The following is a 57,458-nucleotide window of genomic DNA, read 5'->3' as shown; positions in this document are numbered from 1 at the left end:
TTATTCAATTCCAATAAATCAAAAATTACTTCAAATACAAAAAGAATAATTATTAGCTACCCCAAACTATCGGGTTGTTACATTTCTTTACCAAACATACTTTCAATTGCTATACCACCATTCAATGGTCATATATTTAGTTATTATACATGAAATGACTTGGTGAATGTTTTTAACTAAAATCTTCTTATAGCTAATTAATCTGTTTTTCTTTTTGGGTGCTGCGCTCCAACTAGTGTGCAAGGACGATCAATAATATTGTTGGGTGCAAACACAACTTCTTCTTCAATCTTCTTTATTTTCTTTTTATCTACCATTCAGCTAATGAATTCACTAATTGCTAGTGGAAGCAACCTCATTAGCAACCAGCTAGAATTGATCACCAATGATAAGTTTTAGTCGATCAAAAGTTTTTTTTTTTTCTTTTTATGCTTAATTGTGATTAAATTTATATTTAATTTAACTTAATTAATTAAATTTAGTTTAATTAAGGTTTTGAGTGTAATTGTTACAACTAAAGGGGTGTGCATGAATAAAATCAAAAGCATGTGCACTTCTAAGGTAAATTTTAAAATATAAAGATTATCCTTAAAACCAAATCAGATCAAATCAAACTACAAAAAAATGTATACGTTGCTTCTTTTCTTGGTTGCAATAATTTAAATTGTGAAATTTATCTACTTGAAAAAAAGATATATATTATGACCTGATGATAGTTGAGATTGATCATCAAAGTTTATCTCGTTATCAATATTTATTTATGATGGTCTTATTTTATATTTAACTTAGGTGAAATAAGATACTCGATATTAATTTTAAGATTCCTAAACTCGACAGTTACGGATTGATGGAAGATTTTAGTTAGATTGGGATAACGACAAATCTCCCAAATCCATTTTGAATCTTTTATAGTTAAGATTTAAAAGTTAAATCTATTGACATATCTCTTAATGTTGAAAAATGAAAAGATAGATCTCGTTTTTTTATTTTGTTTAACAATAGAGACACATATCAAGTTGGATTTATTATCGACCAAAAATATTTAGTAATTTTAAACTTGAGTGCTCCTATGTTAATGAAAGTTTGTGTCATTTTTTTAAACACAAAGATAGCATGTGTAATTTAAACAAACTTCAAGAAGGATACATGAAATTTATCCTAAATTTAATCAAATTTAGATCAAATAAAAATACTAATAAATTTATATAAAAGATAATTTATCCCACACTCAACCCCCCCAAACCCAATACATTAAAACCCATAATCTTATTAAGAACTGTTCTTCTCTAAATTACAACTTAATAGATGCAATTCCCTTAATTTGATAATTAGGAAGCTAAAATAAATATGAATACTAAAAGGTCTAAAAATATATTGTCAAAATAAAGTTATAGAAATTTTATAAGTTCTAAAATTTAAAAAACTAAAAATAAAGTAATTTTATTAATTATAAATTACAAAAAAGTTTAGTTAAAAGATAACTAAATTGATTAGAAATAAAGTAAAAGAAGTTTTCGAGCTAAAAGCCTAAAATAAAAAGAAAAAAAGCCCACAATTAATTTATCCTGAAAATGAAAACACTAATAGATAAATGATTTGTTAAAAGAAATATTGTAAATTATTATTCAATGCTCATCAAACATTTGTTTTTTAAACTTTAATAATTATTAAAGTTATTAATTATGACCTAATGTAATATAAATTTTACTTAATTATTAAAGATATATATTAATTAACACTAATGATTTGTACTTAAAAAAAACACTAATGATTTGTTAATAGAAAAATATAAAAATATTTTGTGAAATATTAGGTGTCATATGAAAAATTGGATAATGCACTTAAACTAAGATTAATAAGCAAAAGCATTAAAAAGTAAAGGGTTAATTACCCAAACAAAACCCATCTATTAAAATCTTTTCAATTATGCATAATGAGACAGACAATTAAGTAAGGGTGAATAATATTTTAATTAAATTAAAATAATTGAATTGAATTGATCAAAATTATCGATTTAGTTTGGTTCAAGTTATAGGTTGGTTTTGATTTGATTTGATTTTTAAATTTGACAATTTCAATTATTTTAATTTGGTTTGATTTTTGTATTTAAAAAAATCAAAATAATTGAACCAATCAAAATATCAAAATCGACATCAATATTTACCCTTCTCCTTTGATTATTTTTGGTTTTCAGGGTTCATTTATATTTTTTTGGGTTTTTATTTAATTTTTTTAGTCGATTCAATTTTTTTGGATTTTTTTCGTTTGAGCATTTATTTTATTGGTTTAGTTCAATTTTTGATACAAATCCAATTTATTCTATTTGAGAAATTTGGTCAATTCGATAAACACTAAATTGAATCGAAAGAATATTCACATTTATAATTAAGTAGATTACTAAATGTGGATAAGGAGAAAGAAAAAATAAGATATTGGGATCAAAACGAAAAAAGATAGACATTAACCTTTTTAATTGCTAAAATTCAAGAAAAAGGTAGCATAAATAAATTTACAAGATAATTTGTTAGATTTTATTTTTAGAAAATAAAAACAAAAATCAAACGACAAATTGATCACTTTTTTAAAACTAAAAATCGAAAACTTATAAAAAATCTAAAAACTTGGCCTCAACACAAATAAAAACTAACAAAATAAAATTGCAAACAAATCCTAAGTATAGGCCGTCATAAATCAACTACAAATTAATTTTAGTGACGCCACAGATCTTTTAGTTGACTGGATGGAATCGAATTTATAGCTAAAAATAACGACTAATTTAGGATTATCTTCAAACCTATTACATAAACACTAATTTTGGTCAATTATGGAGATTGACCCAAATCCAAAAGTTTCTATTTTTTGAGCATTTTAAGGTCTGACGAAGTCTTATCTCTATCTCTTTTCCTAACAAGTATATATATATATTCTCGAAAACTCTCTAAATTTGGAAACTACTGCTAGATTTAGAAATTACACAGCAGAATTACGAACATTTTCCTGAGAAAATTTCTGGCAGGTCCATATCAAAACACAATCAAAAACAAAGAAATTAACCCGACGTTCCGAGCCTCTCCGCCGGTGGCTGCGCATGCCCTCCACCCCCTTTCCAATTCCAAGGCCATAGTCTCCCGTCATGATCTTCCAAGCCTCTCCGCCGGTGGCTGCGCATGCCCTCCACCACCATTCCAACTCCAAGGCCTCCTTTAATTCTTTCATGAACATTGTCTACTACGTCTCGTCGGCGTTCGTCTGTGTCCTGGTCCTCGGCGGCATCGGCTTCTGCATCTACTGTTGCCTTCTCTACCTGCAAATAGCCAGCCGGCGGTTCGCGGCGTTTCTATGGCGGCTGGGGTTCTTCGACCGGGCGCTGCACGCAATCGAGGAGAGGAAGAAGAAGAAGATCTTGAAGAGCCTTCCTCCCCTCGTGGAGTATTTGCCCCGTGAAGGGGCCATAAATTGCAGCGCCTGCGCCATTTGCTTGGAGGATTTCAGGGACGGCGAGCTCTGTCAGGTCCTTCCTCTCTGCACCCACGCCTACCACTCGGCTTGCATTCGGCCGTGGTTGATCAACAACCAGAGATGTCCGACCTGCCGGACCCCTCTTTCAGGTAAGACAAAGGTGGTGAATGTGTAAACTACATAGAAATTTGTACGTAGACTCACTCGTAAGAGGTTCAGATCTCAATTATGGAGAAGACTAATCGTAGCCTCTTATTGTTAGACGTATAACCCTTAAAGGGTTTGTAAATTATAATTATTAAACTAACAATCAATATATCGTACGTAGTTTTCGTTTCTTCTAAAAAATACTCACTTGCACACACACACACACGTATATACACAAAGTGTTGGTTTTCATGACAAGGAACATGGTATTATGTTGTTGTAACAACCAACAATAATTAATAATAAATTAACTTGATTTAATGGTTAAATAGTTAATGATATGAGAAAACATATACATGCTAACAATAGTAAACCATACAGCTAATGTTTGAGAAAACTTTTTGATGTGAGTTGGGTGAATACGAAGGTAAAGTATAAGAGTGTATGAACAAATAAATTTACCTAGAATAAACATTAGGTGAAAATAAGTAATAAGATATGAATGATATGTGTTACATTCTTTGGGCAAAATTCATTCTCAAAAATTAACTGTTAATGGGAGGGTGTTCAAAATGTTATAAACTCCACGCCAAAAGCTTAAACTTTCGATGTAGGACAAATTTCATATCTTGTACATAGTGTATCATAACATACCATCACGCTCTGTAGTTCTACGCTTACGACGACAGATTGTGCATTAGTCACAACTAATCTCGGACGAATAGTGCAATGCTGGTGTCACCTCTATTATCGTGCGATTGCAACTGGGAGATATGTGACTGACTCTGATGCTATTATTACACTCTTTTAGTAGAATTCATCCTCAAAACCTAATAGTCAAGAGAAGAGTGCTCAATATATTATAAACTTCACACCAAATAAAACAAATCCCACGTCTCTTGCAGTAGACCATGGCAGTACGATGAGAATGCTAATGATTTATGTGATGATACTAATGATTTAGGTGGCAATTTAGTTGGTCCTATGTTTTTATTTTTTTGATGTTTTTGTGCGAGGATATTAATGATTTATAATTTGTAATCATATCACTTTAATAGGAGATTTATAAGGAATATGACGCAGACGCACCTCCCTTCGTCGTTTGCCGTCATCCTGCTAATGATAAGTGTACTTTAATAAAAAAAAAAATAAAAGAAATAAGTTAAAAATAACTAGAGATTTACATGTAACATAAAACTAATTAAATTTTTGATTATCTTAAAAGTAATATATAAAGAAAATGTATATTTACAAATCTTTTATCATTTATACTCAATAAAAAGTGTTATCAGAAAATTGATAACAAAATAAAGAGATATGTTTTTGTAATATAAAATTGATAGCTATAAATAATATAATGGGCTCAAAACTGTACCATTTTCTCAATAGATTTGATAGGCCCAACTACCCAACTGGACTCCGGCCTATGGGCCCATCGCTTTTTTTGTTTTTACATTTGAAACTAAAAATTATAAAAATATATTTTTTTATATAATATTCCATTTTTGTTTGTTAATAATTTCTAAAACGTTTTAAATAAATCATCCATAAATTGTTTTTAAAAGAGTTCCTGAAAGCACCGTCAAAAGAGCTTTTGAACCATTCTTTAATGCGTTTGCTTTGGTAAACGTTTTTTTTTTTTTCCCTTTTCGGCATTAGTAAACTGATTTTGAAAACCGCTTACTTGTAAGCGGGTCGCCCCGAAAGGGATAGCGGTTCTTGGCAGAAAAAATAAATAAAAGATAATTATATCACCAAATACACACATATATATATATATATCCAATTTTCAAATATATCTACCCAATTATGGAACCCTAATAAATAAAGATAGTAATTATTGTCACTATTTGAAAAAATATATTTTATAGATATTTTTTAAATTTATCTAAATTGTATCAATTATTTCTACATTTGAACACATGACACAATATCTTTAAAGTTTTATAAATGAAAATAACTGATTTCTCATTATTAAAAAATATTTATTAATTTTTAAAAATATTCCTATCTTTACTACTATTTAAAAAAATAAAATAAAATAAAAAATTATAAGTGATTGTCAACCATTATTGATCACCTATTTTAATTTGTATCCCATTATCGACCTATATCCTATTGTGATTTTATAAGTTTTAATGTTGAGGTTTCAACTATTAAATATGACAATGACTTTGACGACTATTGAATAAGAATAAAAGAAATAAGATAAAATAAAAAATTATTAAAGAAAGAATGACAATCAACACAAAAAAGTAGGGTTAATCGACAGAATTTAGATAAAGTGAGACTAGTCGACAGAATTTCTCTCTTTTAGTAAAAATAAAAGAGAGAAATACAATAATAAAATGGTTCATTTTGGTGATCGGTTAAATAGTACGAGAGGTTGGTGCTATTTTTAAAAAAGTAGGGCTAGTCGACAAATTTAAATAAATTTTAAAAATAATATATTAAATTTACCCTTACATAAAATATTGGGATGATTAATAGTTTATTTTTACAAATTAAAGATAAAGGTAAGTCTACAAATACTCTTTTGATTTAGAAAACTAATGGTAATAATATATTTATGAACTCATCTTTATCATCGTGACAACAAATTAATTGGTTGGAAAAAATTTTGCTCACTGCATAATAATATCTTAGAGACACAAAATAATTTAGGGACGGAAATAAATATATACTTTAACGCCATTATTATTATCTTTACGTAGGAGTTTATAGAAATAAATACTAATTTAATTTTAATTATATTAAAACTTAATCTATCTATAAATATAATGTCACGCTAGCACGAAGAGGTGGGCTGGCGATCATACTGACATTTTCTCTGTGGGCACATCCTGGTTCGGTTGTGCCGTGAAAATAACTATCTCCACACCACCATTCCCCCCCGGCCCTCTCTCTGCTTCATATCCCCCGCACATCATACAAAAACTACTCTCTCTCTCTCGTATTCCGCCCTCTGCTTTTTCTCTCTGCGAGAAGCCTATTTTAATTATCATATTCTCTCTCTCTCTCTCTCTCTGTGCGATAGAATACCATTGTATGTTACGATACAGATACAGAAGGGAGATACGGACGCATTTGCTCAAACGACTCCTTGTTGTTCATCCTGTAGAAGCAAGCTTTGCTCGTCGCCGACTCGAAGATCTTTGTAAATTTCGGTCCTCTGATTAAACCGTTATTATCTGCCGATTATGTCGTGTGCTTTGCTTTATCTTCAAGTAATGTAATGTATTCTATTTTCTTATCTTTTTTATTTACGAAATTGAGAAATTTTTGTTGCTTCGAAGATGATCTGTTCAGCGGGTGGAATTCATTTTCGAATCTCGAAATCGTTATTCTTTTTTACTCCGTTCGGGAGTATTTTCAGATCTGGTACTTTTTTTTTTAGGTGAATGACCGAGTTGCGTTTTTCCTAGGATTGTGATTCTAGTAAGAGTTTTAGCATGATTTATTGAAGATTAAAAGTCAATTACGAAGATGAAGCGGTCTAGAGACGATGTTTTCATGAGTTCTCAACTGAAACGCCCCATTGTGCCCTCCCACGCAGAACCGTTAGTCCTCTCTCTCTCTCTCGTTTTCTCTTCCATCCGTGATTACGAATTCATTAGTGTTTTATTTTTAGTAACGAAATGTTAAATTTTGTAAGCAATGAAATTAAGGTCCTTAATATGCAATTTCCCAAATGCGCATGATATATGTTCAGAAGCCGTCTTTTTGGGATTGCTCAAGTGTTTGTTTTTCTTAGTTTTTGCTGCTTTGTTATTCTGAACAAACTTTAGTTTTTCTTTTATCTGTCAGAAATTATATCGGTCACTGCAGATGCAGAAATGTTTTTAAAGCTGTTTGTATCATTTTATTACAACTGTACTAAATTATATTTGTTAAGAAAATCTTCTAACCACAAATTTAAGGTTTTATGAAATAAGCCGTTGCCTTTAGATTGATCTGTTCAAGCAGTTCCTAATTTTTAGTTGCTTGTTTTTTTACTTTTTTTTTTGGTTTCTGGTTGGGGTAAAGAAGATCTGGGCAACCTCAAATGGTTGCTGGAGGAAGCACACAGACACTAACAACAAATGATGCATTGGCTTATCTCAAGGCAGTGAAGGACATATTTCAAGACAAAAAGGAGAAATATGATGAATTCCTTGAAATTATGAAAGATTTCAAGGCTCAAAGGTTTGGTCATTTGTTTTTTTAATCTACCTGCAGAATCTGACACTATGTTTTGTACTAGGATTAATGGAGGGATGAGAAAATGAAGGGATTGAAGTTAGTCTTCCTTAGTTCTAGTTAGGTTACAAAATGAGAAGAAAATAAAAATTTATATTGAAAAACTAATTATTTGATTTGATCATTTCATTTCCCATTCCTTTGACAAATCTTAGATTGTTTACATTGTAGCATGTTTGAAGTTCTTGCTATTTGACCCCGATGTTATTTTTTTTTTACTGTTTGTAGAATTGAGACAGCTGGTGTGATAGCAAGAGTGAAGGAACTATTCAAAGGGCATAGAGATCTAATTTTAGGTTTCAATACATTTTTACCAAAGGGTTATGAGATAATCCTTCCACCTGAGGAAGAAACACCTCCAGTTAAGAAGCCTGTTGAATTTGAAGAAGCGATCAAATTTGTCAACAAAATTAAGGTGAAAATTGAATAGTGAAGTCGAGTATCATATATACTATTGCCTTAAAAGAGTTTGCATCTGATGGTGTTTGCTTGCAGGCTAGGTTTCAAGGTGATGATCATGCATATAAATCTTTTCTTGACATCTTGAATATGTATCGAAAGGAAACTAAATCCATAACTGAGGTCTATCAGGAGGTGTGTGCATTTTGTTTCTTTTTTCTTTTTGCTCTTATGTGTTTTTTTTTTTTTTTCACATTAAATTCTATATTTCTACTTGTATGCACTGAAGCTGTGTTCCTTGATCATAAGTATGGATATTTCTTTTCCTATATTTGCAGGTTGCTACTCTTTTCCATGAGCAACCTGACCTGCTTTTGGAGTTCACACGTTTCCTGCCTGATTCATCATCATCAGCATCTGTTCCCTATGCTCTATCTGATAGGTTCTTCTGCAGTGATGATAGGAGCTTTCCTTCACCTGCAATGAGACATGTGATGAAAAGGTAGTTTCTCCTACTATTTTTATTTTATTTTTGTCTTTTCCCCTGACCTATTTATATGATCCACGACATCCTTGTCCTTATAAGATATTGCCAGTAATTATTGTTTCATATGCTGACCATGAACTCAGTGTTGACCAGCCAGCTCTAGACCCTGATAAAGCACTCCTAAGAGAGCAGAGGAGTCATGTTGGAAAGGAGGAGAGAAGGGAAGACACAGACCGAGGAGACAAGGAACCAGATGGTAGAGATTTCGAGCATAATAGAATGCAATGTTTCCCCCTCAAAAGGAAATCTGCTCATAGGATTGAAGACTTTGTTGCTGACCAATTACACCAAAATGGGGAAAGTGCAGAAAACTTTGGAATGAACCCTGGTTCGTCTTCTTATGTTGATAAAACTGATTTGAAAAGTGAGTATATGTTGTCAATCTCATCACCATGGTTATACTAAAGAAACTGAAAGCAGTTCTTAATATATATAAGGAAAATGAGAATTCACTTTATTTGATGTACATAGGCATGAAGTGTTTCTTTTATTTTGGTACTTAAAACACTATCTAATATCAATGCTCTGTTTTCTACTTACATTCTGGGAGGATATCCATAGGCATGAGTGCATTTCTTTTCTTTCATTCCTTAAAACATTGTCTAATATCAACACTCTGTTTTCTACTTACATTTAGGTTAGATATTCATTACTAAGAGGGGCACTTCTATTCATTCATATCAGGAGTCATTTTTCTTTATCTACATTTTTCTTTTTATATTCTAAAATTATCATCCAAAGATAAGTAAGGATGGTAAGATAGATGTGGAGGTCAGAGTTGCCCCTATTGAAGATAAGATACTTGAGACATGATTAAGATTTGGCAAAAGTCATAAAAATGCCCCTCAACTTCAAGTTGAACCTATTATGCCCCTTAACTTTCAATTTCAAACTAATTATGCCCCTCAACTTCTAATTTTGTAGTAATCTCACACCTAGATCCAGTAAGCATAACGTGTGAAATTCACGCGTGGTTTGACTTGGGCCCCTCATTGACCAAGCCAATGAGAAGGCGCCACGTGTCTTGACGCTGCAAGAGAGGAGGTGAGGCCGGTGGTGGACGACACGACGAAGGTCGGAGTCGGTGACCCTGGCTTTGCGGAGGATGAAGGTGAAGATAACGGAGACCCCCGACAACTGCGTTTGGTCGGTGCCGCCGTTGATTCACAAACATATACTGGGCTGAGTCGCCGTGGACTCACAAACATGAATTGACGTTTCCGTGCAACACGAATCATCGCTACCCCTTATCGCCTTCAATTCACAAACACAAACTCCGATTGCTCGGTGCCATCGTCAATTTGGCAGTGAGGAAGGGTAGACTAGGGTTGGTCGGCAGTGAGGAAAGAGGGACAAGGGTCGGTCAACAGCAAAGAAGGCGAGAGGTCTGTCGGCAGTGACAGGGAAGGTGAGAGGTCGCTGGTGTTGGGAATGAGGAAGAAGAAGAAGATGATGGTGTTGTCTTTACGCACCTCAACAGCGCATGTGTTTCACACGCTATGCTTATTAGACCCTTGGTGTGTAATTGTTACAAAATTGAAAGTTGGGGGACATAATAGGTTTGAAATTGAAAGTTGAGGGGTACAATAGGTTCAACTTGAAGTTGAGGGGGCCAAACGACCCTTATCCCAAAGTTGAGGGGCATTTTTATGCCTTTTTCCATTAAGATTTGTTATGTGAGAAGAAGACCAATATAGGCTCCTAAGAGGGGAGTGGATATAAACTTTGGTATTTAGGGAAAGATCACGACAAAGAATGGAGTGGGGATTATTATGGGTAAGACTTTAAAGGATGGGGTGATGGATGTGAAGAGATTATGAAATAGGATTAGTGTCACCAAAGTTGTTCTAGGAGAAGAAACTATGAATATTGCACTGTTAAGGCACATGCACTACAAGTTGGGTTAGGAAAGGAGATGAAGACAATCTTGGGAAGATTTAGAGGGGTTGGTACAAGAACTATTGAGGGAAGATCCCTACAGGTGGTGACTATTTGGAGAAAAAAGTATTGAGGGTAGAACTATTTTTGATTTTTCCATGGCATATGAGCTCATCATGGCCTACACTAAGTTTAAAACACGGGATGAACACTTCATGACCTATAAAAATGGCTTATCAACTACTAAAAAGACTACTTTCTTATTAGACAAGAGGACTGCTTATATTATAAGGATTGTAAAGATATGCTAGGAGAATGCCTAGCAACTCAAAAAATGGAGGGGGAAAAACGATACAAAATTAATTCCAAGAATCTGATGTTGGGATCCAAAAGATTAAAAACGAACTATTTTCAAGGAAAAGTTTGTGGCAGAAAAGATTTAGACTATAGAAGGAGAGGCAAACCAAATGCGGATTGAAATGGTTAATGCTATTTGAAATACAACAAAAATGGTTCTAAGAGAGTCAAAGGGGAAAATATCAAATAATAATAATAATAAAAAGTCTTGGTTTTGGAACAAAGAGGCACAAGAGAAAATAAAAACAAACATTTGAAAATGGCATATTGACGAAAACCTAAAGAGGTATAGTTTGGCAAAAGAAGAAGCAAAAAAGATAGTGAAGGAAAGTTAAAGGCTTAATTTATGCCAACAACTTGATATAAATGACAAAGAAAGATATATAAACTAGTTAAAGCTCGAGTTAAAAAAAAAAAAAAAAAAAAAAAGTGAAATTCGGAAAAGATGAATGAAAGATTCAGTAAATAAGGGGGTAGGGGTGATCAAGGGGAGATGGAAAGGCTTATTTCTCAAAGTTATTCAATAAAGGAGGAGAAACAAGTGTTATGTTGGTACCTCTTAGTAACAATGAAGAAGATAAGAAACATTTCTCCCAAATGAAATAAAGCAAGTATTGAAAAGGACAGAGAATAGCAAAGTAGTTGGACTAGATAATATATGAATAGAAGCATGAAAATGCATCGGAAAATGTGTTTTTGTGTGAATGAAATTATTTAATTGTCAGGACCCTAGTCCTAATTGATGTATTCTTTGGAGATAGAATTAGAAATTGAGGGAGAAATAGCAAGAATTGAGGGGGAACTAGAGTATTAGGGAGAACAAACTGAAATGAGGGAGGAAAACTGATGGAAATGAGGGGAAAATCAGAGAGAACAATAGGAGGAAAATAGACATAATTGAGGGAGAATAGAGAGATTTCAATAAATTATTGATAACTCATAACATGCTTTGCAATGTGGGGTTACAGGTTTATATAGAATGCTAACCAACAGTTATTTGTGGTAGTTACCACTTCTCCACTACCTCCCACTGTTCCATAATTGTAAATTAATTGTAGATAACACCCATATACTTCTAGAACATAATTGCAAAAATACTACAACTAAATAAAAATACTACAACTACCCCTAATTACTTAGCAGGTTCTTGATAACTCATAACATACTCTGTAATGTGGGGTTACAGGTTGATATAGAAAGCTAACCAACAGTTATTTGTAGCAATTACCACTTCTCCATTACCAATAACTGCTTTTAAATCACTCCACTATCTCCCTACTGTTCCATAACTATAAATCAATGTTTAAAAACGCGTTAGGCGCTAGTCGGGCGCCAGGCTGGGGCCTATCGCCTAGGGTGCCTAGGCGAGGCCTAGGCGGCGACTAGGAAAAATGATATTTTTTTTTTTCTAAAAACCTTTTGATGTAATTTGATATTATTTTCAGGTAAATCAAAGTTGAAAAGACAAGCTTGTTGTGCTGCTTGCTGCAGCAACGCGAGCTTGTTGCTTCAACAAGCAGCAAGCAAGTAGCAAGTTGCTGCTGCTTGTTGAAGCGCAATACGCAAGCGAGCAACGAGCAGCTTTGCGTTGCTGCTTGTTGCTGCGTTGGCGGAGGAAGATTGATAGTTGGATACATACCGCAGCAAGACGCGATCGGCGACGAGAGAGAACGACCAACAGGTGAGGTTGGCAGCAAGGTCGGCAGCAACGAGAGAGCAAGACCAAGAGAAGAGATCAATGGCGGCGGCGAACGACCAAGAGGAGATCGAAGGCAAGAGAGAGAGAGAGGAGCCGTGATGAACACAACCAGAGAGAGAAAGGGAAAGGGGAAATAGAGAAAGAGAGGGGGAAATAAGGTCGGTCCAAGACGCGCACGACCTAGGTGGCCCAGGTCGTGCGCGACCCAGGCGGCCGCCCAGGTGGTTAGGCGTCGCCTGGTCCGCCTAGGCGGCGCCGCAGCCCGATTAGTCAGCCATGGCGCATAGGGCTGCCGAGTAGCCCTAAATTGCTGCGGCCGGTTGCCGCTCAGCGCCTAGGCTGAATTTTCGAACACTGCTATAAATAAATTGTAGATAACACCCAATTACTTCTAGAGCATAACTGCAAAAATACTACAACTGCCCCTAATTAACTAGTAGGTTGTGACATTAATGTGATCTTTAAATAAAAAAGGATGCTAGACAAGTGGATGAAGAGCACTTTGGTGCCTATTTTTAAGAACAAAGGAGATGTTTAAAGTTGTAGAAATTATAAAGGAATCAAGCTAATGAGCCACAGTATGAAACTTTAGGAGAGAGTGATTGAGTAAAGATTAAGAGAATCCCAGGTGCTTAAAAATTTATTTGGTTTCATGTTTGGTAGGTTAATGTAGTTTTTGGACAGAAATAACTTCTCTCATTTTTCATTTGATAGGACATACATATATATAGAAAATACTAAGGAGAAATCACCCACATGGAGTCGATTAAGGAAGGGAAAAACTGATTCGATTAAGGAAAGAAAAACTATCACCTAGAGATAAAAAAAAATAATAATTGTACACCTAAATACAAAATTGTAATCACATGATTTTCTATAATCCCTCTCAAGTTGTGCTGTAAATATTAGGAAAGTCTAACTTGAATCTTCACATCTTCAAATTGGGTCTCCGATAGATCTTTGTCCACATTCCATTTTTCTTTATAAAGTGTTTTGTCTCTTTAGGTCACTTTGACCATGTTGAATTGTTGCCAATATTTTAGTTAGACAACTAAAATATTGGGTGTTTGAGAAGTCTCTTTGACAACACCTCTATTGTATTTGTGTCTTTAGTGTCAAAATACTTATCCTTTGCGGCATTCCAGATTTCTTGTGTTGTCTTGTGGAGGATGACATTTACTTCGACTTATTGTGTCTTCAATGACAGTGGATTTATTTTACTGGTATTTCAACCAGCATCATTCTTCAGTTCCTCTGGAGATATGAATGACAACAACCCCTCAAAGGCTGATTAGGATTTGATTTGATGTCTCTTTTTTTTGTGTGTGGAATTGGGGAGACGGTTGTGACTGTGGCTACGACGATGGTGGACAAAGATGAAGGAGATGGGCAATGGCCGATCTGTGACAGTGGGTTTTCTCTATGACAGTGGTCGATCTGTGACTGTGGCTCCATCTTGTGACCATCTTCATCGCTCTCTCTCTCCTGCTCTTTGAACTCTCTGACTCACTGCCTTGATACCATGAAGTTTTTGGAGAGAAATAACTTCTCACACTTTTCATTTGATAGGACACACATATATATAGAAAATACAAGGGAGAAATTGCTCATATGGAGTCGGTTAAGGAAGGGAAAAACTGATTCAGTTAAGCAAAGAAAAACTGTCACCTAGAGATAATAACTGTACATCTAAATATAAAATTGTAATCACATGATTTTCTATAGTTAACAATGGAAGCTATATACTTGCTGAGACACCTAATGGAAGGTATAGAGATAAATAAAATGATTTACATATGGTGTTTACAGATTTAGAAAAAGCTTATCACAAAGTTTTGTGGAGGGTTTTGTAGACGAAAGGAGTCCTAATTGCTTATATATGGGTTTAAGATTCCATTAAACCAAAAAGAAAAATTTTATAAGATAGATATAAGACTTGCTTTGCTGTTTAGCATAGAATCTCTCAGCAATAAAGCACCAACATGCAAAATATGAGCATATGAGAAGGATGATATTAAGATGGATGTGTGCCCATACAAGAAAAAATAAATCTAGAAATGTATTTGTTCATAATAAGGTCAAAGTGGTTCTTGCTGAAGATAAGACGTGTGAGAAGAAAATCAGTAGAAGCTCCTGTGGAGGACAGAGTAGAACAAGTATCTAGCAAAATAGGCAGAGGAAGACCAAGGAAAACTTTGTGAGAAACACATTGGTATGATATTAGAGTCTTATAGAAGATAAGGTTACTAATATTACGATTGGGAAACTAGCATTCATTTATCTTTGGACTTTATAGAATAGATAAAGACTTGATATGTTGTTGGCATGTTATATCATGTCATAATAAATTTCTGCTTCTAACTGCAAATTTCGCATGCTATGTAGATCTTATACATGACAGCTCCTCCTTGAGATGAGATTTGGTGAATGTCTTTAAAATCTTCCTAATCTGGTTTTCGTTTGCTTCCAATTGTATCCTTATTTTTTTAGTTGGCACCTTCACAGGAATGTCCAGCCAAGAGTATTCTTTCTGCGAGAAAGTGAAGGAGAGATTACAAAATTCTGATGCTTACCGGGATTTTGAGAAGTGCCTTGATATCTATCGGAAAAAAATAATTAGACGATTGGATTTACAAAATCTGGTATGTCATACTTTCCCATGCTTGGAAGTCGTTTGTGTAGTCCATGCTTTTTCTTCACCCTTTCTTGGGCTCTAAGCTTTTCCTCCTAATGTAGAATTTGTGAGAATTCTCTCAGCACCATATGGCTCTTGGGTTATGTTACATCTGTGATGTTAGTAATTTAGAATTTGAGGTCAAATGATGCATACTTTTGATGTTGCTGCTTGTACTTGTGGAACTGTAAACACTCAGGGTGCTGTTGGTGAAAACTAGGGTAGATTCTGAAAACAGTTGCTTCCTGAAAATAATGTTCAAGATCATGTCTGTTTTCAGCCCATAATCCTTCTAACACCCTCAATTAGGGATGGAGCTGGCTACTGTCCTTTTGCTATTTATGCTGAAGAATCTTCAGATTAAGCTATGCATTTGACAAGTAGTAGTGAATTAGCTAAATAGTTTTAAACTTCCAATGTTTTTATATGAAGATGGTGTTGGGGCGTAACCCACATAGAAGTCTAGAATTCATGTAGCCGACCCCACATAGTGGGATAAAGGCTGGATATGTTGTTGTTGTTGTTTCCAATGTTTATATAGAAAGCCTATAAACATGTATCCTCTTATATCATGGGTGTTCTTCGAGTATGAATAGAGTGTCTAGTTCTAACCGAATTAAAGTATAATGAAATATACCTTTTGGGGAGTTCTTTGACTAGAGTTAGTGCCGTAGATGGACACAACATGTTCTAAAAAGTGTTCATGTTTCTCATCTAATTAATTAGTGGTTAAGGCTCTAAGTTAACTATCTTGACACACATTGGGGTTGAAAATAATGGTTTCCTTTGCTTTTCTGATGCAAGGAAAATTCACCATCAAGTAGTCCTATCCCAACCTGGCTTACCTCTTTATTGCATGCACCACCATGCCTTTGGGACAAATTGGCCTTTATTTTGCAGACTTGATTGTTACAAACATGATCCCAAGGCCAAAGACACTAGTGATCATGGTCCAAATCTGCTGGGATCATATGCTATCTTGAGTCTGATAACTTTTCTGTCTTATTGCTTGGCATAGTTATTAAAGGTGGAAAGGGATCCTGGAGCCCGAGGCACGAGTCACAAGGCAAGGCGTGCGCCCGACAAAGGCGAGGCTCATTGAGAAAAAAATATAATTTAATAAAATATGGGTAAATTAAAAGGATAAAAACAAAAGATAATAAATCAACTAGTATTCATCATTAAATTCAAACATAAACAATTCAAAATCAAACAGAAAAATTCAAGAAAATAAACTCAACAATAATAACACCCAACATCAATCATCATCAATTATAAGATGTTCTTCTTTATCATCATCATCTAAATTATATTTCTCACTTCCAAAGTCTTCCTCTTCTTCATATTCTTCTTCAAAATCAATATCTTCCTCCTCATCTCTAAGGGTGAAGAGGAGTACTAGTCTTTGACTGGGAAGAAGATTATAAAAAGAAACTTGAAAATTAAAATGTATAATTTTGAAAAAAAAAAAAAAGAACTTAGATGAACTAATACCCACAGTTGTAAAAGGAAAAATATTAAAAAAAAAGAAAAAAAGGTGAAAAAAATTGGGTAGCATTTCCCCTTAACAATACAATAGTGATAATCTTCAATTTTTAGGAAGAAAAAAGAAAGAAAGAGCAAGAGAGTGAGGCAAAACCGAAATAGAAGAAAAAAAGAAAGAGAGGGATGAGCTGAGAGAGAAAAAGAGAAAACATACTTAATTCAGTGGTAGCTGGTCCTTTTCTGTCGCCGGTCAGCCAATCTTGTCGGAAGAAGAAGTGTAAATTGGTCTGGTGTCGCAAGAAGGAAGAGAGGCTTTTAGGGCTTTGGATTTGTCTCCATCGGGTATTTAGGGCTGGGTTTTTTTTCACGTTTTTCACTTTTTAAAAAAAATATATTAAAGATATGAGAGGCAAGCCTCTCACCTTTGTTGAGGTGCGTGCCCCTTTAAGGCCGCCTCGCCTTGGGGGATTTACGGCGTAGGGGCTGGCGCCCCTTGCACTTGAGCTGTGCCTTTCACAACTATGTTGCTTGGGCATTTCATTGAAATCAAAACTACTCTAGACAGGGTACAGTTCCTGTTCATTTTATTTCTTCTATATCCACCATTAATACTAATCCATGATATTGCCTCTGTAATTTATATGAATGTTGTCCACTTTTCTTGTATGATGGTAACTACTATGACAACTATTACATTTTTTCCCTTTTTACTTATCAATTTTTTCTGCTGATAAGATAATCTTGCAGAAGAGCAATTGTCCATTCTTTCCTCAATAGTAATTGATGACATCCTAACATGGATATAGAAATTAAATTTCATGCATTTTCTTCTCTCTCCCTCTTGCTTTTAGTGGTAACTGTCTCTAATTACTAAGAACAAATTGGGAAGCTGCCTAACCCAAAAAGGGAAATTTTCAACCATTACTACATTCTTCCTCTTGATTTTTGTCTTCATGAGTTATCTGTTATGCTTAAAGGTATAGTCTGATTCATGGAAAACTTTGTACTTGATATTAGTTTACAATATGATAATGTACAAGTGATGAATAGGAGCGCTCTTAGCCTTATCTAGCACATGTTGATGAGGAAGACCTTTATTTCACTTCATAAAGGATTTTCTTAGGTGTAGAATCATGTTGCATGCCTTTATTTTTTGTTTTCACCTCTGTAACGTGTTTAATTGGTTTGTTATGATTACAGCCAATTTTCCCTTCATAATATCTTCCAGAAAAGAACCTGCCATGTGCATCCAAATTAGCATTGATACATGTGGTGTTACATGCTGGTGATGGATAACTGATCCTTCATAGCATTTTCATTTTTATCCATGAGTGAACCTGATATTTTTTTTATTTTTGCTTCTAAGTAGATTTCAAAGCTGTGAAAATTATAGGGGGATCAAGCTAATGAGCCACAGATAAAACTTTGGGAGAGGGTAATTGAGAACAGGTTAAGGAGAGAAACTAAGATCTTTGTAAACCGATTTGGCTTTATTCCTAGTAAGTCAACAACAAAAGCTATCTACTGACTTTGACGCTTAATGGAAAGGTTGAGAGATAAATAAATAGATTTGTGTTTGGCATTTATAGACTTGGAAAAGTCTATGGCAGAGTACCCAGAGAAATCTTGTGAAGGTGTTGGAGAAGAAAGGAGTTTAGATTGCTTATATATAGTTTGTTAAGGACGTGTTTCATCAAGTAGAAATATGTGTTAGGACTTGTGGAGGAGATATTAAGGCTTTCCTAATTTACAGATGGATTACATAAAGAATTTGCACTGATCCCTTACCTCTTTGCGCTTGCCATGGATGAACTCATAGAGTACTTCCAAGAAGAAGTGCCTTGGTGTATGTTTTAAGCAGATATATTGTCTTGATAGGATAAGACAAAAAAAAAAAGACATGAATGCTAAACTTAAATCATGAAGAAACACTCCAGAATCAAAAGGTTTTAAGCTGAGTAGGTTGAAATTATGTGGAATGTAAGTTCAGTAAAGATATAACTATATAAGTGTGGATGATATTATTGTGAAACTTGAAGATTGAGTTATCCAAAAAGATCAATTTTGATATTTAGGATTATTCATTTAAAAAGAAGGGAAAATTATGGGGGAGGTTACTCATTGAATCATAGTAGGATGGTTAAAGTGGAAAAGCTTGTCCAACATTTTATGTGGTTATGAAAATCCCAAAAAGCTGAATGGGAAGTTTTATCAAATGATTGTAAAACTACCTTTGTTGTATGGCTTAGAATGTTGAGTAGTTAAGTAGCAACACATGCAAAATATGTGTAGCTAACATGAGAATGCTATGGTGAGTGTGTGACCATACAAAAAAGGGCAAAATAAGAAATGTGATTATATGTAATAAGGTTGGAGTGGCATCTATTAACAATAATATGAGCGAGTCAGGATTAAGATAGCTTGGACATGTGAAAAGAAAATTCATAGAAGTATTTGTGAGGCGAGTGAATGAAATGGAAGAACTTTGTAGAAAGAAGGGTGAGGCAGACCAAAGACTTGGTGTGCAACTCTTTGACATAGAGTATAATGCTTTATAGAGGATCTGGTCATAGATAGACATTTTTGAAGATCTAGAATTCATGTAGTTGACCCCATCTAATGGAGTAAGTCGTTCGATTGTTTTTGTTGTTGATGATGTTTGTTTTAAGTAGATCTTGCACCAAACACAAGTCTTATACTATTATTTTCAGTTAAGTTGGGGGAATCTTCATTCTTGTTGGGAATATCAGTAATGCATTCTCATTGATTGTATTGATAATCAAATTATTTACTCATTAAAAAATTCTTTATTTACTTATGAACTGTGTCAGGATTGTTGTGATGGCGTTTACATATGAACTAATTATTATTGCAAAGGAACCTCGCTGCATGAATCTTGAACTGTTGTCTGAAACCTCACATTTTGCTCCATAGCTGATGCTATTCCAACAAAAAGAAGTGGTCTAGAATCATTTCCTTGAGCTTTGGCATACTTATGAAACTTTTTGTTTCTTCCAGATTGGTAGTTTACTTGGAAGATATCCAGACCTAATGGAGGAGTTTAATGAATTTTTGGCACGCTTTGAAAAGAATGGTAATTGTTTGTTAACTTCAGCATATTATGTTTAATTGCTATTCAGTTGTATTATGTTTCTGGCCTACTGATTTCCAGTTTCTATTCAGCTGTATTATATTTCTGGCCTACTGATTTCCAGTTTTCTGATTTGGCTTTGCATTCCTGGAATTGTATTAACAAGATCTTTCCTGCAGTTGGTTTTCTTACTCTCACTTATTTGCAGAGAAAAAGTGAAGTTATTACTGATGACTTATTGAGACTTGAATCATGTTGATAGGATTGGACTATGTTAAAGTTGGCCTAGCTATGTCTGTCTAACAGAGCTTCCCATGCATAGCAGGATACTTGTGGGACGAAGGAAATTCACCCAGACCACTTAAGGTAGACAATAGGGACAGAGATCAGGATCTTGAGAGAGATGATAGAGATAAAGACAGAGATCATGAAAAGAGAGAAAGGGAACGCGCTGACAAAGGTGTATGTTTCCATAGTAAAGATGTAGCTACTCAAAAGATGTCTCTGTTTTCAAGCAAGGATAAGTATGTTGGAAAACCAATTCAAGAACTTGACCTCTCCAACTGTGAGAGGTGCACTCCCAGTTACCGACTTCTTCCAAAGAATGTGAGCAGTTCTTTCATTGAAATTCCAAATTTCTAGTATCAAACTCACTAAGTTCTTATTAAGGTGGAATTGATGTTTTGTTGATGCAGTATCCAATCCCTTCAGCAAGCCATAGAACAGAGATTGGGACTGAAGTATTGAATGATCATTGGGTTTCTGTCACTTCTGGAAGTGAGGATTACTCTTTTAAACACATGCGCAAGAACCAGTATGAAGAAAGTTTGTTTCGATGTGAAGACGACAGGTTTGGAACTTCCTGGAGCCTTAAGATTCTATTCAACGGTATCATTTTACATTTATGTGAAATGAGCTACTTTGTCTTCTTCATGGTTGTTAAATTCCCGATTTTACGGGTACAATTTTACGATTTTTTGCATCGAAAATTCTTAGTATTTTACGATTTTGAAATTGAATCGCACTCGATTTTACGATTTTACATGTCGAAAACCCTCTTACGATTTTAACAACCTTGGTCTTCTTATTCCTTGTTTTTGTCTTCTCCATCTTACCTCAACTTCAATGCGTTACTAGTTTCTCTACCGACTTGATTATATAATGGTCATGTGGGTACAGAAGGGAATGGGTAATAGAGATGCATATGGTGGTTTTAGATTTGGAGAAAGAAATAAAGAGGGAAAAGTTATTTTGGATTTTACCAATTAAGAAACAAAAGGAAAAATCATTCACATATGAAATGGCTTATCCACTATCCAAATTCTTATGAGTCACAAGGATTGCTTGTGTTGTAAGGATTGTAAATTTATACCAGGAGAATGCCTAACCACTCAAACAGACTTATTATGGTTGTTGACTTCAATATAAAAAAAAAATAGAGGGAAAATTATTGAAACTAAGCCCAAGAATCAGATGGTGGGATTTAAAAGGTAAAATACAAGTTATTTTTAAGGAAAAATTGTGTGACAGAAGATTGGACTGTAGAAGGAGAGGCTAACCAAATGTGGATTGGAATGTAGAAGGAGAGGCTAACCAAATGTGGATTGGAATGGTTATTGCTTTTTCGAAATACAGGAAAAATGGTTCTAAGAGAGTCTAAAGGGAAAAGTCCAAAATCAACAATAGTCAAGTAAAAAAGAGTCTTAGTGGTGGAATGAAAGGTTACAAGAAAACATCAATACTAGAGAGCTTGATATAAGAGTTTTCGTAAATGTTGTAATAAAAAAAGCTAAAGAGATGTTTCACCAAAAAAGAAACAAAGAAGGCAGTTAGCAAAGCAAAAGTCAACAGCTTATGAAAATTTATACCAAGGACTTCACACAAAAGATGGGGAAAGAGATGATTGGCAAACATCATCAACAAGCAAAAACAATCACAAAACTTACTCCCATTAGGTGGGGGAGCTAAAATTCATATAGCTGGCCAGAAATAGTGGGATTAAGGCTTCGATACAACATTGTTTTGATTGTACAATGCTGTGAATTCCTGTTTGAATTAAGTTTTTACCAAAGTATCTCACTTTCTATGCTATGGGCATAGTTTTATTGGGTCAACCCTGTACACCCTCTCTTTCTCATTTTCTTTTTATTTTTTTAATTTTTTTTTTTTTGGCTGTGTCATAAATTGCTTGAAGCACTTTACTTGAAATGTGTGAACTTCAGTAACTGTTGCTTATGATGCCAGGTTTGAAATGGACATTTTATTAGAGTCTGTTAATGCAACAAGTAGGCGGGTAGAAGAACTGTTGGACAAGATCGATGATAATACAATTAGAGCAGACAGTCCTATTCGTATTGAGGACCATCTTACAGGTGATAAAGCAGATAAATTACAAATGCATTTGCTGCATACCTTTTGTGGTGTCATGTTGAATGTTTCTCTCTTTGCTTATTATTGTAGCTCTAAATCTAAGGTGCATAGAACGTTTATATGGTGACCATGGTCTTGATGTGATGGACTTATTAAGGAAGAATGCACCTCTTGGGCTGCCAATTATATTACTTCGCTTGAAGCAGAAACAAGAAGAGTGGACTAGATGTCGTGCTGATTTTAATAAAGTTTGGGCTGAAATCTATGCTAAAAACTATCATAAATCACTTGATCACCGTAGCTTCTACTTCAAGCAGCAGGACACAAAGAACTTGAGCACAAGAGGTAAGTTGAGCAAAATATTTGGTATGTATGAGAATCAAATTTTTATGGGTGAGAAGCATGATAAAGTTGAACTTTTATTTGAAATCCTACAGGTATTCATTAATGATGTTCTGGTGAACTAACTTTGTTTCATAACCTCAAAACACTCAGGAATAGGCATTTCTTATTGTATAGGAATTATTAGTAATCTCAACCATATAAGGAAGGGGATAAGGAGTTCTTATGCAACCACATTTTGTACTGAAAGTAGTATAACTATGAGTATTTTTCTTGTCAATTGAAAATCGCAACATATCTTTGTAGTTTGATTATTTACTTATATGCTATCAATGTCACCAATCATTGAAGTTCCTGCCATATACCATTTATGTATTGAAAGCATGCCTTGGTCATGCATTGTTGCTTTATGGCATCCTTTTTTTTTTTACTTTGATTCTTGCTGAACTTGTCAGTTCAAACTTTTCTTGTGGAATTGGTGCCTGAAGCATATGTAAACTGAAAAAAGAAAAAAAGGACAAGAAGTTCCTGGACCTAGATGTTTAATGGTGGTGCAATTTCTTTGAGGTTTTTGGATTACTTATGAGACATGCTATGATTTTCTTTTTTAATAATTGTAGTTGTTAAGTTCAGTTACTTTCCTCTTTCAGAAAAACTGCTGGGTGGTGAACAAAAACTAGATAGGAGAGGTATATAGAGGGTTTGGAGGCTGAATAAAAGAAGTTTTTCCTCATACTTCATTGATCTGTAGGTTGAGATACATAAACGCAATATATCCTAAAAAATCTCCTAAAATACAGGAATGGGATACAACAAATTTAAATAACAATACATTACATATTAGAATAAATTTGAACTTGACTTCCTCTCATCTGTTTTGAAACTGCTTCATCCTTTCTTTCATTTATCCTCTTAGTTTGAAATTCTCCTATCTTTTCTCTCATAACAACCTCATCTCTTTATCCACTCGTTCACAACTCGAAATCATTCTTTTCTCATCTTCTCCAACACTCCCCCCCTCAACCCGGTGAATAGATATCCATCATTCTCAGCTTGTCTCTAATTGATTCAAATCGTTGTTTCTGCATTGCCCTATTAAGAATGTCTACCTCTTGAAACTTAGTGGAAACATAAGAGAGGCTTATATCTTCGTTTTCAATCTCTTGTTTGACAAAATGTTGGTTAATTCTCACATGTTGCATCCGGTCATGTTGCGCCGGATTATTTATAATACTTATTGCCGACTTCTTCTCACTACAAAGCTTTATTAGAGAGGATATAGGTATGTTTAGATCCCTCATTAATTTTTCTAGCCAAACAACCTCACATATGCCTTGAGCAATGGCTCTATACTTTGCTTCTGCATTGCTATGAGCCATTACAGGTTACTTTTTGCTTCTCCATATAACCAAGTTACCCCATAGTTTAGTGTAATAACCTGATGTAGACCTGTTATCCTCAATGGATCTAGCCTAATCTACATCTACATATCCACTAATTCCCCTGGCTTGGCTCTTTTTAAATAACGGTCATTTCCTTGGTGTTCTATTGAGATACCTAAGGATGTGGTGTGCTATCTCAAGATGTCTTTTTGTATGAGAGTGCATAAATTGACTAACTATACTTACATCATATGCAATGTCAAGACGAGTGAGAGATAGGTAGATTAGTTTCCCAACTAGGCGTTGGTATCTCCCCTTATCCACTTGGTATTCACCTCTGTTGGCTTCTTTATTCTTCCAATTTGGTTCTAATGGAGTGCTAGTAGGTTTACACCCAAGTTGACCCATTTCCTTCAACAAATCTAAGGTGTACTTCCTTTGGGATATGAAAATACCTTCTTTGCTTCTAGCCACCTCCATTCCAAGGGAATATCTCAATTCACCTAAGTCTTTTACTTCAAATACATGATTTAGTTGCTTCTTGAAATTCTCAACTTCTTGGCTGTTATCCCCTGTGAATGATAATATCATCCACATACACAATGAGGATTGTTCTTTTTTTGTCTGCTTCAAGTTTTGTAAATAGGGTATGGTCTACCTACCCTTGTTTGTATCCAAGCTTATTTAAAGTATCACTAAACCGTTTGAACCATGCTCTAGGGGACTGTTTAAGGCCATATAGTGATTTCTTTAGTTTACATACCTTCCCCTTTGTATCCTCCGTCTCAAAGCCAGGTGACATCCTCATATAAATCTCTTCTTCCAATTCACCATTCAATAAAGCATTCTTGATATCTAGCTGGTGTAATTGCCAATCTTAGATTAATTGCCAATGAGAGTAACACCCATATAGAATTTAGCTTAGCTACGAGGGCAAAAGTCTCCTTGTAGTCAAGTGCTTGAGTTTGTGTGAAACCTTGGGCTACTAGTCTAGCCATGTACCTGTCGATGCTCCCATCAAACTTATATTTAATTGTAAATATCCACTTGCTACCAACAATCTTTTTGCCATCAGGTAGCCTCACAATATCCCATGCGTCATTGGTTCCTAAGGCCTGCATCTCATCCATAACTGATTCCTTCCATTCTTTATCTTGTAGTGCATGATATATATCTCTAGGGATCTCAATGTCATCGATGCTAACAGTAAAAATCCTGAATTGAGGAGATAGGTTTGAATACTTCAAATAATTAAAAATAGGGTGGTTAGTACATGATCTCACCCCTTTCCATAGTGCTATTGGGATATCTAAGTCATCAAATCCTGTAGATTCCAATCTTGCATCAACATCTGGACTTATCTCCGGATTGGACAATGGGCCTTGCTGAGGATCACAAGTCCTTCTAGAATAAACCAATGTTGGTTTTTTAGAAGCCTGACCCTCCTAGATTTGGTTGTTCTTATCTCCCCCTTGATAAGGCACCAGGCTTTGGGTAAAAATAGGAAGTGGTTCAGTAGGAACTTTAGGAACTATTTCAGTAGGAGAAGTAATAGAAACAATATAAGGTAGGGAAGTAGAACGTAGGAAGTGAACAACTGGGAAGAGAGATGGTGGGGTCCCAATATTGCTTTGCACTAGGTGTGCCCCTCTGCAAAGGAATATGGGGAAAAAAAGGTTGATGCTCAAGAAAGGAGACATTATAAGACACAATAAATCATCGGGTAGAAGGACAATAACACTTATATCCTTGTTGAGTAGGAGAATAGCCAACAAACATGCATTTGAGAGCTTTGGGTTTAAGTTTGGATTGAGAAGGTTGGTACTTGTGCACAAAGACAATGCATCCAAAAACTTTTTGGGGAAAAGGAATTAAGGATTCGGTTATGATGAGGGTAGAATTCAAGGAAGACACTTAGGGGAGTTCTAAATGCAAGAACCTTAGATGGAAGTTGATTAATGAGATATGAGATTGTGAGAATTGCTTCCCCCCAATAGGAATTAAGCACTGAATTAGTGAACATGATAGCCCTAGCAGCCTCAAGAAGATGGTGGTTTTTTTTTTCCACCACTCCCATTTTGTTGATAATTGTAAAGGCATGAACTTTGATGAATGATACTATGCTCAGTTAGATAATGATTAAATTCATTTGAGAAATATTCACAACCATTATTTGAACGTAAAACATGGATGGAGGATTGAAATACATTTCTCACCATTTGATGAAACCTTTTGAAAACAATATAGGCTTCAGATTTGTCTTTCATTAAGAAGACCCAAGTAACTCTTGTATGGTCATCTAAGAAAGTGATGAACCAACAAGTATTAGTTAAGTTAGGAGTCCTTGCTAGTCCCCAAATGTCACTATGGACCAAGTAAAATGGCTTTGAAGGCTTATAGATATGAATGGGATGTGGAATTCTGGTTTGTTTAGCAAGAATACATTGCTCACAATGAAAAAAATGGCTCTTTTTATTGATGAAAAGTGAAGGATACAAAACTTTAAAATAATTAAAGCTAGGATGCCCTAAACATTGATGCTATAACAAGACTTTAGAATCTAAAATAGCAGATAAGGAGGATCGAATGTGTGACCTAGATCCAAGAGGATGATAGGGCCTTAAGATATGGTAGAGACCACCTTTCTCCTTAGCACTGCCAATCATCTTTCCTGAAGATAGGTCCTAAAATTCACAATAAGATGAGAAAAATGTTACCAAACAACTCCTGTCTTTAGTTAGCTTGTTTACTAATAACAAGTTACATTTCAAATCAGGCACATATAACACTAATTTTAGGGTTAAGCCTTCCATGAAAGTTATCCCTTTCTCTTGAGCCAAAGAGGTTCTACTGTCAACCATGGCGATGGTTATACCCTGATTACAGGGTTCATAGGCTGACAAAACCTTGAGTGAACCAGTCATGTGGTTCGAAGCACCTGTATTTATTATCCAACAATATGTAGTGAATTTATGAGAGAATAGGGAGTGTTTAGATGTACCTTGTTTGGCCAAAGATACTACTGGATTAGGATTATTTGTGGCATTAGATTTGATCACTTTGGTTTGGCTCAACAACTGCTATAATACTTCCAACTGATCTGCTAATAAGGTCAGATTAGTTGGTTTTCCAACTTCAGATTCTGCCACATAGGCAAATTGGGTTACCTTCGTCTAGTTCTTTAGCCTCCAATTTGCTGGTTTTCCATGGATCTTCCTGCAAATATCCCTTGTATGGTATGGCTTATTGTAGTGGTCACACCATTGTTTATCTTTTTGGGACTCTTCTAGATGTGTTAGGAGTTTTCATCCTTGAGTTAGCCATGGCTGATGTTTGTGTGTATAATCATTATTAGAAGACCCTGATGAATTGAGCATCACTTTCTTTTTGCTCTCTTTTCGTCTTACTTTGCAAAAGCTTCCCTTATAGATGGGAAAGGCTTAGTTCTAAGTAATCTGTCTCTAACTTCATCCAAATCAGAATTGGGACCGTGTAGAAAGTCAAACACTCTCTCCTTCTCTATCATCTTGTTATACTTTATTCCATCTTTAGAACACTCCCAAGTGATTTCATAGAATAGATCCATCTATTGCCACAATTTTGTCAGAGTGTTATAATATTTAGTAACAGAATTAGTATCTTGCCTTGTTATTCGAATAGTGGATTGAATCTGAAAACATTGAGCAATGTTCTCCATGTCTGAGTATATTTCTTGTACCACTTCCCAAATCTCCTTAGTTGTCTTGTAGAACAAGTAGGTCATTCCAATCTTTGGCTCCATGGAATTGACTAACTAGGCCATGACAATAGAATTCTCCGCTTCCCAAATGCCATTGGTTGTTGATTCTGTGTTAGGCTTAGGGGCTGCTCCTATAAGGTAACCAACCTTCCCTTTTCCCTTAACTACCAGCAAAATTGATTGGGACCATTTTCTTAAGTTAGTTCCGTTCTGTTTATGCTAAGTAATCTAGAGGGAATGGCTGTCGAGAGCCATTGGAACAGGTGGAGTTGTGTACTTCTAGTTGGATGAGGGACCGTGGTAGACGTCTCACTAGTTGCTTGAGTTTCAGCCATGACGTGTACCTAAAGGACTCTATAATTTGTAGGTAAGGAGGAAATATCTTCCACAAGAACCAGGCTTTGATACCATGAACAAAACTAGATAGGGGAGGTATATCGAAGGTTTGGAGGCTCAATAAAAGAAGTTCTTCCTCATACTTCATTGATTTGTTGGTCGAGATATATATACACAAGATATCCTAAAAAATCTTCTAAAATACAGGAATATGATACAACAAATTTAAATAACAATACATTACAGATTAGAATAAATTTGAACTTGACTTCCTCTCATCTGTTTTGAAACTGCTTCATCTTTTCTTTCATTTATCCTCTTAGTTTGAAATTCTCCTATTTTCTCTCTCATAACAACCTCATCTCTTTATCCACTCGTTCACAACTCGGAATCATTCTTTTCTCATCTTCTCCAACAGGTGGTTTACGTTTATCTGAAGTATGAAGCCTTTAGTACTTGAGGTTGCATTGATATAGTAATTTAGACCATCTGTCCTTTGGTGTGTATTATTTTAAGCTTGTTTTAAGAAACCAAATTAGATATAAGTACCATGTTAATATTAACTCGTCCCAAATGTTACATTCAAAATGAGGAATTCATTTGTTTACCATAAGACATGAGATGCCTCATATTTTCTATACTTTAACATGGCTGTGTAGCATTGTTGGTTGAGATAAAAGAAATCAGTGAAAAGAAGTACAAGAAGGATAATGAGCTGCTTGCTATTGCTGCTAGCAATAGACAATCTGTTGCTCCCCACATGGAATTTGAATATCCTGATTTAGACATCCATGAAGACCTCTACCAGCTTATCAAATATTCATGTGGTGAAGTTTGTACGACCGAACAGCTGGATAAGGTTATGAAGATTTGGACAACCTTCCTGGAACCAATCCTTGGGGTTCCTTGTCGGCCTCAGGGGGCAGAGGACACAGAAGATGTCAGTAAGGCTCAGAATCATATCCCACTAAATGGTTCTGTAACTGTTGGTGAAAGTGATGGTAGTCCAGTTGGTGGTACAACTGTCATTACTACCAAAGAATCAAATCCTGCACAAAATGGGGTTGCATATGATTTTAAGGGGGTTAAAGAAGGTGGCCCTGACAATGTAGATTATCCTGCACGTAAAAGTGATACCTTTTGCCAAGCTGTGGCTGGTGAAACATCTGCTATAAGCAGACCGGTTACTTCAAATGAGCAGTTTGTGAACTCAAAAATGTCCTTGGCTGCTGCAGCAGATGTATTTAGTAAAACAGTGAACATGGAGAACACATCAGGTTTGCCTCAAGGTCTCTAGTGTAGTATAAATTGTCCATTTCATACTGTAGTTTTCTGACATTGACACTGCCAGATATTCTTTTTATTTCCCTTTTTCTTTTTTTAACATCTACCGCTGGGATTCTGATGTGTGCCTTTAAATGCAAGGACTTTGTGCTACTCCTATTAAGCATGGAAATCCTACTGCTGAGGTTGGGCTTGAAATGAGGCCATGTGATAAATTTTTACCTTCATCAAAGGTATGGTTGAATAAAATTTCTGGCAATAAATAAAGGAAATTGATTGTCGCATTTTATCGTGTAGAACTCAAACCAGTAAGAGCATTATAGTTTTTGGCTACTAATATTCACCACTATGTCACTCATTTGCATCTCCATCTGTGCAATAAGTTTTGTGAATATGTAGTTTAGGACGAAGAAGTGGCTAGAGAAGAGAATCTTGCTTTGCAGAGTACATGGTCTACAATTTTCTAAGATTAGCTGTCTGATAGGCTACATATTTTTGAGAATCCTGCAGGGTTTTACACCAGCTGTTAGCTTTAGTAACCCCAAAATGGAGTTGGAGTGTTAAAGTTCCCTGGCGAACATGGGTGTATATTATTTTCTAGAAAATGTTTATCTTTGTAGGCTGTCTAGAATATACATTTATAATCAAAGCTCATTAATCACATGATATTGCCTTGATCTTTCAACTGCATTAGAGTTTTAAAGCCAGAAGACTTCGATATGTATTTAATCCAAGACACAGGCTTAATAATCCATAATGCCCATGTAGTGCACATTTTGGAGCGTTTGAGTACAAGTCCTGACAATATGATTCTGTCTTGGTAGGGCTTCTACCTGAATTGCTTATGAGTGAAAATAGTGTAATTTGTATTGATTTGTATTCATGTATTTTATCTGATGCTGTTTGACTCTTCAGGGTGGTGATTGCACAAAACCAGTTTCATCTTCATATGGGGCCATTGCAAAAGGCATCAAACTTCACAGAAATCAGGAGGAATCCGTTGGGCACTCCAAAATTGAAAGAGAGGAAGGTGAAGTCTCGCCAAATATAGATTTTGAAGAGGATAACTTCGCAGGATATGAAGGTTGTGAGGTAGAGGCTGCGCTTAAATCAAGGGATAAATCTGCAAGCAGGCAATGTAAAACTGGGCATGAAGAGGCAGAAACGGAAAATGATGCTGATGCTGATGGTGAAGGTGAGCAAAGTGCTCGAAGGTCATCAGAGGACAGTGAGAATGGTGATGTTTCAGCAAGTGAATCTGCTGATGGTCAAGATTGCTCACCCGAGGAGCATGCAGAGGATGGGGACCAGGATGAGAATGATAATAAGGCAGAAAGTGAAGTTGAGGCTGAAGGAATGGCTGATGTCCATGATGTGGAAGGAGATGGAACATCATTGCCATTTTCTGAGCATCTTTTACGGAAAGCAAAGCCTCTCACAAAGCATGTTCATCCTGCATTACATGACAAAGAGGAGTCTCGCATCTTTTATGGAAGTGATTCCTTCTATGTGCTTCTTAGGCTTCATCAAGTAAAGTAGTATTTGCTGTTGAGATATTTTTACAATCCAGTTTATCTTCCATTTCTTATACTTCTCTCTCATCCATGCACCTCTCAACTTTTCAGATACTGTACGAGAGAATACAATCGGCAAGGGTTAATTCGTCATCTGCCGAAAAGAAATGGAGGAGTTCTAACAGTGCAAATACTACGGATCTGTATGCAAGGTGGGTTGCCTTTGCAAGATCTGTTCATTAACTACATTCAGAAGATTAGTGCATATTAATTTGCAACTTTCTTCTATTTGTTATAGGTTTATGACTTCATTATACAATTTACTTGATGGTTCTTCTGATAATACAAAATTTGAGGATGATTGTCGAGCCATTATTGGAACCCAGTCATATGTTCTCTTCACCCTAGACAAGCTCATATATAAACTTGTCAAGCAGGTGAACTCAGTATAATCCTTTTTGCTTTGCATCTTTTTGGTGTATTACTTTTCCCTTTCCGACTAGAAGATTACTTTTTCTCGGTACTCCTTGCAGCTTCAAACAATTGCAACTGATGAGATGGATAGCAAACTTCTCCAACTATATTTTTATGAAAAATCAAGAAAACCTGGTAGATTTGTTGATGTAGTTTATTGTGAAAACGCACATGTTCTTCTTCATGAAGAGAACATATATCGGATCGAATGCGTAAGTCTTCATCACTAATTTGCAATTTTTCTGGAATTCTGTACGATGGTAATGAAATTCATGTAAGCCCTGATATACAATTGGTTTTGAATTTGCTGCAGTCGTCTGCACCAACTCATTTGTCCATACAGCTTATGGATAATGACCATGATAAGCCAGAAGTAACTACTATTACCATGGACCCTGATTTTGCAAGGTATCTCCATGATGACTTCTTGTCACTTGAAGGTGACGAAAAGGAGAACCCTGGGGTTTTCTTGAGAAGGTACATGTGGAAGGAGGAAAGCCGTCAAAATCTTTTATGGTAGGTTCTTCACTGCTTTTAGTTAGTGATAATTTGCTTGTATTTACAGAAATAAATGCAAATGTGTATCCGGAGATGAATGTTCTGCTCTAAGCCAAGCCTTGGAGGGGCTCCAGGTTGTCAATGGTCTTGAGTGTAAGATAGCTTGCAAATCATCCAAGGTTTGTTCTCTCAACTGTCGCCTTGGTTCATCAAGAAATGAGTGAGAAAACATGCCTTGTGCTAACTATGGGTGTATTGGCATGCGATAGGTCTCTTACGTTTTAGACACAGAAGATTACTTGTTCCGACCAAGAGGAAAAAGGAGAGCTTTGTGTTGTGATACCTCATGCCATGACCAGAGAAAGTCTAAAAATAGTCATCTAAACAGAGTAGAACGATTCCGCAGATTGCTTTCCGGGTGATGATATACTTTTTTTTGCAACAGATCATGTACGTACGGTATATCCTGATTCCACCAAACAGCTCATTTATTTGCACATTTCCACTTACCGTACCATATTTGCAAGAGGAGATTTATCTCGCTTTTGATTATGTACTCATTTTGGTTCCATCAAGGAGAATAATTTGATGCTTTCGTTTTCATAATAAAGAGGAGATTTGCTTTCAACACAAGGTCTGGAAAGTGGAGATAGTTGCATGCTGGCGTCGCGATGTTAGTGGAGCAACCGTCTTCGATGCAAGTACGCGCTCTCTTTCAATCAATCAACAAATTTGCGAAGAAACAAGGAAAGGGCGTTGATAGGAAAATGGTTCATTTTGCGAGCTCTGCCGCCGCATTTTTGGCTCATAATTGGTCCCCAATGATGTAAATAGAAGGTAACATGCAATGTAGCGTAGGATGGGTAAAGATGTTCATTTCATTTTATTTCATTCATTGACCTTAATTCTTTTGTTTGGCTTTTGTATTCTTCCCAGTCCATTCGAGAACTTTTGTTCTTGAATTGCTTTCACATTTACTGATGCTGCCTTAGTAGAACAAAGTCTAGGAGCCATGAAACCAACTTAAACGACAATGGCATTCATTTTCCTCATTCAAACTTGATTTTCTTTCTTTCTAACATGAAACCGATTTTTTTCTAAATATCTTTCAAATTAGAGAATTATTTTTCTCTCTCCACATTCTCTTTCCCTTCCATCTCCTTAATGCAAACATTGTCTTAGTGTTGCGGAAAATTTCTTCAAAACAGAAAGGGTTAGTGCAATAATATCAAACCAGATTTAATTGAACATAACAACAATACATAAAGTATTGAAAACAGCAACAAGAAGATGAACACGAAGTACAAATTCCCTGTTTAAACATGTTCAAGGCTCAGATTTGAAGAGTTCGTTCATCACTTTGGTAACACCAACGAATAGGAATCACAAGCTACAACAAAGCCCTCAAACCAAAAGCTCAGAAAGCCCCAACACCTCTTGGCCAAACTCAATCGAAGCCCTCTCTCACCCAAAACAATCAAAGTCACACACAATAGGTTACAACAAAAGGTAGATCGGTCACAAAGATCGAGGGTAGAAAGCACAAAGCGAAGAGAAAAGTTTACTGAGAATGAATGATCGAAACCCCCTAAATAGGGCATGTGACACCAACAAATCGGCCAAAATCAACAAGGACAGATGTTGTCTCTCAACATGGAAAGAAGCATCGAACCAACATGGAAATAGAGCCATCAAAGATCAGCCGCAAAAAGAAACCACGAAGGAAGCAATCGGCCAAGCAAGGAAACGAGAGAGAGAGGCCAGGGTTCGATCGAGGGAGAAAACACCAAGAGAAAGTGCCGCACAAGGGCCTTTTATATGTGGGCTTAGGGCTTGGGCTTTTGGGTTCAAAACAGTGGGCTTCTCTCCCATTTATCAAATGGGCTAAGGCCCATTTCTCTTCTAAAGTGGGAATAGGGCTTGTGGCCCGACTTCTAAAATGGGCTGCCTAAAAGTGGTGACGGATTTGGGTTCTTCAATCCCAGGCCGAAGTCTATGAAAATGAAACCCACCCGAAAAATCGTCACAGTCTTGGGCCTTATTAGGAAACACAAAACCAACAATCTCCACCTTGATTCCTAATGAGGCCAGCACAAACAGGCAACATGCAACAAATGCATAAGATAGGCAACAAATGTTTAAACAAGCAACAAATGCTTAAACATGCAACAAATGCATGAACTTGAAACGAATGCATATTATCCACATAGGAAATGCAAAAAATGCATATCATCCACATAGGAAATGCAACAAATGCATATTATCCACATAGGAAATGCAACAAATGCATAAACATGTTTTTAAGGCCTTCTCTCATCCTTCCACTTAGGCTATGATTTCTCACTCATCCTACCACTTAGGCTAGGATCTACCTCATCCTACCACTTAGGTTAGGATTTCACTCGTTCTACCACTTAGGGTAGGAAACTCCACCTTGCTCAAGGTGGTGGAAATAAGGATACTCAACCCTCCCTAAAATGGAACGACGGACACATAGTCCTCACCCACTAATTTTGCACTAGAATCTGTAAGCATATATACCTCACTAACCTCACTAGGGTCATAGGGAGTCACTACATTGGCTTTTTCCTTTTGTTTGTCTTTCTTGGCATAACAATCCTTAATGAAATGTCCGATTTTCCCACAACCATAACACTTCTTACCCTTCCCTTGATTTTTGGATTTTGATCTATTCTTCCCTTGATTCTTAGTTCTACCCCTTATCATGTGGAGCTCACCATATTTTCTCTCACTCCTTAATTCCAATTCCTTACTCCTAAGAGAATCTATGACAATTTCAGGTGTTAGTGTATCCTTACCATACTTAATAGCATTTTTTACCTCCTTAAAGCATCAGGAATGGCATTCAAAAGAATTACAGCTTTCCTCAAAGACTTTTTCACCACAATTCGTGATATCTTGAACCAACTTGTTAAAGACATCTAAGTTGTCATCTAGGTCCCTAGGGGTCAATCTTAAAACTAAAGAAATTTTCAAGCAAATAAAGCTTATTATGAGTGGATTTCTTAACATATAAGGCTGCGTTCTTTTTGTTGTTTTCAAGTCATTTTTAGTTTTCAATTTTTTAAAATAATAAAAACGCGTTCTTTTTACTGTTTTTAAAAATGCATTTTTGAAAACAAAAAAAAAATTATAAAGAAAACTCAAAACAACAAAAAGTTATTTTGAGTGTTTTCATTTAAAACAAACTCAAAACTCAAAACACATTTATTTATTTGTATTTTATTATTATAATAGGAAAAAATATTACAAAATTCATTAACTTTAAAATGTAAATATTTTTTAATAATATATTAACATTAAATATTTTTAATTTACTGAATAATCAAATTTATTGAATAAAATATCATTAAAAATTATTTTTAAAATTTCAAAGAGAACGCGTTTTCTAATTTTCTGTTTTGAGAAATAGTTTTTCAAAATGACAACGAGAACGCGTTTTTAATTTTTTAAAAATAGACTATCAAAACAGAAAATTCAAAATAAATTCAAAACTCAAAATTAAAAATTAAAAAGCAAAGAGAACGTAACCTAAGTTTTCCAATTTTTCCCAAAATCCTTTAGTTGTGTCAAGTTTTCCTACTTTCCTTAACACTAAATCAGATAGATGCAAGATTATAGAAGTATAGGCAAGTCATCTATTTCTAATTTTCGTTCAGCTGTTGTGTTTTCAAGATATTTGTCATCTATGGCTTTTGATACTTTTTGTTGAACTAAAATCCCTTTCATTTTCTGTTGCCAAATAAAAAAATCACCCTTCCCATTGAACATCCCTATTTCAAAACGTGTATCCATGTTCTCAAATAATATGCTCAACACATGAATAAATAGTGCAACCTATAAAACACTAAGTTTTTTCACACTGTATCCTAAACAATGGGCATGCACAAAACAGATTCAATCAATGGCAGATTTTAACAGGGATAATACTGATTTACTAGTCACAATTTTAAAGCACTAAATCACAAGTAAATCACACATAAAATATTAAAACAAACACTAGATACCCACTAAGAGTATAAGAAAATAGATATGCAACTTAAGGAGATTTTAAAAGAAAAAACACAGTTTTAATTTAAAACAAAACTTAGGCAGCAGATTCACAAAGAATCAAAGATCAATTTAGAAACATATTTTTCAAGCACTTAACAATTTCAGTAATCACACAAATTAGCACGGGTTTACTCAATAATATCTAAAAAAGGCACTAAGTAGTTTAGATAACAGTAAATCATAAACAGCCACTAGAACCCACAAAGGATTAGACCAGGCAGAATCACACACAACACTAAGCAACTGATTTTCTAAGCAAGACTTAACCGCACCAAAACAAGTTATGCTAACACAAGAAAATCACAGATAATCCTAACTCTAGTAACAAACAATGGTTATCACCACAGAATAACCCCAAACCTAATGGCCACCCCCACATGATGACCTGCTAGATGTTGAAAAGAAAATTACAGAATTTAAAACCACAGATGTTACCAGTACAAATCTCAGGATTGAGATCTGTGAGTGATGCAGGATTAGATCTGGAATAGAAGAAGGGCACCCCGGCCCCCACACGCTGCCTCACGCACTGCTGCCTACAAACTCACGCGCCGCTGGCCGGCAGGCGAGTGAACAGCCACGTGTTGCTTAGGGAGATGACTCACGACTTGCTGGATCCGGATATGGGGTCCTTTCGACCCAACTCACGACCTGCAAAAAATAATCGAACCGAGATCAAATATGATATGGAACGAACTCACCGTGAAATCGAATCTGAAAATGATGGGGTTTTTTAAATTTGATTCAAACAAGCACTACCCAGGAGCCACACAAGGCTCTGATACCATTTGTTGCGAAAAATTTCTTCAAAACAAAAAGGGTTAGTGCAATAACATCGAACCAGATTTAATCAAACATAAAACAATACATAAAGTATTGAAAACAACAACAAGAAAATGAACACGAAGTACAAACTCCCTGTTTAAACACGTTCAAGGCTCAGATCTGAAGAGTCGGTTCACCACTTTGGTAACGCCAACAAATATGAACCACAAGCCACAACGAAGCCCTCAAATCAAATGCCAAGAAAGCCCCAACACCTCTCGACCGAACTCAACCGAAGTCCTCTCTCACCCAAAATGATCAAAGCCACACATAGTAGGTTACCACAGAAGGTAGATCAGTCACAAAGACAGAGGGTAGAAAGCACAAAGCGAAGAGAAAAGCTTATCGATAATGGATGATCGAAACCCTCTAAATAGGGCATGCGACACCAACAAAACGGCCAAGATCAACAAGGATAGATGTTGTCTCTCAACATGGAAAGAAGCATCGGACCGACATGGAAACAGAGCCATCGAAAATTAGTCGCAAAAGGAAACCACGAATGAAGCAATCAGCCAAGCAAGGAAACGAGAGAGAAAGATAGGCTAGGGTTCGGCCGAGGGAGAAAACACCAAGAGAAAGGGCCGCACAAGGGCCTTTTATATCTGGGCTTAGGGCTTGGGCTTTTGGTCTCAGAACAGTGGGCTTCCCTCCCACTTGAACAAATGGGTTAAGGCTCATTTCTCCTTTAAAGTGGGAATAGGGCTTGTGGCCCGATTTCTAAAATGGATTGCCTAAAAGTGGTGACGGACTAGAGGTGTCAAAAGGGTCGGGCTTTGGCCCGGCCCGTTACTGTTCAAACAGGTAGGGCCAAAGAAATTGGGCCCACGACCTGGCCTGGCCCGTGGCCCGTTGGGCCCTTACGGGCCCGTCAGTTAGGCCCTTATTCATTTTTTTTCTTAATTTTGTTATTCTTTAGTAATTATTGATATTAGATACTAAAAAATTTAATTTCGCAATATATATAAATAATAACCATCAATTTATTTAAAATTTTTAAGTTAATTTTTTTATATATTTAAATTATAAATAAACATTCTCCTTTTTATATGTACATTATTTTTATATCAATTCACAAGAAAATTTATAAGGCATATAGAATTTTGAAATATAAAATAATGAAATAATATTTAAAACTTAAGAATTAAGATAGAAAATATTTTAAAAAGAAAAAAATTGATTTTTATATATGTATTATTTTGATATTTATATATGTATATATTATATGCATTATTTTTTAAAAAATTATTTAAAAAAAAAAGAAAAAAAAGGAGAATGTGGGCTAAGGGCTCAGCTCGGCCCTCTAGCCCACGGGCTGGCCCGCCCCCTTTGTAGGGGGGCCGTGGGTCGGGCCAGGCCCTATCCATGGCAAAAGGGTCCGGGTCGGGCCGGGCCGGCGCTTTTGACATCTCTATGACGGACTTAGATTCTTTAATTTCGGGTCGAAACCTATAAAAATGAAACCCATCTAAAAAATCGTCACAGCCTTGGGTCTCGTTAGAAAACACAAAACCAACACTTAGAGGTTGTGATTAAACTTGGCTGTAAAATTCATAATTTTATAGTAACCACTGTTTTATAAAAACTAGACCCTTTTGTTTATGTGCCTATAATTTGCTACTTTGGTACCACAAAAGCTCCACCTGTTCTATGGCCCACAAAACTCCACCCATTACAAGTACCGGATTCAAGTGGGAAGCGCCTCTTCAAGATGGGCATAAACACCATGAGGGTTTATTTTTTGAATTTTTATTAAAATTTTCATTTAATTATTTGATAATTTGTCTTTTGTTTCTTTTTTAGCACATTTTCACATTGTTATTTCTCATATGCCTCTGTTTTGGTCGTCTAATTCTGTTAACTATGCCAAAGCCAAGAGGTTTGTTTTTTTTTTTAGAAAATATTATTATTGGATAAAATTGGTGGGCAAAACAATAATACTGAAAAATTATTTATGAGAATATTAGTCCTATCTCCGTTAATTAACCGGCTAAGAGCTTGTTTGGCCCACGATAGAAATTTGTAACTTATGTTACGAAATAAAAGCTTCCAAAAATCAACCAAGAACTGATATGTTTTCTGGCACAGGCCCTGATATATTTATATTGATTTCAATTAGCTTTAAAGTTTTGACGATGAAAAAAGAAATAAGTTTTAATTTATACGTCAAGTGTATATCTTTCAAATGTATATCTTTTAATTTTAAATAAGGATCAATAAAAGATTAAATAAAGTGATATTGAAAATCATATCTCTAGACAAATGACAAGTATATCATGTTTTTTGTATTTATATTAAAAGTTCAAAATATTTTTAAATGAGTTTAAGATTTAAGGCAAAAATAGCTTTTAAATATTGTAAAAGTGTTAGTCGATTGAATTTTTTGATTTGTCATCTGATAGATTGATATGGTTTCTATCGGTCGACTGATCCTGCTTGATTAGGCGTCTAACAACATGCATGATGTGTGCTTTGGTTGTCTAAGTTTCTTAACTAATCAGTCGTCTATCTATTTTCATCTATCGTTTGACAATGTGCACGGTACATAGTTAAAATCGTTTTAACTCATTATGTCATCTATCGCGTTTTATTTGTCACCTGACAAATTGCATGCATCTTTTGAATATTATTATATAGCTTGAATCAGGTGACTAATCAATTCTCATATGTCGCCTAGCAGTATGTATAAATATTGTTATTTTTGTGATATGTCGACTAACTATTTTAATCTGTTGTCTGATTTTTGAATTAGTGTTTTAATTTGTCAACAGATGCTTTGTATTGATCAACTGATTTTTTTTTTCATAATTAAAATAACGGCTAGTTTTTGTCACATTTAATACTCGCCCACTCTATCAAAGAGTCTGATTTTTGGAAGCTTGCACCCACGACTATAAATAGGTGGCTGGGTCTTCATTTAAAGCACTTGGATCATTCTTCTACCAGGCTCTCGAGATATCAAAGCTTTTTTTGTTGTGCTTACATTTTTATTCTCTCCCTCTCTCATTTATTGTAAAGGCTTGTAGTGTGTTTATTTTTCAATCTTTTTAAGCCTTGTTTTATTATAGAGAGGTCCTGCAATTAAGGATTTGCACCCTTAAACTTTCATTTCAATCTGTTTTGTATTTGCTAGAGGGTCTACCTTGAGTTGGAGGATTGTAACCTAGTATTGGGACTAAGGACCTACTTGGTTTAAGTAGGAAATTTTTTTATTAGTGGATTGGTTTCAAAATTCTTAACGGGTAGCTAAGATAGTAAATTAGACTTGATTAAATCGAACCACTCTAAATGGCTTACGTTCTCATTTTGTTGTGCATCTTGTTTCACTTTCTATTCCATTTCTTTTGTTGTTCATATATATCATTCTATTTAAATTATTTGATGTTTATCTTTATATTAAATGAATTAAAAATAATAATACTTTTTTTACAAAACCAATTCTCCCATCCCCTCGTACACCACCCCTCCCCATCAAATTATCCACACACATATACATATAAAAAAATAATTATATATATATTTTTAAATATTATTATAAATTATTATTTAAATACATTATTAGTTCTTCTCTTCAATTAGAATTATAGTTACAATTATAATTAATAATTTCTTTCTTTCTTTTAATCGTAATAGAATTTATACTCATTTTATATTTTTTTATTCGTATCTATCAAATAAAAGTATAATTAAATTGATCAAATTATACAAAGGGCCAATCTGACGTGATTTAATTGGAGGGGGCGAAATAGAAAATTTAATTAAAGAAGAGTTTTAAGTCTGTTATTATTTGGGCTATATCAGTATCCGGCAACATAAATGGTTCAATATTTTTTATTTTTTTTATTTTTCAATATATTCAATTTGAGCATATATTCAATCGAGTTGACTTGATTTAAAAAAAAAAATTGATCTTCAGTTACATCCAATCGTTTATGTTGCCGAACATTGAAGTACCTCAGATAGTAATATATTTAAAATTCCTCTCCAATTAAATCCTCTATTTCGCCCCATTTCCCCCTCCCCTCAATTAAATCACGCCAGACCCTTTAATTAATTTGATCGATTCAATTGCACTCTTATCTCACATACACGATTAAAAAATATATAAAATAAGTATAAAATTTATTATGATTAAAAAATAAATAAATTGTAAGTGTAATTCTAATTGAATAGATTAGAACCAATAATGTATTTAAATAATAATTTATAGTAATATTTAAAAAATATAAAATTATTTTGATATATGTATATATGTGGGGATAATTTGGGGTGGGTGAAATTTAGAAAAATTTAGAATAATTTGTGTCGAGCAAAATAAGACTGTCCAATGCAAGCAAGATAACACTTCTTTCAATCAACAATATTAGAGTTTGATTTATAAAGACGGTTCGACAATGTATTAGTCGAATCATTAAAAAGAAGGGTAAAATAATAAATATAAATATGTAAAATTTTAATTCAAATTTTGTTTATTTATTTGCACGTGTGAGAACCTCAACCGATTAAAAAAATAAAACAAACCTCCCAACACCAATTTATTTACCTAAACAAATCGATTTTGTGGCCACCTGGTAACACGTGAGAAGTCACCAGGCAGCCATAGGCGACGTTTGGACTGACAATAAAGTCAAGAGAAAAACTCTCCAATAATATTCGCCTGTTAGCTGCATACCTAACCGCCGGGTATAAAGAATTTCCTCTCCTGTTGTCTCACCCAGCCCTCCTTTCCCGATCTCGACTCTATTTTAGACGGCAAATTGAAGACAACCCAGATCGGTCGAGCAAATCAACGAGCGAAATGGCTTTGACTTACCGCTCGTCGAATCTGCTGAAGCCTCTCTCCGCCTCCGTGTCGTTCACCTCCGCCCCGTCCCTCCGCCGCCTGTTTTCCACCGACGACTCCGCCACCATCACCCTCGAGACCAGCGTCCCCTTCACGGGCCACAAATGCGATCCGCCGCCTCGAACGGTGGAGACGACGCCGAAGGAGCTGATGACCTTCTTCACCGACATGGCCAAGATGCGCCGCATGGAGATCGCCGCTGACTCGCTCTACAAGTCCAAGCTGATCCGCGGCTTCTGCCATCTCTACGACGGCCAGGAGGCTGTCGCCGTCGGCATGGAGGCCGCCATCACGAAGAAGGACTGCATTATTACCGCCTACCGAGACCACTGCATCTTCCTCGGGCGCGGCGGAACCCTACTCGAGGCATTCTCCGAACTCATGGGACGCCAGGGCGGGTGTTCTAAGGGGAAAGGCGGTTCTATGCATTTCTACAAGAAGGATAGTGGATTCTACGGAGGCCACGGGATTGTTGGGGCTCAGGTGCCTTTAGGTTGTGGATTGGCCTTTGCGCAGAAGTACTCCAAAGAAGAGCACGTGACCTTTACCATGTACGGTGATGGCGCGGCAAACCAAGGGCAGTTGTTTGAGGCGCTTAATATCGCTGCACTTTTGGATCTTCCTGCAATTCTAGTCTGCGAAAACAACCATTGTAATTACTGGGTAGTTTGAAGCAATCAATTTCATACATATAATTAGAAGATTGATTGGCTGATTCATTATGAATCGTTGTTGCAGATGGAATGGGCACAGCGGAGTGGAGAGCTGCAAAGAGTCCAGCCTATTACAAGAGAGGGGATTACGTCCCTGGTTTGAAGGTGATGCCAAATTTTATATTTATAGTATATTGCAAGTTGTATGGAAGTTTTTTGATGGTTTGATAAAAAAAAAAAAAAATTCCTTAGCAATGTTACTTCTTTTAGTTTGGTACTGTGGATTCAAACCGTTTGTAGTAGTATATTGTCTTTTACACACATAATTTCTGTCTTTTCATGTGATCTAATTGATATGAAGGTAATTCATATAATAGATATTTTAACGTTGATTGAAATCTGTTAACGTTTCTACGTTAACTTTTGGCCAACTCTGGCAGGTGCATATTTTTTTCCTCTTGTTTTTCTTGCCAACTCAGTTTAAAGGTTACATGAAATTCTAGGCAGTTTTAAGCTTTGTTTCTATTGGAAATACTTGGCTTGGCTGTGCTTTATGGAATATTGCTAACAATGAGAATTATTGTTGTAGTTTTAGTTCAATGTGATAAGAATGCAAATTCCTTTTCTTGGCGTATGTTATGTTGATTTCTTTTTGATTTCTGTTCTTTTTGCCAAACGGTGATGAAGCTGATTGAAATTCTAGAATGAGAACTTTTTAATGTTTAATTATGTCATTTTGTTGGAGGCTTGGGTGTTTCATTTGAAAGTCAATTTTTTGTATTCATTATGATATAGTATGTTTGTGTAAATGATAAAGGAATTTGATATACTGCTTCATGATCTCAGAAACTTACAAATCCATGATAAATTTTTGAATGGTATTTCCGTTTGGACTTCAAAACTTTGAACATAGATTATTAGGATAGAGAAGCTCTATATGTTTTCCTTTTCCATTCTGCTTATAGTGGTCACTTGAAGATTAAAATGATCTGAGCTCCTAGTTGCACTGAACTCATTACCTTGATTTTCTGTATGAACACTTAAACTAGATGTCAGTGAATTTTGAAATCATAGTTTTTTGGTTTGCCATATATCTCACTTTTGTAAACAGGTAGACGGTATGGATGCATTTGCTGTGAAGCAAGCTTGTAAATTTGCCAAGGAGCATGCCTTGAAGAATGGACCCATTGTGAGTACACTTATTACACGTCTCTTTTTTATTTTTTTTGTAGCTATTGAATCTGTCCTATTTTTTTCTCAACATATCAAGAGAGGGGGTGAGAGCGCATCAAATACAACTAAAAGTAATTTCTCTCTAGGTAGAAAAGCATAGTGCAGTAGAGACTGGAGACTGTAAATGCTATTTAACTCTTGCAATTAAGTTCTCTCTAGGTAGAAAGCACCTCTCTCTAGGTAGAAAGCAGGGTGCAGTGGAGGGTGGGGACTGTAAATGCTAACTAACGTTAACTCTTGTATTAGAGCTATGTTATGATTTTCCATATGGCCTAGTCTGAACTTTCCGCATTTGTAATGGCCTTGTTACCTCATTTACTATCAGAACTATATTGTTTGCTCAAAATTTTGACATTATGAGCTGTTGCGGCTCATACTAGCTATGTAACTATATTGTTTGCTCAAGGAGGCCAACCCCTTACCATGAAACATTTGATGGTTTGAATTTCTGGATGTTCTATGGCATGTTCCTTGACATTTACGCTTCTATTGGAAGCAATGTTGTTAAAACTGGACCAGACCAGATGGGACTGTTCCATTCAACTGGTTGAACTGGCAACTGGCCAGTGTTTTGGTCCGGTCAGCATATAAAACCTGAAAGGCCTAAGGATTGGGCAGTTTTGGTTGAATAGAACTGGTTCAACCATTAAATGGCTGCACCAGCCCTATTCAACTGTTAAAACCCCACCATTACTTTGGATAGAGAGGGAGGGAGTGGTTCAAGCATGAAACAGCTGCACCAGGCTGATTCAACCTTTGAAACCTCACCGTTACTAAGAGAGGGAGGGAGGAGGGTTCCAACAAATAACCTACTGCTTGTTTGGTTTCTTGTTCAGTCCTATGAGTTAGACTGCAGCCATTAGAATAGCTCCAAATCACAGCCTCAAGACACTATCTGATCCACAATGCATCAACACAAAAAAAGTTGAGGTGGTGCTAGTTCTCTCAAAACCAGCCGTTGCTTCACCCTGTTCAAACCAGAAGCTCACTTACCTGTGATATAAAAATTAGGCAATGCTGTGAATTGGGGCATTGCTTAGGATAAAAGCTTAAGCTCACACATGAAAAGTAGATTGGTGACTTCTTAATCAACTCAATTCCAAAATTTTAGAAGTAAAATATTTAAAAAGGAATTGTAAAAATAAGAAACCTTTTATTTTCTTTTTATTCTTTTTTAAAGTCTGTGTTTACATGGTTTCACTCAAATTCTGATGTTCATTATAGAAATATGTAATGGATTTTAATTTTTTATTTTTATATCAAACTTTTAATTATTATGTTTTATTTATTTATTTAATAAAAATATATTTGGTTCAACCCTTGCTCAACTATTGACCCTTGACCCTCTCCCCTTTATGGTTTCGCACCAGGTCCAGTTAGTGTGTTTTTCAATTATTGGCTGCTTATGGGGTAGAAATCTTATAAGATAGCAATATGATCCGATTAAATTGGTACATAATTGAAAATTAGACCTAATTCCTTTTAAGTCCATATGAAGCTTTTCACAACCCCCCAAAACTCCCTCTTTTCATCAAATCAAGGTTAATTGGCCTATTTTTAATTATCACTGAGTAATTTGTTCATATTATTGTCTTTTTTTATTTTTTGGTCTCTCTCTCTCTCTCTCTGTGGGTGTGTGGGGAGGAGCCAAGGGGGGGTTGTTTGGTAGGATTGTGACACAATTTGGTTGAAGTAAATTTAACTCTGGTATTCTATTGGATTGAGAGGGCTGGGGAGTTGGTGGATCATTGTGCTGTCCACAAATGCTTGAGGGGAATGCAGACACTGCTTTTCTATCTAGGATGTGTTAATATCTAATAGCAGGAGACCAATGGATTCTAACCTTGTACATTATCACTTGGTGAGGGCGGCACAGTTGTTTTCATCTTTCTTTTGGTTGTGCTAGGTGTTCAGAGACTTTTACATGTTGTCAGATCCTTGAATCTGACAAGGGAGTTCTCGACCAAATTGGCGAGAATTGGGAAGGGAATTAGGGGGAAATGTAGGGAGAGAAAGCAGAACAGAGAATGATAGAGGGACGGATTGAGAGGAGAGAGAGAATTTGGAGGTGGGAAATCAGAAATATCTCAAATATATTAATTGATGCCCTTGAATTGGCTGGATCAGTTGTTATATACTGATCCTAGCCACCGAGAATGGTGCCAAAAGGCTGCCAAAATCAAATGGGTACAACTGCCCAAACTACTGTCTAAGTACAATCAATCACAGCCATAACTACCAATACAAAGTATAACCCCCCATAACAGTAGGTACACAACATGCAGGGGTTCTTTATTGTTGTAAAGGTGTCACTCTTGGTTGACAAGAAAGCTTGAGTGGAGCTTCTTTTTCCTGTTTGTGTGTTTGGCTAGTGGGCCGAGGAGAGTTGTTTCTGTGTGGGAATTTTCAACCTGTTGGTTCAAATGAAAAATGGATTTCTCAAAAATGGTTGTTCTTTTGGTGAAAGAGAGGGTGGCCTCCCTTATTTATTAGAAGAAGATATGGTAATTCCTATTTAAAGAGTTCTTCTAATTTTATGGACATTTTAAAGGGAGGGTGTGCTTTCTTATTCTGGTAGACTTTGATTATTAAAGGGGGGCAAGTGAACAGGACAAGTGGATATTTTACCATCTGGTATAGAATACTGGATTAAGATGCTATGTACTTGGCCTTTTAGACATACACAAAAAAGGAGTAAGATACCTGGTGTGTAAATTTATTGCTATATTTTATTGTTTATGATATCACGTGTATGTGATTAATCACGAAGTTGTCATCAATATGCTCTATATTCTGTTTACTTTTATATCATTTGTAATGATATTTATTTCCAATGCCAATATGTTGTGATCTCCATGATACTTACTGGAAGTGGTATTTGTTTTCTATTTTTATTACTTTATTGTTGTCGTTTTGCATTCATTTGACTAACTTCATTTGTGATTTTGATGTTCAGATTCTTGAGATGGACACTTACAGGTATCATGGTCATTCAATGTCTGATCCTGGGAGCACCTACCGCACCCGTGACGAGATTACCGGTGTCAGACAGGTCTATATATTGTCAATAACACTCTCTCAATTTAACTTCTTATTAGTTTTAAGTCATAGACTTCTGAACTATTGGAATGTGGTGAAATACCTCCAGGAGCGTGATCCACTTGAAAGGATAAGGAAGCTGATACTATCCCATGATATAGCAACTGAAAAGGAGTTAAAGGTATTAAACATTAAATTCTTGTACAATTTTCACAGAAAGAGAAATCTGTGTTTGTTATTTATTGGTTATGAAAAGCTTGGTAGCTTTGTTCATCTAGATAATTCTTTCTCAAATTTTGATTTAAGAATTTGATGTCTCTTGTGGAGTTGTGGTGTTTACTCATTTATATATTTCCATGCAGGATATTGAAAAAGAAATCAGAAAAGAGGTAGACGATGCTATTGCTAAAGCCAAGGTCAGAATAAATTTGTTGTCTTCACTTTAGCATTGCCTAGGTTTTCTGCGCCAACACCTTTGAGACCCTATCTTTCTCATTTCACTGATTGTCGATGATTTATTTTGAGTTTATGTAATTCCAGGAAAGCCCAATGCCAGAACCTTCTGAACTCTTCACTAATGTGTATGTTAAAGGCCTGGGAGTTGAGGTAGATCCTTTTCCTCCTCAGACTATTTTTTATGTTAATTAGGCAATGCTATAAAATGGAAATAAACTGTGCTAGTCCCACTGCTGATGCATAAGCTGTGTAATTCTGTCATAAGAAACGTGATGGGCATGGTTTATTTTCTTTAATGGGTAAATTTACTGTTTGTGAACTTCTATCAATAGGATGCATCGAAAATGGGGGAAAAAATCTGATTTCCCCTTTGCTTTGAAGATATGTTACTTCTCATGATCAATTGAAAGTAGAGAATTATTTTTGAACATGTAGAAAGAAAATGAGAAAGAAAAGTACAGTATTAGTGGTAGAATCCATAAACTGACAGGCATATGCAAGCTTACTGTGATTGTGGGAGTTTTGACATGTATTTTCATCGATCTAACCTTCCTTTAAAAGAATGACCACTATGCCATTGACTCTAGGCTATTGTTTAAGGGGATGTGATATACGGGGTGAGAATAAAGACAGCAAAACAGAGTAGAAGATAGCCTAAATTATGTGAGATTGAAACTGGAACTTGAAATTTAGATTCTATAGCTTGATAACCTATAATCCTCTGTTTACAAAATAACATCTGCTCACAAGTGTTTATATTTGGGTAGAGCTGTATTTTTAATTCTAGCCCTTTGTTGAAACTCAATTAATTATTCAACTAATCAATATATCATATGTTAGTCACACAACCAAACAACAACATATCAGCTACATGAATTCTTGATCGTTAGTCATTTCTATGTATGGCACTATTTTCTATTAAGACCTTGTAACTCGTATCATATCTAGGTTTTTCTTTCATCAATTTTTTCTTGATCTGCTAGTGTCTCTTTTGCTAGATACTTGTTCCATTGCATCACTCTTCTCAAGGAGCTTCTATTGGTCCTCTTCTCACTTGACTCATCTTTATCGTGTCTCACACATCTTATTTTAATAGGATTTACTCTACCCATGTTTCAAACAAATTCATTTCTTTCTTTTTTTTTCCTTTTCTTATATGGGTGCACATGCATCTTAACATCATTGTTTACAATGTATGCTCATACTTTGCATATATTGGTGTTACATTGCCCAGCACTTTGTGCTGTACAATAAAACTGATCTTATAAATGTCTTAACCATCATGCCTTAATTTCATGGATAACATCCTCATTAATCTCTCCATCTTTTTAGATGATAGATCCTGATATCTTTACTGATCTTTTTTGTGTATAATTTGATCTTTTAGTCTTAGCATAACATCCTCATTTATATTTTTGCTAAAATGTTCATCCATATCTCAAGCTCGGTGTTCACACCACCTTGTATGTTCCACTAACATGATGTCATCTGCAAATAGCATCCAACAAGACACCTCTGGCTAGATGTGTTTAGGGTTTAGTGAGTTAATCATATGACCAATTAAATAAATATTAACACAATTCAAATTCTAAATGAAAAAAATAGCAAAATAACTGATCGAGAAAATTATATGCTCTATAGAGCAATCTCCCTGGGTTGGGAAAGGATCAAGATTCAACGAGATGACCTTAACAACTTTATTGTATGTCTCTGGTCAACGTTCTCCAACTCATCCTTCACCCATCCAAGTACTTTCACTAGCTATTTTTGCCTAGCCTTTTCACCAAAATATTCTATGCTGGTTTCTGTCCTTCACTTCCACAGAAAGTACTTGGATAGTTGAGGATGATTGAAGAAGGTTGACCTATAGAGATATACAATGAAATTGTCAAGGTCTTTCTTGTTTTTGTGTTGTGTTGTTTTTGTTTCATTTAGAATTAGAACTCTGTTTAAATATTTACTTAAATGTCAGTTAATTAGCTAATTAGTTGGATGATATAGAGTTTTAACCGATGGCTGGGATTAAACTGCAGCTGCTACCCTAATATGACTAGCCTTCTAGAATTACTTATGACCGGCAGCCATTTTGTAATCAAAGTAGTACAGGTTTTCAGATCCTGGATTTGGAATTTCAAGTCCCAGCTTAAACATTACCTCCTAATTCTTGCCATTCTTTCTACTGTTTTTTGGTGTCTTTTATGTTGTCACCCTGCATTAAGATGACTATGCTACCACGTAGCAAAGCAGGATAACAAATCACTAACAAAAATTAAGTAGAACTTTTACACGAATTCCCCCTTTACTGTACTTTTGTGATGCCTTGCATTACATGATTTGGTTTTGGACTTCTTGTTGTAGGCATTTGGAGCGGATAGGAAAGAAGTCAGAGCCACACTTCCTTGAGTCAAACCATCATCTGGGAACAATTAGGAGGCTCTTGGCCTTGGTGACGAATAAGAAACCAGAGGAAGAGGATGTGATTTTTGACTGAACAATAAAAATGGTACTAAAAGGTTGTCATTCCCTGCTTTGCTGTGTTGTACCATGATTTTCTCAAGGTTTATAGTCCCTGTTATTGGTAGGATTCATTCCTGCATTCTGGTGATGTAGCTGTCTTTTTTCTTTTTTTTGGGTTTTGGTTGCGGTGGTGGTGGTTGTTTTGGGTTTTTTTTTTTTTTTTTTTGGGGGGGGGGGGGGCGGCTTAGATGTGAATTTGAATTTTATAACTGTTCCTTGCTGAACTAAGGTGGCATAAATTCCTTTGATTAAACAATAATTTGATTTTGGGCGTGTAAGCATCGCCCGTTGTTTGCCGCATTGAAACAGGCTGGCGGTTCATCTATTTTCAGGGCTTCTCTTGATAGGTAGATTTTGTTAAATGCAAAGTTTTATGAAAACATCTATGTGATTAGTTGTGTGACATAGAATATTAGGTAGTAAAATAATAACGTGTGGAAAATATATAAGTGTAACGAAGACAGAAATGTTAAAAGAAGAATTTGCGACCGTACCAGTGGATTGCATGATCGTGCCACTAGAATAATCATAACCAGATGTAAACTTAATGGATGATTATAATTATGTTATGTGGACAGTTAAAAATTTGAATTCATGAACTAATCTTTTAGGAAAAATGATGTGAGTTTGGATTTAAGTTTGAGTTAGTTCGAGTTCGGATCTAATCTTTCAAGTCAAAATGATCTTTCATTTGGTCTTGCACTACTAGGGATCCATAGTGTCCATTGCCCTTGAGCGATGTCATTGGCCACGGGTTGTTTTTAGATAACTCACAATGAAGGGCATTTTTACAATGGCTAAAAACATCTTTTTGCTTCCAAACTCTCCTCATTTAACTATTTACTAGTGTTTCACCCGTGTAATGCACGGATATAATAAGAAAAAAAATAATCGTTAAAGTGGAAGTTACATAATTCAGTAATTATAAAAAATGAACATCAAAATAAAATAAAAATTAAACAAAATAATCATATTACAATCATGAGAAATGAACAAACATACAACAAAATTAGTTATTTAATTATTCTGGAATATGTATGCCTCTTTTTGCCTGATTTTTTTTTTATTTTTTGACATTTTTTATATTTTTATTATAGTCTTTCTACTAACACATATGTATGTTTTTAACAAAATATTATATCCAACGCCTATAGTATTCGTGACTTGTCGGAGTGAGGTTAACGTCTATTATTTTTAATACACTGTTTTCACTTTGATGCATGAAACACTAAAAATGCGGCATATCTTATTCTAAACTTTCAGTAGCAAAGTAGTTGATTACTTAGTATAAATGATGATTTCTCGATCCGTTTTATTAATTATTTAATTGAAAATGTTTCTTGTTCGTTATGATTTCAATATTGTGTATGTTATTAAATTATAGCTCAATTATGATAAATTCTTGTGCAATACGCTGAAAAGAATAATTCATGTAGTGAAAAAAAAAAAGAATGCAGGTAAAAATGTACTTATGAACGTTAAACACCCACTATAAATTAGTAGACTAAAAAAAATATACAAATAAATAGAAGTGAAAGAACATAAAAAATGAGCAAATACATAAGTGCGAATCAGTAAAAAAAAAAACCTAAATAATAAAAAAAAAAACAAAAAACATGTACATCAAACAAATTGCCTAGATATAAATCCAACAACAATCAAAATGAAACCAATCAGATAATTTTTTTTTCAGTTATTCTCGTTCTTGATCATTGATCAAATCTTCTTAGTTGTATTAGTAAACAAATAGCCAAGGAGAGCCCTTTTGGCAAAACACCCTTCATAATTTTTTAATGAATCTATAACTCACGACCCGACTTTAGCGACGTAGTAACCTCATCATTAGATGAAAAAATCTAGAATATAATATCATTAATTAGTACTTACGTCATACATATTAGAAACCCCCAAACTTATTTTACAAATATAGATATTAAATTCTAAAAATTGATGAAGCACATTTTTCTTTTCAATTTCGGTCTTTTCAATATTTCAATAAAGATCATACTCTTACTGTTGAGAAATGTGAGTATAACACGTTAGAACATGTTTTAGCACGTAATCATTCTAAACACATTATAAACCTTAAACACTATACTAACCTGACTTGCTTTTAGCATACACGTGTACTTAGAGATCAAATTAAGATTAATTACCAACTTCATCATATTAAAAACTTCACTACGTTTGCAAATAAAGTTAAAAAATAAAATTATAAGATTTAAGTTATATATAAAATTATAACATTTAAAATTATAAAAAATAAATTTAAATTAATTAAGCTATATATAAAATAAATATAATTTAAATAATCAATTAATTATATAAATGATAATAATCAAATTTTCAAAATTGATTATCCATATATGACTTCACATATTCCTCCTATCAATCAATTACCACATTTAAGATAGGTCACATTTTTAAGAAAAAAAATAATGTTAAAAAATAAAATTATAACATTTAGTTATATATAAAATTATAACATTTAAAATTATAAAAAAAATAAATTTAAATTAATTAAATTATATATAAAATAAAGATAATTTAAATAATTAATTAATTATATGAATGATAATAATCAAAATTTCAAAATTGATTATCTATACATGACTTCACATATTCTTTCTAACAATCAATTATCACATCCAAAATATGATAAATTTTTAAAAAATTAACAAAAAAAAGTTAAAAAAATAAAATTATAAAATTTAAATTATATATAAAATTATAACATTTAAAATTATAAAAAATAAATTTAAATTAATAAAATTATATATATAAAATAAAAATAATTTAAATAATCAATTAATTATATAAATTATAATAATCAAATTTTCAAAATTGATTATCTATATATGATTTCACATCTTCTTCCTGATAATTAATTACCACATTTAAGATAAGTCAAAATTTTTAGAAAGTAAAAAAAAAAAAAAACTATTAACTGAAAAATTTAGATTGCGTTTTTTTTGTTATTTTCAAGTCATTTTTTATTTTCAATTTTCTAAAATAATGAAAACGTGTTCTTTTTACTATTTTTAAAAATGCATTTTTGAAAATAAAAAAAATTATAAAAAAAACTCAAAAAAACAAAAAGTTGTTTCGAGTTCATCCAAAATAAACTCTAAACTCAAAATACATTTATTTATTTATTTATTCATATTTTATTATTATAATGAGAAAAAATATTACAAAATTCATGACCTTTAAAATGTATATATATTTTTAATAATATATTAATATTAAATATTTTCAATTTACTAAATAATTAAATTTATTGAATAAAATATTATTAAAAAAATATTTTCAAAATTTTAAAGAGAACTCGTTTTCTAATTTTCTATTTTGAGAAATAATTTTTTAAAATAACAAAGAGAACGTGTTTTTAATTTTCTAAAAAAAGACTATTAAAATAAAAACTAAAAATTAAGCTGTTACACAAAATCTGTTCAAATTGACATAACTTTATATATTGATTATCTATACATGAATAAAATTTTTAAGAAAACAACAAAAAAAAAGTTAAAAAATAAAATTATAATATTTAAGTTATATATAAAATTATAACTTTTAAAATTATAAAAAAAATATATTTAAATTAATTTGTAACATTCCATTCGAGCGATAGGAAGGACCAAAACAATATATCTTGATGGGCTTACGCAAATTTCCTAGGGGGGTCACCCATCCCTGGATTACCCCAGGTTAAGCATGCTTAACCTTTGAGTTCTTTGCCAACATTCAGCTCAAAAGGTATCCAGCTAGTATTGTTTCCTTTCTTACACTATCCTCGATATATACTAACTTCTCTGGGCTCTCGGGATATTACATTCTCCCCTCCTTAAGCACATGACGTCCTCGTCATGCGACCTTACAACCGATCCCAGATCTCTTCCCCCTTGCATGGCCGATGTGGGATTCGCCTAAGGTGCCTACACGCACCCCCCATAAGGGCCTCACGCCCCCCTCAGGACTCAGCCTCCTTGCTGAGATTTGCCCCACCACCGCGCTCAGAGGCTCAAGGGTCTGCTCTGATACCATTTGTAACATCCCATTCGAGCAATAGGAAGGACCGGAACAACTTATCCTGATGGGCCTACGCGAACTTCCTAGGGGGGTCACTCATCCCTGGATTACCCCAAGTTAAGCACGCTTAACTTGGGAGTTATTTGCCAACATTCAACCCAAAAGGTATCCAGCTGGTGTTGTTTCATTTCTTACACTATCCTCGATATATACTAACTTCTCTCGGCTCTCGGGGTATTACATAATTAAACTATATATATAAAAAATAAAGATAATTTAAATAATCAATTAATTAAATAAATGATAATAATCAAAATTTTAAAATTAATTATCCATATGTGACTTCTCATATTTCTCCTGCCAATAATAAAAATATAAAATATAATAAATTTTTTAAAAGAAATATGACAACATATAATAAATATAAATAGCCTATATAAAATATTTTTTATTTAAAATTATAAAAAAATAAATTTAAATTAATTAAACAATATATATAAAAAATAAACATAACTTAAATAATCAATTGATTATATAAATAATAATAATCAAATTTTTAAAATTAATTATCCATATATGACTTTACATATTTTTCCTGTTGATAATAAAAATATAAAACATAATAAATTTTTAAAAAGAAATATGAGAACATATGATAAATATAAATAACCTATACAAAATATTAATTTTGTCAAAATAATTTAAACGACTTATTTAAAAAATTAAATTTAAATTAATTAATTGACATATATAAAATTAAGATAATTTAAATAATTAATTAATTATATAAATTATAATAATCAGAATTTCAAAATTGATTATCTATACGTGATTTCACATCTTTTCCACATTTAAGATAGGTCAAAATTTTTGAAAGTAACAACAAAAATAAAGTTAAAAAATAACTATTAACTGGAAAATTTAATACTATGACGACTGTAAGCACCCCCGCCCGGATATCCCAGCCACCCGGTCTACCTGAACGGAAGCGCCTACGGAAGGGAAAAATAATGAAACACGAGACAAGACCACCCCGGCATGCATACACAAAAATGAGAACAACGGAAGCAAAGCTCAAGACATGCATGCACTATGAGTACCCCGCTAACACAGCGGTCACAAGATAAATAAATAAACACAAACTCTTGTACCGACATACACAAGACTCGAGAAAAGACCTAGCACAGTACGGAATAATAGAGTAAATTCTACTTAGACATCAGAGTGGATAGGGATTGACGGGACTGCCTGTACACCATACCGACTCGGCCGCTAGACGCTGACTCCCCTGCTCGGACCCACGCTGGCACTACCTGGAATGATGGAAAGCAAAGTGAGTCAAGAGACTCAGCAAGCATAAAGAAAAGAAAGGCTGAAGGCTGAACATAACCAGAAAACTCTCCCCAAAATAAACCCCCAGGTACACACAAGGCATGAGACGCTACAACACAGCAGTATAGCATAATAAAAGCACATATCGGTCCTTGGGGTCCACACAAGACACACAGCACCCAAGTCCCATACCAACCTGCCGCTGCCCTGAAAGGCAACAAATATCTCCACAAACCTGCACGCGCAATCCCGGGTCGGTACTCCCGTCACCCGTATCCGTCGGTACTCCCGACAATCGAGCCATAGGCTCATTTGGAACGGTACTCCCGTCCGAGAACTAAATACTACCAGTATCCATGCAATGCACATAGAAATCCAATTGCGTAATGAGCATCAACGTGATACAAGGCGCCCATACATCCAGGCATCAGGCCATGCTCCGCCCACATAGTAAACCACACGCGATGCATATGCCCGTGCTAAATGCAACCTAACCAAGCTAGCATGCCCGTGTCCAAGCATACTCAGTAAATGAATATCCCAATATGCAACTCGTATCCATGTGCATATCAAGTCATGAGCAGCAATATAATAAATCTAAACGTGCAGTAAATCACATACTGGCAGAGCTAGTCAGCAGTGCCCGGCACTAGTCAATGGTCAGTGACAAGGAGTGTCCACCCGACGGTCCACATTAGGGCCGTATAATAGTCTTCCCCAACGTCACCAACAACTGACCCCTACCCTACTGCTTGATAGCTCTACCGAACCATAAATAAATGCAGGAAAAACTGTAAATAAACCCAATAAAATTGTAAATAAACCCGCACGTCTAGGAACCTAGTTCCCAATCTGGGTCCGGCATCATTCCCAAAAGGAGTGGGGGCGGTACAAACCGTCGTAAGCTCACAACAAATAAAACTCTAGATGTCTCGGATTTAATTTAACTTAAAACACTGAATAATAACTCAACAAATAAGGCGAGGTGCCGGATTAGAATAAGGGAGAAGATAAAATACAGGAAATCAAGGGGTCTTTTACGGGAATTGAAGAACACGAGGAGAGGGTGAGGAGCTTGCCTGAAATCAGCTGATTCTGACCTCACTCGAGCTCCCGATGTGAATTAAATCATTTCCTAGCAAATAACACAATCGAGACTCAAATTAATTAATTTAAATCGCGTAAAATTTATAATTTAAACATAACATGCTTATACAAATTTTTACCCACGTACCTGATCACTTCTCATGCCGAAAAATCCCAAAATTTCTTTATTTTCTCTTTATTTTCTTCCTCTTCTTTTCTTCTTCTTCTTCTTCTTCTTCTTCCCCGCGGCTGCTGCCTCCTTCTTCTTCTTCCCGCAACCAGCGCACCAGTGGCGCGGCCGAGCTCCTCGCGCAACCGCCTGCGCACAGCCGCCTGCCATGGACGGCCCTCGCTGCTACTGCCTCGCGTCACCGCCCGCCATCGTTGCTCCGTATCGCCCATGGCCGCGATGAGGTGCTCGGCTGCCATGGCCGAGCTCTCGGCCAGCCTCCCATGGCCGCCCTGCACTTTGTCTCTCTCTCCCCCTCTCTCGGTCTCTCCTTCTCTCTTTCTCGCGAGCTCTCTCCTTTGTAGTCTCTCGCGAGCTCTTTCTCAGCTCGCTCCCTCTGTTAAGCTCTCTCTCCATCTCCCTCTCTTACCCTATCTCTCACTCTCTGCTCACTCTCGAGCCCTCTCCCTTTCTCTCCTCTGCTTCACAGCCAGAAGCTTCAAAAAGCTTCAATTTCTTTTGATGCATAGCACACCAACACACGCCCACCGCCTCAAATTAAAACATTAATTTAATTAATTTAAATTAATTTAATTTATTATTTTATTAGTATTTTCAAAATTTGAGGATACTACAACGATTTTCAAAACATTAAATTGTTACACAAAACCTGTTCACATTAACAAACCAGAAACACGATTAAAATTAATTAATTGAAAACCAAAAACACGGTTAAACTAATTAAATAAATGATAATAATCAATTAAGTTATATATAAAATTATAACATTTAAAATTTAAAAAAATAAATTAAATTAATTAAACTATAAAATTATATAAAACTATAACATTTAAAATTATAAGAAAATAAAATAATTAAACTATATATAAAATAAAAATAATTTAAATAATCAATTAATTATATAAATGATAATAATCAAATTTTCAAAATTGATTATCCATACATGATTTTACCTATTCCTCTTAGAAAACTTAAAGTTAAAAAATAACTATTAATTGAAAATTTTAATGCTGAGACGACTTTCAAAGAATTAAATTGTTACACAAAATTCGTTTACATTGACAAACCAGAAATATGGTTAAAACTAATTGGTTGAAAATAAGAAAATATGGTTAAATTAATTAAATAAATGATAATAATTAATTAAGTTATATATAAAATTATAATAAAATAAATTTAAATTAATTAAACTATATATAAAATAAATATAATTTAAATAATTAATTAATTATACAAATGATAATAATCAAATTTTTGAAATTGATTA

At 34.8% G+C, this 57,458-nt stretch overlaps 3 protein-coding genes across 16 annotated transcripts; all 3 read left to right on the top strand.

The window, feature by feature from the left end:
• Positions 1-3,133: 3,133 nt before the first annotated feature.
• LOC127788750 (RING-H2 finger protein ATL74-like) lies at positions 3,134-3,634 on the top strand. The gene has a single exon (XM_052317349.1). It carries the CDS (start codon positions 3,134-3,136, stop codon positions 3,632-3,634), a length of 501 nt encoding a protein of 166 aa, XP_052173309.1.
• Positions 3,635-6,424: 2,790 nt separating this feature from the next.
• Positions 6,425-32,871, top strand: LOC127788472 (paired amphipathic helix protein Sin3-like 3). 14 transcript variants are annotated; one of them, XM_052316779.1, is made up of 23 exons: positions 6,425-6,763; positions 7,032-7,166; positions 7,636-7,791; positions 8,074-8,260; positions 8,341-8,439; positions 8,583-8,746; positions 8,875-9,155; positions 15,231-15,367; positions 19,903-19,978; positions 20,298-20,581; positions 20,671-20,825; positions 22,220-22,347; positions 22,436-22,690; positions 28,804-29,421; positions 29,570-29,661; positions 30,344-30,958; positions 31,054-31,154; positions 31,241-31,379; positions 31,476-31,628; positions 31,730-31,893; positions 31,982-32,093; positions 32,184-32,364; positions 32,526-32,871. In XM_052316779.1, exons 2-22 carry the CDS (start codon positions 7,093-7,095, stop codon positions 32,334-32,336), a joined length of 4,143 nt encoding a protein of 1,380 aa, XP_052172739.1. In that variant the 5' UTR covers positions 6,425-6,763; positions 7,032-7,092; the 3' UTR covers positions 32,337-32,364; positions 32,526-32,871. The 14 variants fall into 14 exon arrangements, with proteins under 14 accessions (XP_052172739.1, XP_052172733.1, XP_052172736.1 ...); XM_052316773.1 differs by having other exon boundaries at positions 28,804-29,433; XM_052316776.1 differs by having other exon boundaries at positions 7,633-7,791; positions 8,875-9,119; positions 28,804-29,433.
• An 8,633-nt stretch (positions 32,872-41,504) lies between these two features.
• On the top strand, positions 41,505-49,879 carry LOC127788958 (pyruvate dehydrogenase E1 component subunit alpha, mitochondrial). Its single transcript, XM_052317677.1, has 8 exons — positions 41,505-42,308; positions 42,395-42,474; positions 43,421-43,498; positions 46,499-46,594; positions 46,691-46,762; positions 46,944-46,997; positions 47,122-47,187; positions 49,396-49,879. Exons 1-8 carry the CDS (start codon positions 41,612-41,614, stop codon positions 49,438-49,440), a joined length of 1,188 nt encoding a protein of 395 aa, XP_052173637.1. The 5' UTR covers positions 41,505-41,611; the 3' UTR covers positions 49,441-49,879.
• The last annotated feature ends 7,579 nt before the right edge of the window (positions 49,880-57,458 follow it).

Source organism: Diospyros lotus, chromosome 13, assembly GCF_014633365.1.
Source record: "Diospyros lotus cultivar Yz01 chromosome 13, ASM1463336v1, whole genome shotgun sequence".
Classification (NCBI taxonomy): Eukaryota; Viridiplantae; Streptophyta; class Magnoliopsida; order Ericales; family Ebenaceae; genus Diospyros; species Diospyros lotus.
Note: the sequence above shows the minus strand (reverse complement) of the source record. Positions and strands in the feature narration are given on the sequence as shown.

Excerpts from the sequence above, each read along its gene's own strand:
- LOC127788472 (XM_052316765.1), top strand. The coding sequence starts at position 7,093 with ATGAAGCGGTCTAGAGACGATGTTTTCATGAGTTCTCAACTGAAACGC. Across the intron at positions 7,167-7,632 it reads GTGCCCTCCCACGCAGAACC|AAGATCTGGGCAACCTCAAA; the intron begins GTTAGTCCTCTC and ends GTTGGGGTAAAG. Across the intron at positions 22,691-28,803 it reads AAAGAACTTGAGCACAAGAG|CATTGTTGGTTGAGATAAAA; the intron begins GTAAGTTGAGCA and ends ATGGCTGTGTAG.
- LOC127788958 (XM_052317677.1), top strand. The coding sequence starts at position 41,612 with ATGGCTTTGACTTACCGCTCGTCGAATCTGCTGAAGCCTCTCTCCGCC. Across the intron at positions 46,763-46,943 it reads CAACTGAAAAGGAGTTAAAG|GATATTGAAAAAGAAATCAG; the intron begins GTATTAAACATT and ends ATTTCCATGCAG. Across the intron at positions 47,188-49,395 it reads TTAAAGGCCTGGGAGTTGAG|GCATTTGGAGCGGATAGGAA; the intron begins GTAGATCCTTTT and ends TTCTTGTTGTAG.
- LOC127788750 (XM_052317349.1), top strand. The coding sequence starts at position 3,134 with ATGATCTTCCAAGCCTCTCCGCCGGTGGCTGCGCATGCCCTCCACCAC.